Source organism: Manis pentadactyla, assembly GCF_030020395.1.
Source record: "Manis pentadactyla isolate mManPen7 chromosome 15 unlocalized genomic scaffold, mManPen7.hap1 SUPER_15_unloc_1, whole genome shotgun sequence".
Lineage (NCBI taxonomy): Eukaryota > Metazoa > Chordata > Mammalia > Pholidota > Manidae > Manis > Manis pentadactyla.
In genome coordinates, this window is record NW_026644588.1 from 1,643,959 (window position 1) to 1,714,744 (window position 70,786).

The 70,786-nt window shown below is 47.0% G+C and overlaps 3 protein-coding genes across 7 annotated transcripts; all 3 read right to left on the reverse strand.

Annotated features, from left to right (window-relative positions):
* Window positions 1–7,633: 7,633 nt before the first annotated feature.
* On the reverse strand, window positions 7,634–24,100 carry LOC118932709 (zinc finger protein 805-like). Its single transcript, XM_036926413.2, has 4 exons — window positions 23,796–24,100; window positions 22,327–22,453; window positions 18,891–18,986; window positions 7,634–14,040 (listed from the first exon to the last, which is right to left on the reverse strand). Exons 1-4 carry the CDS (start codon window positions 23,823–23,825, stop codon window positions 12,428–12,430), a joined length of 1,866 nt encoding a protein of 621 aa, XP_036782308.2. The 5' UTR covers window positions 23,826–24,100; the 3' UTR covers window positions 7,634–12,427.
* Window positions 24,101–27,008: 2,908 nt separating this feature from the next.
* On the reverse strand, window positions 27,009–30,676 carry AURKC (aurora kinase C). Of its 2 annotated transcripts, XM_036926420.2 has the most exons (6): window positions 29,981–30,676; window positions 29,572–29,763; window positions 29,107–29,245; window positions 28,207–28,355; window positions 27,489–27,663; window positions 27,009–27,306 (listed from the first exon to the last, which is right to left on the reverse strand). In XM_036926420.2, the coding sequence occupies exons 1-6, from the start codon at window positions 30,172–30,174 to the stop codon at window positions 27,136–27,138; spliced, it is 1,020 nt and encodes a 339-aa protein (XP_036782315.1). In that variant the 5' UTR covers window positions 30,175–30,676; the 3' UTR covers window positions 27,009–27,135. The 2 variants fall into 2 exon arrangements, with proteins under 2 accessions (XP_036782315.1, XP_036782316.1); XM_036926421.2 differs by lacking the exon at window positions 29,572–29,763.
* A 9,230-nt stretch (window positions 30,677–39,906) lies between these two features.
* LOC118932684 (zinc finger protein 264-like) lies at window positions 39,907–59,601 on the reverse strand. 4 transcript variants are annotated; one of them, XM_036926348.2, is made up of 5 exons: window positions 58,796–58,880; window positions 58,432–58,694; window positions 57,150–57,276; window positions 50,079–50,174; window positions 39,907–46,126 (listed from the first exon to the last, which is right to left on the reverse strand). In XM_036926348.2, exons 2-5 carry the CDS (start codon window positions 58,606–58,608, stop codon window positions 44,502–44,504), a joined length of 2,025 nt encoding a protein of 674 aa, XP_036782243.2. In that variant the 5' UTR covers window positions 58,609–58,694; window positions 58,796–58,880; the 3' UTR covers window positions 39,907–44,501. The 4 variants fall into 4 exon arrangements, with proteins under 4 accessions (XP_036782243.2, XP_036782244.2, XP_036782245.1 ...); XM_036926349.2 differs by lacking the exon at window positions 58,432–58,694 and having other exon boundaries at window positions 58,796–59,601; XM_036926350.2 differs by lacking the exons at window positions 58,432–58,694; window positions 58,796–58,880 and adding an exon at window positions 53,411–53,482 and having other exon boundaries at window positions 57,150–57,279.
* Between the last annotated feature and the right edge of the window lie 11,185 nt (window positions 59,602–70,786).

Below are 70,786 nucleotides of genomic sequence, written 5' to 3' on the forward strand. Positions count from 1 at the left end.
CTGAATGTTTTCGTTTAGGGTGTAGAGCAACTTGCCCCAGAGCATCGCTGAGAGCAGTATAGTTCCGAGCCCTCTCCTCAAACGCTGCGACTGGTCTCCGTGGTTATCCGTAGGTGGAAAAAGCCACCGGCTCTCAGATTCTCTCTGGCCAGGAAGGTGATAAATGGGTCGTGACCCTGGAATTCTGTGACTTGCTGCTTCCAGTTCGAACCCGGCACCACTTCAGGGGGAGTCACCCTCTCACAGGCGTCTGCTCCCGTGACCTCCTCCTTCCGTTCCTCGTAGGATCTCCCATTCTCGTGGAAGCAACGTATCTTAATCCCAAAGCAAACACGTACCAATTCCAGACCAGGGCTCTCACCTCAGGACTGAAGTTCGCCCTGGAGCCACAGGCTGGTGTCCGGGAGTGGAGAAAGGGGACTGGCAGGTCAGCCACGGCATCTGACCCAACGGCTCTAACAATGGTGCCAAGGGACCAAGGGCAGTGAGTAGCCTCGTGGTAAAATCCACTCAAACCTCTACAAATACTTCCTAAAGTAGGGGGAGAGGAGAGAGATTGAAAGAAAATGCACATGAGCCAGGAAAATTATATTCCAAGTTCCAGAACTGAGGAAAGGGAGTGTATTTCAAGTAGGGAATGACGAACACAATCGAGTTGGGCCAATAGCCCCCCCAACCCCCCCAGACAAAGCCTCCAGGGAGTCAGTACCACCCTGGCCAGAGCTGTGAGGAGGTGGGCGGACTGGGGGAAGGGTGTTCCCGCGGCAGCCTAGAGGTTTGGGGAGAGGTAACGTTCAAGTGGAAACAGTACCAACAGACAAAGGGAGCCCCAAGGGGTCCTCAACGAAAGGGAGAGAGAGGAGAAGACAACGAAGTCAAGGTTTCCCTAGAGACGTGGGATCGCAGTGGTGGCGTCTGTCTCTGAAGCCAAAGTGTGAGGGATCTCAGGGACGGCAAGAGCGAGAAATAAAAACACGCACACGCACAAACGTACGGATGAAAATAAGCCTGTAGGTGGCCGTGACGACCCCCAAGGCAAGTCAGGAAGAGATTCTACTGCGGGGAAGCAGGTGATCACAGGCCGAGGATGGTCCCAGATACCATCAAGATACGATCAGGGGCATGGGGAGGAAGTAGAAGGAGCAAAAACAGCAGAGATAATGAAAGAGGACACAGCTACGAATGCCCAAGAGGTAGGACAAGAGGGTGGTAAAGGTGCCTGTGAAGGGGAGGATAACCAAGAACAAGAAACGGAGCAGGCAGGGCTAGGTGACAGCACCCAGAAAGGCTTTCTTCTTCCAAACCTCAAGAAGTTGAAGAAATGGCACAGGGAGAATATCTGAAGTCTTTGTGTATTTAGGGACCTCAATTAGTTGTGCTCGGTCATTTTCAGAGGCGTGGGGCTAGGAGGATGTCTGGAACATTCTTTCTGAAATACCGACGCCACAGGAGATGACTGGGATCTCGCGGGCACCACCGTCCCCGGAATGCCTGCGCTCCCCTCTCACCTGGGCAGCCCCACCGGCACCGCTCCGTCCCGTCCACGACTCTCGTTCTGGCTTAGATAACATCCGCCTTGGTGCGCTGAAACCTGTTATTTAGAAGTGACCTAGAAATGGCCAATCTGCTCTGCTAACCTCTTTAAATTTACCACCATACTAATGTTCTGAGGTGGATTATTTTAAATTGTAGGTTTTATTATTAGGGAATGGTAATGTCGACAGATCAGATGACTGCCACTGAAGAGACGGTGCGCCGCTCAGAGTTCCCGAGAGAAGGCACGCCGCAGCATGCGGGGCTCCGGGGGGGGCCCCAGGGCCATCCAGGAGGCCGGAGTGAGGGCACAGCATGGGCAAGGGTCCTCACTGTGCTTCTCACTGGAAGGACCAGCAAGGAAGCTAAGCAGGCTGACAGGTTTAGGATCGGACAGCTGGAATCATGTCAGGAGGAACTGCCCTTACTTGCCTGCTTCCTGGACCTGGATTGATCAGAGCAAGGAGACAGCGGCTCCATGACGGGAGGTAGTTGAGGGGTCCGGGCGGTGGATGGCTTGGTTTGCATGCGAAAGGCTTGCTCACAGAGGTGTCCTCTGATACCTCTAGGAATTACTAGCCCTGGGAGGAGCAGTCTGTCTGCATCAGCAAGGTGCCAGATGCCGAAAACATCAGAATGAAAAGACATGCTTAATACACAGATCTCCAAATTAAAGAGAAGCGGAGTATACAGGAATTTCCTTAACGTCATCCGGCAGGTAAGAACAAGGCTGCGAAGTTATAAACACGCAGTCTGACTAGAGGGGCCATGCTCTTAACGTGGTTCCAAGGAAGGCAAAGGTGTCCACTTACAATCTGGCTTAGACCCTTCAATTGTGAGGTGTGAGTAAACAGATCTCAAAACTCAAGGATGACATAGTTGAATATCCCAGAAGTAGCTCAACTTCCCACAAGTGAGGCAGGAAAGGCGGTCTGGAGGCCGGAAGTGGTACCCGAGTACAGAGGGAGCTGCTCCTGCTCCAGGCCAGATGCCCGTAGGTCCCGGCACCGCACCGGCTCTCTCCGGGGAGGGCGCCCTCCGTTGGAGCCAGATGCTCCCACTCCCTCCCAGTGAAACCTACAGACAGGTCCGTGAACTTGACCAAGCCAGGAACAACACACTCTTTAATCTCATTATGTACATTTATTGATGCAGGAATTATTATGACCCCATATTCTTTAATTTTCCTTTTGAAGCCGAAGGCTACACATTTCAACAGGGGAAACTGAGAGTGAATGAGAAATTGCTGACATAAGTGCAGTGGAAATACACAGCACTTACCTGGCCATTACATCTTGTAGAAATAAAGGCAAACAAAGGGAATATTTCCAAGTCAAAGAACCTGAAGACATATCCATGTAGTTATAGATAAGGCAGCAAGATGCTCATCGTTTACTGTACTTTGCCATCACTAAATTAAATCCTGACTAGTCTGCAAAATTTCCAATGTAACTTAACATGGTTTACATGCACATAATCCATCTCACAGCTCTGACTTTCTTGTTGTAGTGAACTATTTGTTCAGTATTCGTTAAAGGTAGTTGAATTCACTCAACGTTTACAGCTTTCAAGTCACTGTGAAGTCAGCATACCAGGTCTAAGACTGCCATTCTTTGAGCTTAAAAGTTTGTCCTTTGTCGGGGTTTGGAGCCTTAGATTTCAGGTTCCCCTCGTTCCCAGTAATGACCAATGGCTTGGTGTGCCTATTGTTTGTATAAATAACGCGGCTTATGCTTGTGACCTGCAACTCTTCTGAAGGTCTAAAATTTTGGTTATATTCTAGAGAAAGAACGCTCAAGAAAAACCTGGGCACTGAGTTTCTTATGAGCTTCCCTAATAGATGCTTCACACATCCTGTCATAACTCATTCATGGAGCTTAAACTGAGCATTCAGAAACCCTGAAGTGTGTGCCGGGTTTCCTCTGGACTGGTCTTTATGCTTTTCCTCTGTAATAAATCATAGCCATTGAGTACGATAACATGCCGAGTCTTCTTAATGAATCATCAAGCCTAGGGTGGTCTTGAGGACCCTCATCAAAGTCATTAAGACTTCTAAATTCCTATAGATTTGGCCAAAAAAGCCCATGTAATTTCTCTTTGATGTCAACATGTTATATAGTATGCCACCTGTATATACAGCTTTGCATAAATACTCTGTGAAGAACCCAACATTATAATAAAAATACACTACTGTGTGTGGACATTCACTAAAACACACATATATTGAGTACCTACTAAGGAAAACAAAATGGTAAAATGAACAGAATGAGACAGTGGCTGGATGCAGGGATGATGGAAGAAAGATGGCTGCAAAGTCCTTGACTTTGACAAGATAAAGGGATTCATCAGGATGTTTTCAGGCACCTCAAACACAATCTCTCTAAAATCGGATGGCCTACCTTAGCCCTTCTCAACCTACCAGCCTATACCCCCAAATTATCAGTATTTTCTATCAAGTTACAACAGATTCTGCAGCCATTAAAAGAAGTGTGGTTTACCTCACTCAACCTGAGGGATGGTCAAAATGTGCTATCAAATAAGAAAAGGCGGTTACAGCTAACTGAGCATTATTTGATCCATTTTAGTAAAAATGAATAGTGACCCAGGAAAACTAAGCCTCATCCCACAAGAATATGGAAAAGTGGTACAGGCATGGATTCTGCAGTCACCTGAACTGCCTCCAACCCCTAATCTCACACTTCCTTATCAAATGTAAACCTTGGGCAAATTCCTTAACCTTTCTGCTCTTCAGTTTTCTAATGTATAAATCGGGGATATCGTTAACTACCAAATAGACCTGTTGGAACATAAAGAGTTGTGTAAAACATTCAAAACAATCGCCCACACACAGTAATCCTATGTTTGCTTGCTTTTATGAGTATGGGTGTATCCTCGCGGCAGTGTGATGGCCCCGTGACACATGCGTAAACTCAAGTGCTTATTAATGCAGAGGGGGTGCGGAAGGGTGGCCAGTGGGTAACAGACATAAACGTTCCGCCTGAAGACAAGGACTTGGAGGAACGCTGTAGCACACCGACAGAACGCCTTGAGAGGGAACTGACTCACGGAACAATCACAAGTCAGGAAGTAATGGGCATGCGCGGATCCTGGGAAATACAATGGTTTAATATATGGAAGACAGGACCTCTGAAGAGGGGCAGAAACTCACAGAAACCAGGAAAAGACCTTCAAATCAGAGAGGTGGCAGCATTAAAATTAAAAATGTCCGGTAACAGAGTGGGGGAAGGGAGAGGGGAGGGGACAAAAGGGAACTTCGTGACACCTGCTCAAGTTAGGTGACAGTGGCGGCCACGCTTTGGTTGGAACATGAAGGGGTGAGGACAGTGGACAGAACAGTGACACGGGATGACCGAGGGAGAAAGGCAGAGCTCCAGGGGCATGTGGGGCGGGAGGTTCCTGGGGTGAGGCTACAGACTTCAACCCATAGACGGTGAGGACAGAAAGGGATTAAGAGGGAGAAGCTAAAAGGCTCTCCAGTGGGGGTACAACAGAGGTTCTAGACAAGCTGAGGGGGGAATGCATTCAGCCCCGAAAAGGAAGCACCATCCTGGGAGGAGTTACCCCTCTCCTTTGAGACCATACAGGTATCCCCTGCTTTTTGAAAGTTTGTATAACACCACTTGACTTCTTTGACTTACATTAGTACCTTGTTTTAAAAAAAAAAACAACCAAAGGTTTTCACTTTCACAGGAAAAAAAAAGGTGAAACGTGAGAATAGCAGTCAGCATTTGTTTTGCATCAGGCCATCCCTCAGAGGCAGCACACATCCCGAGAGCTGAGTGGCACCACCAGGCTCCTCCCCCGGGCACTACAGCCGTTAATTCAGCATCAAGCCACCAGTGGCTTTGAAGAGTGTCTGTGAGTGTCTGTGCTTTAACCTCAATTTATTTTGTGTATCTGTTAGCAAGATGCGTCCTGAGGTTATTAGAAAATTCTAAGAGGTTATTTTTTGGGTCTGGGAATGCTCAAAAAAATTCCCATGTAAATTGATGGTAATTGCTGCTTTGTTTTATTCCGTTTCGGCTTACAAAAGGTTTCACAGGAATGCCCTACTTGCAGAAAGCACGGGAAACTTGTAACAGGGCTTAGAGAGTGAGGAAATTTTACAGAGGAACCTTTCCTAGAGAACACGACTCTGAACAATCTGCAAATCACTGTTATTAATATCTGTTCTTACCTGAAACTAATGTAATGTAATACTGTGTGTCAACTACCCTTCAATAAAAAAAATAATAATTATCTACAAAAAATATATATATATCTGTTCTTAGAAATATTTGTGGATACCTACATAAAAGACTACAGGCCTTCCATTCATTCAGATCATTTAGGATTTCTATTCCAAAATCAAGATGAACCACCAGAGAATCATGACTTGGACTACACAGCTTTGCCTGTTTCTGTCCTTCTTTACCGTAACAAACTACGCCAAGAAAGAGAAGTGGTGTAAGAGAACCAAATGGAAATTAAGCAACTGAAAAATTCAAAAAGCAAAATAACTCACAGGGTGAGATTAATAGATTATAGAGAATCAGTGACCTCTTAGAGAAATCAATTAAAATTAAAATTAATCAATCCTAGCAACAGAAAAAAGTAGACTGGAGACTGAGGGGCCTGTGGGGCAGTAACAGAAGACCTACTATTCATGTTACTGGAATGCTCGAAAGAGATGACGTGTGAGGCTGAAAAAAATATTTGAAGAATTAATAACTAAGAATTTCACAAACTTGGCAAAGGTCATATACCAACAAATTTTAAAAGCTGAGGAAACATCAAACAATTTAATGCCAGGTTGCATCACAATCAAACTCGAACTCTCTATACGAAGAAAAAACACTTTGAAAGCAGCTTGACAGAAAGAATGCATTACAGGTAGGGGGATTATGGGTCAAATGGCATTAGAATTCTCACCTGAAATCAAGGAAAACAGAAGAAAGAACGTTTTTCAAGTACTAAAAGAACACTGCTAATCATGAATCCTACGTCCCACAAAACATCCTTTGGGAATGAAGGCAAGATAGAAAGACATTTTCAGATAAAGGAAAACAAGACATTTGTTACCAGACCTACCCTAGAAGAAATACTACAGACAGTTATGATTTTTTCAACTTTTATGGCTGTGCAAAAGCAATATGCGTTCAGTAGAAACCGTACTTTGAACTGTGGTGTTTTCCCCTGCTAGCAGTATGTGACCTGATGCTCTGATGCTTTGCAGGAGCAGTAAGCTGCAGGCATACCGGGCACACAATCATGAGGGTGACCAACCAATACTCCATGCTGGCCACAGGTTTTTGGATATTGTGTTGTTTTTGCACCCTATCATGTCTACAAAATATCCATGTCTCCTGCTCTTGCTGAAAAGAGGAAGGCAATTACACTTCAGATGAAATGCGACACATTTGTCCAGCATAAAGGCAGCAAGCCCGTAATAGCTATCATTTTTGAGTTAGGACTTTCACAATGATCTCAACCACCTTTAAGGATAAGAAGTGAATCAGTGACGCGGTGAAATTGTCAGTATTAGTTAAAGCCACTTCATCACAGAGAGCTGGGTTGACTGATACACAAGAATTTGTCATGTGATATGTCTTCGCCTACTGATGATCCAGGCTTAAGGCAAGGAGTATTTTCAATATGCTAAAAGAGCATGTCAGTGATCTTACACATATACAAATGTTTGCTGCAAGTCTTGGGTGGGCCTAATACTTCAGAAGGCATCATAATTTCCACGTGTTGGTCAGCTGTAGGGCAGCAAGCGCCAGCACTGAAGGCGCTGGAGCTTTCAAGGGAGGGCTGCATCGGTTACATGTGGATGAGAAATGTTCGCCAGAACAAGTATTTCATGTCAATGAAATCAAATTGTTCTGGAAGCACATGCTAGAGTGTACATTTATTCATTAAGACTTCAAGACAATGCCAGGATTCCAGGCACTCAAAGCCTGTAACTTTCTGAAGGGCTCCAATTCAAGCTTCTTAGCACCAGGGAACTCTATAGAGCATTCAAGAACGTGAACAAGCGTGTGCTCCCCATTTATGACTGCCAGGACAGGCCTGAAGGACATTACCATCATCTGAGGGCTGGTTTTGAACTCTTTTATTCTGTAGGCAAGAGAATACTGTAGGCAAAACAACACCTCATTCAAGATTCTTCTGATCTTAGAGAATGCTCCAGGGCATCCCCAGCACACTGGCGACATGCATCTTGATGTAAAGGTTGTGTATCTGCCACCAACATGACTGTACCCACTCAACCAATGGACCTACGCACAGCAACTACATTCAAAGCATATTATTTACACAAAAGCTCCTGCAGGCAGTTGAAGCACTGAATCTGGCCAAACGATCTGAGAGTTTTGGAAAGGTTGTAAACTCTAAATGCTGCCCGGACCATCAATGAATGATGCATGGGAAGACACACAAAGCATGAATGTCAGCTGGAAGGTTTGAAGACATGTGAACACATTCAAAAGCTTTAACAAAGTCTGCTATTGATGAAATAGTAACAAGATATTAATGCTTGAGAAACAGAAATGGATATTGATGAAGAGGATATTGATAACATTGTTGGCATTGGGGCTGAAGAACTTTCCAACAAGGAGTTAACTGGAGAAACAAAGAATTTGAGGCAAAGGAATAAGATGTTATACCTAAGGAACCAAGAAAGTTCACAGCAAAGAAACTGGCAGAGGCATTTGCAACTATGAGCACTGGTGTACAAATGCTAGAAGAAATAAACATCAATCATGAGAAATTTGCAAGAGCTGATGGGCAGACACAGGATGCTCCTGCTTGTTACAAATATATAAAGAAACAAATTATTCAGCCAAGACTTTATTGTTTTCTTGAAGAACACAAGTTCTGATGCCCCAGTGCCTTCTATCAGTTATTCCTGGGTCATCAATAGGGAAATTGATGACCCCATCACCGTAGCATCCCTATCATCTAGCAATTAATTTTAGTTCAATGCTTCAAACATTCTTCAGGCCCAGTGAGCTATCAACTGTGTATGTTGAGTACCTATACCACCATTCTTTTTCACTTTCGGTACAGCAGTCAATAAATTACACGAGATACTCAACATGTTATTATAAAATAGATGATTTTGCCCAACTTTAGGCTATTGTAAGTGTTTTGAGAACATTTAAGGATGGCAAGACTAAGCTATTATGTTCAGTACGTTAGGTGTATTAAATGCATTTGTGGCTTATTTGATATTTTCAACTTTATATGGGCTTATTGGGATGTAACCCAATCATAAATCAGGAAAAAAAGAAAAAGGAAATGTTAAAAGAAGAAATCTTATAATTTCAAGAAGGAAGAAAGAACAATGGATTAAAATAGAAGTAAACAGACTGTACTTCTCATGAGTTTTGTAAAAATTGCTTGACAGTTGAAGCAAAAAAGACCATCATCCAATATGGTGCTTTGGTGTATGAAAAGGAAATACTTAAGACAATTATAGTAAAGAATGGGGAATGTAAAGGGACTGAATGGAGATAAGGTTTCTACATAACAAAGTGCTAAAATGTTGATACCATAAACTGTGATAACTTATATACATACAATACAATTGGGATATAAAGAATTATACTCAAAAACATCATAAATACATCAAATGGAATCCTAAAAATTAAAGTAGCCACAGGAAGGCAAAAAACAAAAAACAAACAAAAACCCAGATAAAAAGGGAACAAGAAAAAACAAATCATACAGTGGCATATGTAAGCCCTAACATATCAATAATTATTTTAAATTTAAATGGTCTAAATATACCGATTAACAACAGAAATAGTAATGGATAAAAAGAAAGCATGACTGCAGTACATGCTATTCACAGAAACTTACTTCAAATATAACAGTACAGGTAAGGTTGAAAATAAAATTATTGAGAAATATAAGCCATGCAAACACTAACCAAAAAACACAATAGTGACTATATTAATATCAGGTAGAGTATACTTCAAAGAAAATTTACAGGGACAAAAAGGGACATTACATAATGATAAAAGGGTCAATACACCAAGATGACACAGCAGTCCTAACGGGTATGCACCAAACAACAGAGCTTTGAAATACATGAAGTGAAATCTGATACAACTTAAAGGAGAAATAGACAATTCTGGGAATTACATTGAAGTACTTCAACAACCCCTCTCAGCTACTGATAGAAATACTAGACAGAAAATCAGCAAGGATACTAAAAATCTGAATAACATTATCAACCAATAGGATGATGTCGATATTTATACAAACTCCACCCAACAGTAGAATACACATTCTTTTTAAGCAGGGTTACAGAACATTCATCAAGATAGACCTTATCCTGGGTCATAAAACAAACCTAAACAAATTTAAACAGCCAAGTCAAACATAAAACAAATCAATAAGAAAAAGAGAACACAAAATACTCCAGACACTAGGAAATTGAGCAAAATACTTATAAATAACCCTTGGGTTAGAGAGGAAGATTTGAATAAATATTTAGAACTGACTGAAATGTAATTAAAACATTAAAATTTGAGGTAAAGCTAAGACAGTGCTGAGGGAAATGTACAGAATTTAATGCTCACATTAGAATAATAAAAGATCTCAAATCAATAATGTAAGCACCTACCTCCAGAAACTGCAGAGAAAAATACCACTGAAGCAAGTAGGAGAAAGGATATAATAAAGATCAGAACAGAAATCAGTGAATGTAGGAACAAAGAGAGAAAAAACAATGCTATAAAGTGCTGGTTCTTTGAAATGATCAAAAAGATAGATAAATCTCTACAAACACTGGCAAAGATAAAAAGAGAGTTGACACCTTTCCAATATCAGGAATAAAACAGTTAAGTATACATTTGGCTGCCATCAAAAAGATAATAAAAGAATACTTGAAACAAAAAAGAAAATTTAGATGAAATGGATTAATTCCTAGAAAAAGATACATTGAAAATTCATCCAATATGAAATACTCTGAGTAATTCTATACACATTAAATAAAATAAATACATAATTAAAAAGCATCCAAAGAAAACTCTCCAGGCCTAAATGGTTCACTGGAGAATTGCTAACAAATATTAAAATAACAAATAAAACCAATTCTACACACTGTCTTCAAAATAAAGAAGGAACATCTCCCAACCCATGTTGGGAGGTCAGTATCACCTAAACACTAAGTTCAGATACACTACCAAAAAAAAAAAGGAAGCTAGCTACATATCATTATTACTCATGAAGGAAAATCTCTTCAACAAAACACTAGCATATTGAATACTGTAATATATAAAAATAATTATACCCCATGACCAAGTGGGGCTTATTCCAAGGATACAAGGCTGTTTCAATATTCAAAACTCAAATGTAATACATCATTATCAATAGGCTACAGAAGGGTAAAAAATGATTACAACAATTGATATACAGAGAAAGTATTTGACAAAATTCAGTACCCATGCACAGTAACTAAAATACCTCACCAAATTAGAAATAAGGGAAACTTTCTAAAATTGGTAAGAAAACTCTATGAAGAAAACCTTACATCATAATTAATGATGAAAAACTGAATATTTTCCCCTTAATATCAGAAGCCAGGCAATGATATCCTTTTTTACTACAACTATTCAACATATTGGAAACCCTAGCTATTGCAGTAGGGCAAGAAAAGGAAATAGTATTTACACAGGTGGGAAAAAAGAAATAAAATGGTCTCTATTTGCAGGTAATATTTCTATATGGAAAATCCCATTATCAAAAGAAATGGCTACAATTCAGCAAGGTTGAGGATACTAAAATAACATCCAAAATAGTTATATTTCTGTATACTAGCAAAGATTGTGTGGAAACTGGAAGTTGAAAAGCAATACTGTATAATCACTTAAAAAAAAACCATAGATACAAATCTTATAAAAATTGTATAGGACCTATTATTGAAATTTGTAAAACAGTAACAAAACAAATCAAGAAATACTTAAATGTAGAGACATATTACATTCATGATTTGGAAGACTCAACACAGTAAAGATCCTAATTCTTAACCAATTAGACAATTTAACTCAGTTTCTATCAAAATTCAATATATATATATATTTTTTGTAAAATTAGACAAGCTTATCCAAAAGTTTATGTGGAAATTCAAAGTAATAAGGGGTACTTAATAAGTTTTTAAAAAGAATAGAGAGGAATAACTACCCAATTAAAATATTTACATGTAACTATAGCAATCAAGTAAACCGACAGCACAGGACAAGAAAAAGTCTGAGTATTAGTTCTTTAAAACACATGAAGAAAAGGTTAGTTTTTTAAATACCAAAGCCTTAAGTAGTCTTAACTGGTGCAAATAAAATGTGCCCATTCATATGTGCATTCTTATCTCCTCAAAAATAAACGTATTTGATGGCTCAAGCTTTAATGTTTCCAGCAAAAATTAAGTTCCTTAAGAGTAGAGAAAATGTTTTAGAACAAAGCTGTTCAATGAAAGTTTCCAAACCTGCCCTCAACTGTCTAATTCTCCTGACATTGGACAGGAGTGAATGTATATACATGATACATAAAGAATCTAGGTCCTTTGCCTCATAAATAAAACTCTTCTCTTCCAAGTAAACTAAGGAATCCATGACCACAGATGAAGTGCCATAGTCTTGACAAAGAAGTCTGTAATAAACTGTTTGTTGTTCATTTTCTAAGTCTATCCTTTAAAAAAAAGATTTTCCTGAGATAACACTGCAGTGTAAACTAAGGAGAAAGCTGTAGCTCAAGATTTTCCTAAGGGCATAATCACCACTGGTCTCTCTAGTGGATGAATTCTTGGATGTAGAATAAGGCTCTAGCTGGATCAATTTTGAATATGATTCTTTAGATGACAGTTGGTATCCTACAACATAAAGTTTTCTCATAGGGAAGAAAACTGTGGGGTTTCTCTTTGGTATGAATGATCAGATTCTGAGTAAGATGTTTCTTCTGTGGTTACATTCAAAAAGTCTTTCCCCAGTAGAAGCTCTTGGAGGTTGACTGAGGACTGCCCACTTGTGAAAGGTCTCCCCATATCTGTTACACTGACAGGGTTTCTCCCAGTATGAATCCTTTGATGCTGAGTGAGGGATGAGCTGCGACTGAAGGCCTTTCCACACTCACTGCACTCATAGGGCTTCTCTCCAGTGTGTATGATGGAGTGTCGAATGAGATTTGTGCTCCAGCAAAAGGATTTCCCACACTCAAGGCATTCATAGGGCTTCTCTCCACTGTGAATCCGCTGGTGTCTTGTGAGGCCTGACCTACGGTTGAAGGCCTTCCCACATTCCATGCATTCATAGGGCTTCTCTCCAGTGTGGATACTGAAGTGTCGAATGAGGTCTGCCCGGTTACTAAAGGCTTTCCCACATTCTTTGCACTCAAAAGGTTTTTCTCCAGTGTGAGCCCTTTTGTGCAAGATAAAAGTTGAGCAGTGGGTGAAGGCCTTTCCACATTCAGTGCACACATAAGGCTTTTCCCCAGTGTGAATGCGCTGGTGCCTCTTGAGGTATGACCTGTGGTTAAAGGCCTTCCCACACTCGAGGCACTCAAAGGGCTTCTCCCCAGTGTGAATGACATAGTGGTGAATGAGGGCTGCACTCTCACAGAAAGCTTTCCCACACTCACTGCACTCATAGGGCTTCTCCCCAGTGTGACTCTGCTGGTGCCACATGAGGTATGACCTGTGTTTGAAGACCTTGCCACACTCAAAGCATTCATAGGGATTCTCGCCACTGTGGATGATGTAGTGTCGAATGAAACCTGGTCTATCTCGGAAGGCTTTTCCACATTCTTTGCACACAAAGGGTTTTTCTCCAGTGTGGCTCCTATTATGCAAGACAAAAGTGGAGCGGTGGGTGAAGGCCTTTCCACATTCACTGCACTTGTAAGGCTTCTCGCCACTGTGAATCCGTTGGTGTTGTGTAAGGTGTGACTTGCGGTTGAAGGCCTTCCCACACTCCATGCACTTATAGGGCTTCTCCCCTGTGTGGACCATGTGGTGCTGAAGAAGGTAAGTGCTCTTACTAAATGTTTTCCCACACTCTGTGCATTCATAGGGCTTAACTCCAGAGTGAATCCTCTCATGTCGAGCAAGGAGGCGTTTCTTGTTAAAAAATTTCCCACATTCATTGCATTTAAAGGTATTTTCCTCTTCCTGCATCACGGGATCTTTACCTGATCCACATGAGTCATGGTCATCAACAGCATGTCCTGGGGGGACTGGCTCTGGGACAACCACTGAACACACACCATCCGTTGTCCCTAAGCCACCATGTTCAGAGCTCGCCTTCCCAGGGAGCTTCTCCTTCTGGGGGTCTATTTCTGGTTCCAAGTGTCTTTCTTGCATCTCCAATGGCCCATTCTGATCCTCGGTTTGGCCCACCTGGGAGTTCCCTGGAGCTTCTTCTGATAGTTGTTCCTGGCGTGAGGTTCCCTCAGACAGGGCTGGCTTACAAGTGGTAGTTTCTGTAGTCTTAAGTTTTTCTTTGTCACCTGGAAGAAATCCAATACACAAGGGCCTGTTAATAATGCCAACACAGAAGAAAAACCAGTGAAATGCAGTGAAAAAAATGAAAATGTAAATAGTGCCTCTGTGTCTGATGTCTGCTACCTTTGAATCCAAGGATAACAATTTCTTTCCTAGTCCTTGGACTTGAAAGGGAGGCTCAGGGGAGTGGCTGAATTAGAAGACAGAGCTGGAGAGGAGACAGTCAATTCCAGACTGGATATTTATGCAAATAGGTAACTCATTTGGACCTCTAGATAGTTTATGTTGAAGAGATGACTCAGGGCAATGCCTGGCTGCACTAGAAAGATCAACGATGTGATTAGAAAGTTGGGGCTTTGAACCATAACAACTGGGCTTCAGGAAAGAGAAGGAGAGAGGGCAGAAAACTGAGTCATGTAGGCAATGATTCAATGAGGCTCAATAAAACTTTAGACTCTGAAGCCAGCTGACATCCCTACACTGGCAATGCCAGGAGAGTAATGAGTCTCTGAGAAAATGATAGCTCACATTAGATATTTGTCCAAAAACTGTTCCTGAAAGACACCTAATGCAGACTTACTGGACAAAGACTACAAAAACCATCTTAAGCTCAAAGAGCTAAAGGAAGATATACAGGAAGTCATGAAAACATGCATAAACAAAGTGGAAATACCAACAAAGAGCCAAAAAATCTAAAAAGAAGCTGAAAAGAAATTCTGGAGCAGAAAAATGTTCAATAACTGAGGTAAAATATTCCCTAGAGGATTTCAAGGAAAATTTGAGCAGGAAGAAGGATTAGCAAATTTGAATATTAATTAGACAACAGAAATGATTGAGTCTAAGGAACATGAAAAAAAAAAAAAAACCAAATAAAACCAAACAGGGCCTAAGGAACATGTGACACTTCATCAAGCAAGTGAGATTCCCAGAGGGAGACAGAAAGGGTCAGGGAAAATATTTGAAGAAATGAATGAAAACTTCCCAAGTTTAATGAAAAACAGCAATATAAACATCCAAGAGGCTCAATGAACTCTTAAGAAAAATGAACTCAGACTCACACTGAGAAAAAAATAATCACCAAACTTTTCGAAGTAAAAAACTGAGTATCTTAATACCAAGTGTGAAGCAACTTATCACATACAAAAAGTCCTTAATAAAATTAAAATGATTCTTATCAGAAACTTGAAAGGGCAGAAGGCAGTGGGTCAATATATTTAAGTAGAAAAAAAACCCAAAAACCTATCAACTAAGAATCTTATACCTGGCAAAACTGTCCTTCAGGAGTGAGGGAGAAATTAAGACATTCCCATATATAAAAGTTGAGGGAATTTGTTACCACTAGACCTGCTCTTCAAGAAATTCTCAAAGGAGTCCTGTAGGGTGAAATGCAATGACACTTGATAGTTAACTCAAAACCATTTAAATAAATAAAAATTTCAATAAAGGTAAATACATGGGCAATAATAAAAGCTAGTACTGAAACAATGTGTAAGTCCACTTTTGCTTTCTACATTATTTAAGAATTAATTTTTCAAAATTGTCTAAAAGCTAGTATTATAACTTTGGTTGATAACTCCACAGGTAACTTCTTACATAATTTATGAAACTAAAGCATTTGTAAGAGTTATTAATTAAGCTTTAGGGTATATGATATATAAAAATGACCTGAAAAGGGTGAGAACAGAGCTGTAAAGGAATATTTTTTGTCAGTGAAATTAAGCCAGTATAAAATTAAATTAGTATTATGATTTTAAGACATTAAATGTAATCCCCACGAGATGAACAAATTTCTCAAAACACAAAACCTACCAAGACTAAATCACAAAGAAACAGAAAGCCTGAACAGACGCGTAACTAGTAAGGAGCTTTAGTTAGTAATCAAAAATCTCCCAACTAAGAAAAACCTAGACCTGAAGCTTCACTGAGGCTACACTCGTGAACTGTATAAAACATTTTTAAAGAATGAATACCAGTCTTTCTCAAATTCTTCCAAAAAACTAAAGAGGTGGAAATACCTCCACTCATTCTGAGTATTACCCTGTATTACTGTAACACCCAGGACCACCCTGACACCAAAGCCAAAGACAACCACAGACCAACATCCCTATGAACACCACTGCAACAGCCCTCAGCAAGATATTAACAAACCAGTCGGCAGCACTCTAAAAGGATCACACACCATGACCACCTGGGTTTATCCTGTAACACAAGGATGGTTTGACATGAAAAATGATCAGTGTAATACACCAAATTAACAGAAAGGAAAAAGTCATGTTTTTTAAATTTCATTTTCAGATGGTTCATTATCAGTGTCTAAATAAAACTGATTTTGTGTTGACTTTGTATCCTGCTACTTTGCTGAACTCATTTATTAGTTGTAACAATTATTTTGTAGCATCTTTATGGTGTTCTACATATAAGATCACATCATCTGCAAAGGTAATTTTACTTCTTCCTTTTAAATTTAGACACTTCTACTTTTCTTTCTTGCCTAATTGCTCTGTCTAGAACTTCCAGCATTATGTTGAGTAAGTGATGAAAATGTATATCCTTGCCTTGTTTCTGATCTTAGAGGAAAAGCTTTCAGTATTTCCCCATTGAGTAAGAAGTTTTCCGTGGGCTTTTCATACGTGGATTAGAAGAAAACAGGGCAAAACTTGTATGATTTTGGTTTTAATAATAATTTCTTGGGTATGTACCAAAGGCACAGTCAACAAAAGAAAAAAATTAACAAATTAGAGCTCACAAAAATTAAAAATCTTTATGCATCAAGACTGCATCAATAGAGCAAAAAGTTAATCCAAAGAATAGGGGAAAATACTGGCAAATTATCTCTGATATGGGATTAATATACAGAATAGAGGACTAAAACAACAACAAAAAAAGCAAACCAATTAAAAAACAGACAAAGTACGTGAATAGACTTTTCTCCAAGGAAGATAATACAAATGGCTGATAAGCACAAAAAGATGTTCAAAATCATTAATCATTAGGAAAATGCAAATCAAAACTATGAGATACTATATCATACCTATCAGGATGGCTACTATCAAAACTACAAAGTAACAAATATTGGTGAGGATGCGGAGAAATCAGAACTCTTGTGTACTATTGTCAGGAATGTAAAATGGTATAGTATCTGTATAAAACCATATGGCAGTTCCTCAAAAAATTAAAAACGGAATTACTATACATTCCAGCAATGCCATTTCTTGTTATGTATTCACAAGAATTGAAATTAGGGTCTCAAGGATATCTGTACATCCATGTTCACAACAGCATTATTCACAATCACTAAAACAAGGAAGCAACCTAAATATCCGCTGAGGGATGAATGGATAAGCAAAATGTGGCATACACATACACACATATACAAAGGAGTACCACTGAGCTTTAAAAAGGAAGGAAATTTTGACACATGCTATGACATGGACAAACCCCAAGTACACTGTGCTCAGTGAAATAAGCCAATTGCCAATAAAACAACAAAAAGCCCAAGAACTTTGTGATTCACTACATGACATACTTAGAACGCCCACATCACATACAGCCAGTAGAACTGGCTGCCAGGGGGTGGGGCCAAGAGAGGCAGGGAAATGGGGGAATTATGGTATAACGGGCACTGAGTTTCAGGTTTACGTGATGAAGAGTCACAGAGATGGATGTTGGTGATGGTTACAGGACATCATCAATGTATTAATACCACTCAGCTAAACATTGAAAAGTGGGTAAGATGATATTTTATGCTATGCACTTTTACCACACACATGCACAAAAGATAACATGAGGAATGTACAAAGAATTCCTATAAACCAAAAAGAATGGCCGATAAGCACATAATAGGCATTTATCATGAAATGACACTTAAAACACAGATTGGCCCCACATCATAAGGTGCTAAAGCTCCTTAGCAATGAAGGAAAAACAAATCAAGACCATACAAGACAGGATCTCATGTTCCTTTGATCATCAAAAACTGAGGAGCCTTACAGAACAAGCACCGGGCGAGGTGCAGGGAGGAGGCGCCTCCGTTCTCTCCTGGAGGAGGTGTCAATCTGTAGGGCCCCTGTAGGGCCCCTTCAGAGCACAGTGGGAATAGTCCTGTAAGACTTAAAACTTTTCAAAGCCTCTAATTCAACAATTTCACTCCTGAGAAACATCAAAACACGCCCGCAATTACGTGCAAGACGACCAGTATGTAAGGGCTCTTGGCAGCAGTGCTCGTGAGTGTGACAAGATGTGGACAATTAAATGTCGCAGGGAGTGGACGAATACAGCGTGACACAGAGGCGTTTTTTATGGCTCTTCTTCAACTGTAAGGAACGCGAGCCTATTTTTATGTTGAGTAGAGAAACAAGAAGAATGTAAGTGAAGGAAACCTTTCCCTGAGGTGTGACCTAGACTCCGGGTCAGGAACTGGCCAAGGCCAGTGGAAGACCTTTGCCACAAGGGAAAAGGAGCGGCTGCAGACGTGTCTCAGGAGTGCGGACGGGTGGGGAGTGGGCAACGGGCGGGGGGCGGGCTTGCCACCCCCGAGCGGACACATCAGTGGCCATGTGCTGACACCCGGGGCCGGGGAGCTGCTACGTGCCGGGACGGCTGGACGCAGGTGGAGGTGGGAGGGCCCTCTGACGCTGTACCCGGGCTCTGAACTGCCCGGATGGCAGGACGACTGGCTGGAACTCGGGAGGCGGGAAGGGTTCCTTGCCAGGCACTGCTGCCTCTGGGTCAAAGGGCTGTGTGGCTTGAAGCCACCAGAGGCCAGAACAAGCAGCTTCCGAGGGAACCAGGAGCAGCGGTCTCCTCCCGGCCTCAGGCCTGCAGGCCCTCCTCCCGCCCGCCTCTAGGCTCCTACCTGCACAGGCGCTTTGAGGGAGGCCTTTCTTCAGCGGCCACAGCCACTGCCCGTGCTCCAGCTGGTACATCAGCTCAGGTCCGGGGACAGGACAGCCTACTCACGGAGGAAGAAAGAAAGAAGACATAAGGATTTTTGTGAAAAGAAACAAAATCTCTCAATCTATTCTGGGATTGCTGGCTCCCATCCGCACAAAATGGTGACATGCAGACCTAGAGACAGAAGGCATCCCATACCGAGTGGAGGTTCAATTTCTAATATCACGTCAAAAACGAACTATACGGAGTATTATCATATTCAAAGGAGTATATGTACAACTTAAATGCATCATGTTGTTTCAAAATTGAAATAAATTTATGAAGTTAAACAACTGACATATTTAAGATACTGACTCTTTTCATTCAAAACAAAGCTTCATTGAGCTAGGCCCTATTTTTAGATCCTAAGCAAATTTTTACATTGCTCTTCCTACAGACCACAGATAAGATCAGGCTTCCGCCCCAGGATTCCCCACTATGTTCCTGGCACATACTGTGATCAACACCATCTCACAGACGGGGACACGAGGGCCCAGGTAGTGCTGTGACCGGCCGAGCAGCACAGACCCTGGGCTCTAGCCGACTGTGCTCGTGTGCGGTCTTCCTCAGAGCTACACATCGCTGCTCCAGAAGGCACTGCGACCGGGCCTGAGGGTGCGGCGCGCCCAGAGGGGAGACGGTAGCAGGGGTGCGGGGGTTCTCAGCTGCTAAGGCGGGCAGCCCGCGTGCCCGAGGGCTCTCCTGAGCCCACTCCGGGAGCCCCCTCCACCCCTGCCGCAGCCCTGCGGGGTGGACACGGCACTGCCCTGTTGAGCAGCGAGCACGCCGGGACACAGGCAGGTGCAGTGTCTTGCCTGGGGCCAAGCAGTTTTTAAGGGACAGAGTGAGGACTGAACACCAGGGGTCTGGCTTCAGACCCTGGGCTTCCAAACACTATACTATGGAGGACACGGGGAGCACCCTCACGTGAACCAGCAGCCTGAGACCGCGGGGAGGGTGGTGGTGAGGCAGGGTGTGCGCACGGAGATCCATCCTCAGGGCACGGGGGCTGGGAGAGGGGCACACTCGACTCCGGATGTCAGCAGTTCACAAACTACTAGGAAACGATCAAACTGAGAATGCTACACAGTGGGATGGCCACAGACAGACACTGACAGAAACATCAAATGTGGCCTACTGTCATCATTTCACCAAAAGACGTTTTTTTACTACAAAAAATAATACAGAGGAGAGCTTCATCAAATGAACCCAAGTGCTCTACACTGAGTGAAGCTGTGTGAGGGACTCGCTGCACCAGCCGAGTGCTCCTGCCTTCGGGGAGGGCTGCGACGGCACGAGAAGGAAACGGGCGGGGCAGGAGCAGGGCCCGGGGCAGGCTGGACACCTGGCCAGTGCGCGAAGGGCCTAAGTGAGCTGTGACTGCATTAACCACGTTTTTTAAAAGTGACCCACTTTTTAATTTTTCTTAGATTCCTTCAAAAGCTGAATCTTACTGCTTCGGTGAGTGGGGAGCCCACAGTCACTTTTCTTGTGGGCAGGTCAACCTGAAAACGCAGCAGTGAAACCAAAGCACATGTTTTGTCCCAGAGAGCTCACACTGCGCTCCCTCTAGTGAGAAGGGGGAAATTGGCAAGTTGGGGAACGTGGTGTGAAGATGCAGCACTGAGCCTGGGTCGCCCCTCAACAACCATCAGGAGGCAGGAAAGGGAGAGAGGAATGCACGGCCCAGGGTGTCCCCCCGCACCCCTGCCGAAGCGCCCACGCACGCTCTGACTGGGTCACTCAGCTGCTGCGTGACTGGCAAGAACGTCCAGCAAATACTTTGATGGGAGAGGCAGGAAGTGTGTGTGTCTCTGTGTGATAAATGTCTACAGCAACCTCCAGCCCAAGTGTGACAACAAAAAGTGTGTTCAGACACTGCCAAGTGTGCCCTGGGAGGTAACATCATCCTTAAATGACAAACACTGGCTTGAAGGATAAAAATAAGGTGATGGGAGGAAGCGGGTATGATAGGGAGACCTCCCACGGGAGGCGGGCCGAGTCCACGGCGGGCGAGGACGCGGGGACTGTGCGGGAGGGGCGGCCACGGGAGAGGCTGAGTGACCAAGCTCCTGGCCTCACCAGGCGGAGGGCACAGCAGGGGAAAGAGCCCTAGGCCCGGGCTGGCGAGGGAATGGGGAACTGGGGACAGAGGTGACGGTGAGCGCTGAGGGCGGCACGGCCGGACGGCAGCCTTTCAGACAGTTCGTCGTGAAACCCCCGAGTGTACCTGACCTCTCCCAGCTCTGTGCCATCTCCTCTCGTTGCCAGAGAACATGGCTGCAGGTCTCCAGGAACAGGCACGTCTCGCCCTGAGCCCCGGACCCCCAGCCCTGCTCTCCCTCAGGCTCAGTGGTCTGTCGCGACCACGCTTAAGTGGAGAAACGGGGCAGCGGCTGCTTCTCAGCCTTGGCACTCCTGGCATGGTGGGCTGGATGAGTTCTTTGTCGAGGGGCCATCCTGTCCAGGCAGGGTGCTTGGCACCATCTCTGGGCTCTAACCTAGATGCCAGTGCCACCCATGCCCATGTGTGACAACCCGAAGTGGCTACACACACTGCCAAGTGTCTCCTCGGGCACAACTGTGGAGGGATACTACTCTAACTTCCCTCTCCCATCCTGGCAGAGGATCTCGGCCCCGGGAAACAAGGGGCGACCACCAAGGCCCACAGCTGAGATCGTGCAGAACGATCCCTACTGGCAGTGCTGGCAAAGGCCTCCTGGGGACCTGACTCACCCACTTCCTGGACCCCGTCCCCAAGCATGGCCCTGCCACCTGGGCTGTGGGGACACTGAGCCCACAGGCCCGCTCAGTCAGCTCTCTTCCCGGGACACGAGGTGAGAAATTCAGGCAGAGGCCAGTCTGTGCTGGACAGTGGGGTGAGGTCCAGGCAGGTATGGGCCGCGGGGGCCTCAAAAATGCTCCACAGAGCCCAGCAGCAGAGTAAGAAGAACCAAGCGCAGACAAGCAATCTGGGGACACACAGCAAGGACAGGGCGGCCAGTCCCGTCACAAACCTGCCCTTCTGAAGAGTGACACGACCTAGGCCAGCCAGCACGGGACAGAGGCCCACAAGCCAGCGCAGAGTCCTGGTGGGCCCGGGGCCCCTACCAGCTCCTCACAGGGGGACCGGAAATCTGCCCTTGGATTCTGCAGGGCGGCCCGTTTCCTCCCGCCACTTCCCAGGAGCCGAAGGGGGACCATGTGTGTTGCCCAAAAAGACACGGCAGCAGGAGGTGAGTCTGCAGAGTGGCTGACGCTGTGGGCGGGAGGGAGGGAAGGCTGGCGTCGAGGCTCCCTGCGCAGACGGATGGAGCCACAGGTTGCAGGCAAGGAAGCGCTGGGGGGGGAGGCCTTACCCAGGGACACCAGGAGCCCACAGTTTTCCAGCATCACCTCCTGGTAGAGGGTCCTCTGGGCTGGGTCCAGCTGCCCCCACTCCTCCCGGGTAAAGGTCACGGCCACATCATCGAAGGTCACGGACACCTGGAAAGTCAAACAGAGGTAGCAGCGTCGGCCTTGGGGCTGCTGGGTGGGATCAGCACCCGTCTCTGCGTTGCTGGCCAAGGTACAGCGTGATCAAGGGCCGAATCACCAAGCGCCTCCCGGGGCTGAGCTCCGTGCTGGGCTCTCGGGGGAGATGGATGACGCTCTGGGCAGAACGCAAAGGTAGAGAGTCACACACAAGACAGTGGAAATGACGTGTGGACTGTGAGGTGCAGACAGTGAGGGCTCTAGGATGCCCAAGGAATAAGTAAATAATGGTGTGACTGTATCGGTAATGGTAACGACACAGCACCTGAGCCTCATCACTCTGCTAGCCGCCCGCCCCATGCTGAGGGCTTCACATCCTGGTTAAAGCCACTAAAGGCCCCAGCTTAAGTCATCGTTTTCACCATTGTTCTCCTGGCTAAAAAAACTTCATTTGGACTTTGCCTTGCTAATGTTACTCTCACTACTATAGTTTACCTTATCCTCAATAATCAGATCTCCAGCAGATGTAGGACTACATGCCCGTAATGACTGGACCCACTAAACACAAGAAACTCAGCCACCCCACACTCAGAGGAACAGCCCGGTCCTGCAGATCTGTGATTTAAATGCTCCAAGACACTGGCTCACGGGACCTCACCTGCACCTTCACTGCTCACATCTCTGCGCTCTCTGGTTTCGCCTTATCAGTTTTCTTGGGTCAATGTTTCAATTAAACACTTGGCAATTGATTCATAAATAAGAACTCTGTGATATTACTCATTTCTGTTGCTGGATAAACTCACAATACTGGGCACATTTTTGGCAGAGGACAGAAAATTCAACTAGGAGGACCTCAATACTGACTACTAGAGGTCATATATTTAAACAACGAAAACTCTCCGACATGCAATCACATGGCATCCGAAAGGGGCAGTCAGGGGTGCACGTACAGCTTACACTGGTTGGTCTTACGTTAGAGGTAGGAGAAAAATGACGGAAAGAGTCAATGAATTAATTAATCAAGTCTTGGACGTTTACCGCCAACTGTTAGAAAAATATCATTGTTTTGCTTCCTGGGCTGTCACTAGATGGAGTAATCTGGCTTCCGGCAAGCGAGCAGGCCTCCGGGGTTGTTTATGGTGGGTAAGGGGTTAGTCTCCTGCGCAGGCTGTGGGTCAGGGCTCCATCCTCTTATATGGTCTGCCTACACGATAAAGTGCCAAGCCAGCTGCACTTGTCGAAGACAAACACAACTGCAAAGGGCAACCCCGTGCCTTTGCTGGCCTCCAGCACGCCCGGGCGCCCTCTCCCCACCAGCAGCGCAGCAGCAATGCCCGAAACATCGTCCACTCACCTGCGCCGGGTCCATCCACGCCGCCGCCATCACGGGACCCTGCGGGGCGAGCGGCGCGGAGCGAGCGGCCCTGACCTCGGGCAACAGAAGCGGGTCCCCAGGGCTCGTCCGCCCGCCACCCCTTCGCTGTCCTGGGCGGGGTGACCGCGGGTGCCTTTCGACCTCCCCGGTCGCGGGCAGGCTCACGACTCGTTCGAAGGCGCGGAGGTGAGTCCTAGCCCCGCTTCTGCTCGTTTTTCAAGAGCCTCACTGGAAACGGCCACAGCGCACCGATCGGACTCGCACAGCTGGCGTGGACGGAACCGGCGCACATGAGTGACGTGCGCCGCCGGAGCCCGGAAGTCCCGCCCCCACACGCCAGCCGCGGGGAACGCCCCTGTTCTGGACTTTCACTGGGCCAGCGCCCAGGCGCACGGTGCACAGCCTTCTGAGTAATGTAGTTTTCCTTTACAGCCCACCAGCAAGAGCAGCGCATTCCCGAGTCGGTCTAACCGGGTGTAAGAGTTCCAGGCCCTGGTCCCCGCGTCTGGCCCGCTCTTCATAGTGGGCACAACCCGGGGGAACGACGAAGGAGCAAAACCATCACCATCCTTTCTACGCCCGGAAAATTGGGGCGTAGGGGTTGCGGGCATTCCCCCGGCGTCAGGGCAAATGCAGGCCCTCGGCTGGGGTCATGACCTCCCCGTGCGCCTTATCTTCTCTCTGGATCATCTCAGAGGGGATTCGGATAGATGAGCAGTAAAGTAACCACGGAAGGGAGGACTCCGGAAGTCTACCTCCAGCCCGTGCGCACGCTCAGACCGGACTCCCGGGACGCCTTTGGCGCAGCGCCACCTCCACGTAGTGCAACAGCCGTGGAGTGAAGGAGTTGGGCCCCAAGAGTGCGTTTGCGTCTAGGGGGGGATGCAAGTAGGCGTGGCTTGGAGGGAAGCTCAGGACTCCAGTTTTGGCGTCATAGGCTTGAAATATATGTAAGACCCCAAAGAGTATCACATACACTTCTACCTATGTCTGAACAGTGGGAGAGTGGTCATGCCTGGATATATAAATTCGGGAGTTGTGTCTGCTGTTATTTCCAGTCCTGATACTGGGTGAGACCATCAAGACAATGAGTGTAATTGGAGAAAGGAATGGACAGGGGTGAACTCTGAACCATTAGTTGCATACAGGAAACCAACAAACTCGTGCTCAGAATGCTAACATTCCTACTAGAATTGTATTGTGCAGTCTGTTGTGCCCAAAGTCTCGAATCCCAGAAGACCAAGGAGCCAACACCGATGCAAAAGCAAAGAGCCTTTATTCGAGCTAGCTCGAGCTCAATCTCTCATCTACACCAACGCAGTGGCAAGACGCCAGAGAAAGAGAGCGAGTTTCAATATCACAAAGGTTTTATGGGGTTCTAGGGCAGTTGGTGGGGTGATGGTCGTGGCTCTGGCTGATTGGCTGGATCTAGGGGTAGTTGGTGGGGTGATAGGTCGTGGCTCTGGTCAATTGGCAGGGCCTAAGGGTGGTGGGTGAACTCTTTGCTGACTGGAGAGGAGGGAGACCAAGCTCCGATTGGGTGAAATAGGATCCAGGTTCTGATTGGCTGAGGTAGGATCCGGGTCCCAATTGGCTGAAATAGAAGTCACAGTCTTAGAAGTCACCAATAGTGACTTCTTTTCTTTCATGACTGTGAAGGTAAGAGAATAAAACCCAGCTTCTGATGAGCTGAAAACACATAGTTACAAAACTGGAAACACAATGTTCAGAAAATGGCCTCAAACAATTTATCTTTAAAGGTAGAGAAAAGCATAGTGACATGTTAATGGAGTCAAGGATTAAGGTGGAGTTAATTTTCTAGAACATGCTATTTACAAAAGGAGGTTGTGGAGAAATGTGGCTTACTTAGTACACAAGAACAATGTTATCCATCATTGGCAATAAAAATTAGCCCGTATTAAGAGCCACAATTCTCCTTTTCACATGTGATTGACTCTTGATTAAATTAAATGGTTTTGGGTTAAGATGAAACACTAAGTGGTTTGGGGTTAGGTAAAACATAAAGATTTTTATGTTCTGTGTCATGGGAAGCAGAATGTCTGGAATCAGGGCAAGTGGGGAAAGCTACATCGCTACTGGAGAAACTGTGAAGCATGTCAGACTTTTCATTACTTAAATACATATCCTCTGGTTACCAACGTTCAGGCCCTTTTTAGTATCCTTATCTCCCTGCCTAAAATGTGCCATGCTGAGTCTATCCAGCACCATAAATGACATTGTAAGGGTTCACATTGACTTTTCATGTAACTTGATTTATTAAGAATGAAATAATTAACTTCCTAGGAACTTCCAGATGTTTAATTGAACTTTTAAAAAATTAAAAGGATGAAGCTAGAGAGGAGAGATGTAAGCACTGGAGGTGCAGGTGAGGTGCCGTGAGCCAGGGTCTTGGAGCATTTAAATTAGTATCTGCAAACCCGGGCTGTTCGTCTGAGCAGGGTGGCTGAATTTCTTGTTTAATGAGTAGGTCCTTCCAGTCATTACAGGGATGTGGCCCTACATCTGCTGGACATCTGAGGAGAATGCGCAGACTATGGTTGTGGGAGTAACATTAGCAAGGCAAAGTCCAAATGAAGCTTTAGTCAGAAGACATGGTGAAAACGATGCCTGCAATGCACAGAAACTGTTTGAGCGCCTAGCTAAGGAGCCCAGGTGTTCCCTCTAATGCACTCAGCTTCTGGGTGAAGGGAGCAGCTGCCACACAAACCTGCCACAGGATACAGGATAGAAGAGCATGCTCTAAATTGCTGCAGGCAGAGGGTGTTACTTCATAAGAGGCGATGTTCTACTTTTTATTAGGGATGATTTCTTCTGATACAGGCAGAGTATGACACACCATGGAGGTGCTAATGGTTTGAGAACTGGGGGGCACTGATGTGCAGCAAAACCTTTTCTCCCAAAGATGGCAGCATGTTGGATGCTAGTATAAAAGGAGTGGACCTCTGGGTGGATCAGTCCTGTTTTACAAATGGCAGACTCCTGAAAACATGGGGAACAGTAAACTGAGTCTAGGAACCACTGTGATAGGTGGTAGGTTAAGCCCCACTGGTTATCTGTAGAAATTATTTCACTAGTTTCCAAGGAGAGTCACAGGGGCATCATATTGGCTTACATGGGAAAGAGAGGTGTAGAAATTCTATCCACTCACACACCAACTCACTCAACTATGAAGACCTGGTACAAAAAGATTCCACTTTTATTAAATAGCATCTCACATCTAAAAAGAGAAGAACCAAAATACAAGAGAGCACAGTAAAGAGAGGTCCCTGACCAAACACCGAGGAACAGGACGGACAGCTCAGGAGGCCATCTGAGCAGATGGAGGCAGCACCCTCCGAGAGTGGGCCTGGACCCAGGGGTGGTCCAGGATCCGGGCTAACGGCAGCCGCTCGGAAGGCTGGTATCTGAGAAGCCTGGAGATCAAGTCCTGGGCTCCCGAAGGTATTGATGGGGGAAACCTTACGTCTACCTGGTGAGGCCAAAGAATAAAGAGCAGTATGGTTAATTTCTTAGGTCTACGTTCTGTTTCATGAGTCCCTTGAAGACGCTGTTCTGGATCTTGGTAGGCAGACCTCTGTGTGCCTCAGGCTCCACAAGTCCACCAGCCACCACTGACTGACTCCCCAGGAATGCCCAGTGTGGTCAGCCCACCTTGAGGATCCGTCTGTAGGTCTCACTATGGGAGCTGCTCTCAAAGGGTGGATTTCCCACCAGCAGCTCATAGCAGAGCACCCCAATGCACCAGAGATCCACGTTCTCATTGTATGTTCTCCCTTCAATCATTTCTGGGGGCAAGTAGTCCAGAGTCCCACACATTGTCTTTCTCCTGGATGAGGGCAGAGAAGGGGGCACTGTGCAGAGGCCCAGAACAAAGAGCAGAAGTCCTGAGCAGTCCCCTCCCAAGCACAGGAAGTTGGCAACACCAAGTTTTAATGAGGATCATGGTTCAGAGAAGACAAGTACAAGGCCTCATCAACTCTGTATTTTGGAATTATTCATAGTTATTTAGCTCAGGATCCAGGATGTTTTCACAAGAATATTCTAGGCTTCAATAAAGACTTGGAACTGATGATGCAAGAGGGGCCAAGTAAATTCATCATCATTTATTCATATAGTAAAATTCCTACAATTATGGAACAATGGTTCTTTATTTACACAGAAATTTTCTGATAAAGTTGCATGTTAACAGATCAAAAAAATAAAAGATTTGGTGAACCACATTCTTTCAATCTACAAATATGTACTAAATACATGCATTAGAAAAGGCAGTATTCATATAAACCCAGGATTGTATCTGGTCTTACATAGGGAATGAATTAAATTGGATCATTCCTAACTGGTGCCCAGGGCCCACCACCACCTGACCTACCTCAGAGAAGGGGTGTGCACAGACCAGCCAAAGTCTGCAATCTTCACCTCACCCCTGAACCCCAGCAGCAGGTTCTCCGGCTTAATATCCCTGTGAATCACCCTCTTCTTATGGCAGTAGGTCAGAGCATCTGCCAACTCCTCCATTATCTGTGTGAGGGGGAAAAAGAAAAACAACCTGGAAATTAAGCCTTCTGCAATTTCCTTGTTAAGTACAATGCTCATCATGCAGTTTACAATCGGAGTGCAATCCTCTTTTCCCAGTTACCTACCTCCATGACCTCCTAACAGCACCGGTTATTGGTGGGGAAGGATTTCCTCTCCCTGTTTTATGGGTCTTATAGAATGGATGCTAACACGAACAGACCTTTCCTCTTGCCCTAGCATAGCAAGTAGCCAGACACAGGACCTACGCTGAGTTGAGCTAATCAGGTATCTCCCACAGGACTTCAGGCTTGAGGAAATGGTAGAAAACCGAGAAAAATTGGCAGGTGGGTCCTTCAGAGAGCAGACTGGGCCAACCATTGCTGCTGGGCTACCCATCACCCCAGTTCCCCATTCAGGGCCCTCCAAAAACCTCGTTTCCTATTTTTAAGCCAGTTCCACTATTTATTCATTGAATTCCCTCACAGCCTTTCAATGTTTCTTTGCATAAGGTAGTGGGGTTAGATTCTGTTGCTTGCAAAGAATCCAAATGGATCAGTTTATTAATATGCTGGGGCAATTAAGGTATCCAAGTGTGAATCTGTTCGGATGTATGGGTCATTATATAAAATTCAAAGAATTCCAAAATCAGCTGAAGAAAACAATAGGCCGGACACTAATGACGGCCGCAAGCAGGGACCCCCACCAGGCCACAGTGAACTCACGGGCCTCAGTGCCCTCAGGCCTCCCACCTCACCGTGGCTGCTCGCTGTTCATCTAACGTGTGGCTCTTTTGCAGCTCCTTGTAGAGCTCACCCCTTGGAGCATATTCCAGAATGAGGTACACCCGGCGTGCGTCATGGAAGTAGTTGTACAGGCAGAGGATATTGGGGTGCCTGGAGGAGGTAATGGAGGGTCAGACTCCTAAGGCTATTTATTACAAGGGAATGGCCACAGCAGGGGCATATCGTGCTGGGACCAGAATAACGACAGCCCATCCGGAAGTGTGCGAGGGGCGAACAGGCATCGGGATTCAGGGAGGGACGCCAGAAGGGAGCTTTACATATGCAACTGGAGTGGATTGCAGAGAAAATTTAAGGCGGAAGCCAAGGGCCTGTTTGGGACTGGCAGGGGGGAAGGGCTGGGTCCAGAGGTCGGGGATGGAAGAGGGCGCAGGGCAGGAGGGAGGGGCCGGGGCCGGTCTCACGCAGGCGGTCCTTACTGCAGGTGGGACTGGATTTCAATCTCCCTGCGCAGCTGGTGCTCCAGTCCTTCCTTTCCTATCTGGGACTTGAAGAGGACTTTCAGGGCCACAATGAAATGGCTTTCCTTGAGCCGAGCCAGGTACACATTCCCAAACTTCCCCTTGCCCAGAGGGCGCCCGATTTCGAAGTCGTCAATGGTGAGACGCCTCCTGGGAGGGGAGGAAGCGCCCCGTTTTGGGGGGCCGGGTGGAGAGAGAGCCAGGGCCTCGGAATGCTCACCTCCGTCCTTACGGAGCCCCCGCCTTGCCCCTTTCCCTTCCCAACGACCCCGCCACGTGTCGGTCAAGCTCTGGGTCCCGCGAGCCAACGGCCCACAGGCGCAGCCGCTTCGTCCCGTCCCGGTCGGCCGCGAAGCCGAAGACTCACGCGGTTGGAATGCTGGGCTGCGTCTGACCTGCCGCAGCTACTGGAAAAGGGGAGACGGAGGCGAGGGGGGCCAACGCTGCCTTCGCTGCAGCGCCTCCCCCGCCAGCCGGCACCGGTGCGTCCTTCTCAATCCGGCCTCTCTGGGGCTGGTTCTCATCCCCGCCACCTGCCGGCTGAACGGCGCCCGGCTTCATCACAGCCTGTGGGGGCCTCGGGAGCAGAACGGACGGGGGCGAGAACGCTTTCCCGAGCGCTCCTTTGACCGGGCGCCCAGCTCCGGGCGAGCCTGGACAAGGGTGGGAGCAGGGAGCACTCCGGCCTACGTCCTGCCGGCCCCCGCGGCCTCGGGCGGCGATCGGCACCCCAAGGGTCCCTCCACAGAGACACGGTCGGGAAACCCACCGCAGCAGCTGTGGCTCTGGCTGCTGGGGCCAGGCCTTTATACACCGCGCCCTGGCCCCATTGGCTGAGCTGGTAGTTCCCGACCGACTCCTATTGGGTGACACTGCTGGCCGTAGGCAGCGGGCCCAATACAAGAGACAGAAATGGGGGAACCGCCGCCGCTTAGCCAATGAGACGGCAGGGCGCGAGAGGAAGAAGGCGGGATGCTGGGCCTCGATGGACGCGGCCAGTGGGGGCCTGGGAGGAGATCGAAGGGCCCCCGGACGGCTGCAGAGAGTCTGCGCTGTAAAAGGCCATAAAAGGGTGAATAGGTCAACGAGTGAGTGGGTGCATCCTTGAGCAAAGTGACGTGACGCACGTATGAATGAATATAAATCAACCGAAGGGAGCTGCTGGGTTATCCTTTTGAAGTTGGAAAACCCCAAAACCACACGCGCTCCCAGCTGACCCCCTGTGGATAAAGTGAAGGTTCATGTGGCCAGGATTCTCGCCTGGCCCTGCTCGGCTAGCTCACTACACACGTGTGGGCAATGCGTCGTTACTGACTCTATATAAAGAACTGCACCCGGTGCTCTGGGCGATGCGGTGGCATGGCTGCAAGGCTGCAGGAGAGCAGAGGCTGGAGTGGTGGCAGCGCCGAGGACAGAGACTGGGACGGCTGTGGGGCAGTGGGGCCCAGGGACAGAGATCGGCTTGCCGCACGCAGACTCGCTGAGTGGACGGGATTCTAGTGAATGACCTGCCACCGTGGGAATAGTCACCCCAAGAACATGTTACTGTCATTTCTTTGGTTACACTGAATCCCTAGCGAACCTGCCTGGGGCTGAACCCACTGGCAAGACACCCAGCTTGAAGGTTGTCACAATTCAGGCCATTCCCCAGGGTCCTCCGCCATCACACACACATGAGGGTCGCTGCGGGGGAACTTCCTGCAGTGGGTGCTTCTGTCCCCGTGTCCTACTGCTCATGTCCTACCCCAGGCCCCCCGCACACCCCTGGGAGCCTGCCCAGCCCATATGGCCTGGCACAACGCACAGATTCACAGCTTGCTCTGTGTATTATGTTTGTTGGACCTGTTGCCCTTAAAAATAAGGTATTTTACCAGCAAAATGGGTTTATTCAAGTAGAGCAGAGACTTGCAATTTGGAGCACGGAAGACAGAACAAAAAACATAGGCAAGTCCCACAAATGTGAGAAACACACTCACTGGTCCAAATTCAGTAAGTGGACACCAAGACAAAGAGAACAGCAGAGCGAGTCTTTAATGACGGTCTTGCAAGATCGGGTGTCTGGTGGGTAGGCACACCTGGGGAGTTTGGCGCCAGTAATTTACCTCCTAGTGCGCGAGTCCCTCCCCTGGTTCCTCATTGGCTGAGTACTACAGGGTTCACATTCTTCCCCGGCCGTCGCCTAAGCCAGTTATATCTTTCCTTTACATTTGTCTTAATCTTATTGGTAGGTTTAAAAAACTCAAACAGGTATCACCAGGCCCTTATCAGTTCCCCCACCCCCACCCTCAGCCCGAGCAGCTTCCACCGCGTGGCCCTTTGTTAATACCTTACTGTTAAAATGTTTGAACATCCCAGTGGGAATAAAACACGTTTAGGTTTTATACTCTTTCCTAACACAAAGGAGCGAAACTTTGTTCTACGGAAAAGAAGGAGGAAGATGGAAGGGATGGTTCTGAAAAAAGGTCCACTGTAGAAAAAGCAAGAGGACAGAGCGGTGAGGGCCACTCGTTGGCTGGGTTGCAGGGTGGTGGATGTCTTGGACCCGCACTAGGCACCTTCCTGCTTGGGCCTGGGATTGACGACTGTACTCTGTTGAGGATTCTTCTTTCAGGTTGAGTGATTGACAGTTCTTCCCGTGAGAGCTCCACCCTCTCACCGCCCCACCCCATTTTAGCGAGGTTTCCCTTTATTAATTTTCACAGACCCAGTAATCAGTGTGTCGTTTGGGCCTCAAACAGTAAAATCAATGCACGTATATATTTGTTGGGCATATACATAAGTTTAGAAAAATTACTGAGTACTTTTAGACAGGTAACAAGATAAATTGTTTGGGCAAATATAACTTAAAAGGAAAAAAATCTCCCAACCCAGCTAACCTCTTCACAAAGATAGTAGAAAAATAGAAGTTTATTATTGAATAGGCCTTACACCAGAATGTGATGCACTTCACATACAACAGCTAAGAGGCTGCAAGGCGGAAAGAAATCACACCTTTTTCATGTAGCCAATCACATACAGCCCATTACATGTTTTCAAGATAATAATTAACCCATAAGGAAGAAAACATGACAGCACCATTTGTTACACATAACTCATGTTAAATTCCTCTGGTAATTGGGATTACTATCTACTCTCACACTGGGTTTTTAAGAAGGAAAACCAACTTCTCATTTCTTCCTGACATAAGCTACTGTTAACCTTTAAAAAGTTATTTCACTAGCAAAAATGGGTTAATTCAGGAATAGCAGAGAATTGCGATGTGTGACATGCAGGCTATGGCAAAACCATAGGCAAATCCAGCAAAGGACAGGAAACACCTCTTCTGCTGGGGTCTGGAATTGACAATCTGTTCTGTGATTGACATTGCAGGGTACGATGCAAGCTCCTCCTGACGCCCTTTTAAAGGAGGTTTTCCTCTATTAACTTTCACAATACTTTTGCAAGTTGAAGCAAGGGATCCAGGAAGTCAGGCTTATACTCTCCATGGAAACTGGGAGACAGGGATGCTGTCTTCCTTGATGTCCCCATTTCAAAGAGATGGCTCCTAAGTCTTGGAGAAACATTCCTGGGTTGTGAGAATTTGGGGCGTTTGAGGAAAAGCAAGCCTACGGCAGCTGGCGCTGCATCTGTAGGAGTTAGAGTGGCACAAGGTAAGTTAGAGATGAATGGGGATCAGTTGTGTGGTGTAGAACCTTGTTGGCCATTGTAAGGAGGTCATAATGTGTCCCCTGTGCCTTCTACAATATACCTGGGATTTGTGTAATCAGCTGTGGTAAGACATGCAGACCTGGAAGTGACTGTCGCGAAGGAAGGAGTTTGTGCTCACAGATCCCTAACAAACAGGTGTCAGGACATGCCACACAGGGCCACGTGGGGAAGCACCGGGCTGGGTCGGGAAGAGAAGCAGAGAAGGAGGAGGCTCAGCCCAGCACCTGTTGTTGTGTTTTCTGCAGGAAAGGAGAGGCCGGGCAGGCCAGTTTAGGATTGGCTGGTCTGAATAATGTTGTAGGGCTTTGGGGCATAGGAAGTGTCACTGGCCGGCTGGCATCTGGCCCTGGAATTTTAGGACAGAGGTATGCTGTCTCCGGGAGTGTGAAGAGCCAGAGCAGGTGGTTAGTTTACATGTGAAAAGCAGGATTCTGGGCAAGTTGCTTGCAGTCTCTAAGAATTGGCTGGCCCTGGGATGGGTGGTGTGCGGGAGGCCCCAAATGCCAGAGCAAGGATACAGAAGATAAAAAATACATAGTTAGTATACTGTGACATAGGCAGCCATGTGGGGCTTTGAGCTGAATGGTAATGGATCTGATTTGTGTTTTAAGTGGATCAATCTGGATGCTGTGTGGACATTAGGACACAGAAGGGACAGGAGAGGAGGGAGGGATCTGGTTGGCTGCTTTCCAGCGGGGTGGGGGTGACGGCTTAAAGCAATGTACTGACAGGGAAGGTGACTGGTCACAAAGTACAGGTAGCAGCTGACCGAGGGGGACAGCGAGTGATCAAATTCATCCAAAAACACGGATACGAATGTAACAGCTTTACAGGACGGATTGGTGGTTTCTTCGATCTACCCATGCCCCACGCAGCCTCCGCCAAATGTTAGGCATATTCCCGATGGCACTACGGTGCATCTGTTACAGAAATGCTTTCGTTCCTGTAGATGCTCAGGCAAATGTGACTGTTTTGCTGGAACAGAGCCTAGGCCGAGGGCCAGGAGGGTGGGCTGTGCAGGCAAGGGTTAGAGGACCAGGCTTCGGCTGCTCAAATACCGCACACTCCAAAGGAAGGTCTGGCCCCCGCCCACCTCCAGGAGGACCACCTCTGGGTCCTTGGACTGCCTTCCCTTGTGAGGGTGCCTTTCATGCCTGAGGCCTTGGGCCCCACTGTACCAGTCCGACCAGATGATTTATGCTAACAGTGTGACTTCTGGTGAACGGTCATGTGTGTGTGTCGGAGACCCTGGGCCGCACTCTGTCGTATCCAGGGTCAGTCACATAGGTTCTCCGTGACTCAGTAAAAAAAAAAAAAATGTGGACACTGAAGCTTGGGTGAGCTTCCTCGTTGGTCACACATCTGTGCTGAGGTGTGTGACCCCTATGCTGAGTCCCCGCGTGATTGCACTGGGAGGAAACCCCTGGAGACTTGTCTGGCCTCTCCTGGACTTGACCTTACGTGCTTTTCCCTTTGGCGATCTCGGTCTGCATCCTTTTGCTGTAATAAACTGTAGCTGTGGGTATAACAGCTTTTCTAAGCCTCGTGACGCTTTCTAGCAGACCATGGGGCCTCAAGGCGGTTTGCAGAGAGCAGGAATAAATAAATTAATCTATTTGCTTATTAAAAAGAAAGGTTATGATCCAAATGGGTGTTCTGGCCAGGGCCTCCCTGAGGCAATGCTCTCCGAGATGAGATGTGGGGGACAAGCACCCACTAACCGCGCGGAGTGGTGGGGGGGAGCCTTGTCCAGGCGCGGACAGAAAGGGAAACAGGAGGGGAAAGGAGAAGAGAGGTGAGATGTGTGCGGGGAGAGAGGTCGTGAATCAGGCCAGTCCCACACCAGGGGAGGCCCCACGGATGGGCCATGTTAGGGATCCGTCTTTTATCCAAGAGCTAAGGGCCATCATGAAACACCTTGAGGAAGAGGGTGCGCGTTTAGGGGGCGGAGGGAAGCAGGCGCATCATCTCATCTGAGCTGAACCTCTAGCTTCAGTGTGGAAACCGACCGGAGAGGCAAGCACGGGAAAGAGACCAGCCTCCACAGCTTCCCGGTGGGGTAAAGCCCGGAGTGGCCGTTTAGGTGATGGTGTCCACACCTGGGGGGCTGTTCCCCACGGGCGGGAGGGGATGACCGCCCACCGCGGCCCGAGGCTGCAGACCCGGCGCCTGGGAGCCCGGGACCCGCGCCCCTCGCGCTCCCGACCGGGGGCCTCGGGCCGAGCCGCCGCTGCCCTCCAGGCGCCCACCCTGCCCGCTGGCCCGTGGGTCCCCTCCGGGCCCGGGGGAGGGCGTTTCTTCCGCGGCTGCCGGGCGGGGCCCGGCAGGCGCGCGGCCGGTGCACACCTGTCGGAGGACGCGGGTTCATGCCGACGGCGAGGAAGGGGATGGTGAGGACGCCCGTTACGGGGAGGCCAAGGGCGCGATGTGGGCGGGAGGGGGGGGGGCACGGCGAGGGCGCTGCTCCCCTCAGAACGCTGGGGACAGTGTGGGGACCGCGGGGATTGCAGCTCAGGAGCCTGGGGTGTCTAGCTGGGCTCGGTCATGGCCAGAGGCGTGGGGGCACGAGAAGGGCCTCGGAACAATCTGCTTAAAATACCAACCTTGCGGGAGAGAGCTGGAAACTCACTGCCCCCAGCCACCCCGAAGCCTGGTTTCTGCGTGCTCACCCGGACACCCCTCCTCGGCATTGCTCTCCAATCTGTCCGCGGCTCTCCACCTGGTTCCACCCTAAGACGTCCCCACTGGCTTGGTGCCCGACCCCCCATTTTTGGGAAATGACATCAAAGTGGCTGATTTGCTTTGCTACATTCTTCATATTTATCACCCAGTTAATGCTCTCAGCTGTGTTGTTTTAAAACGCACGCTGTTTATTACTCTAGCATGATGAGGCCCGCAGATGGGACGACTGCATTGAAGATGGTCACAGCTCCCGCCCAACAGGGGGCGCGCCGGGCCCCACAGGGCCACAAGGGGGCGCCCCAGGGAAGGCGTGAGCCAGGCCTGTACGGTCACTTGGCCAGAAGGAACGAGCAGGACGAGGTGAGCAGGCTGGGCAAGCTTCCGGTGAGCCGGTGTGGGCGATTTCAGAGGGCTGCGGAGTGCGGGGCCTGCCCCCGGGTGCCTGGCACCTGGTACTGGGCTGGTCGGGGAAGGGTCTGTGTGTGCGTTCAACCCTGGGACAGCTGGTGAGGAGTACGGGCTCCAGCCGGCTTGGCGTGGGTCCCTTGCTGTCTGTCGGAATCGGCTAGCCCGGGAGGGGCAGTCTCTGCAGGATCAAGGTCCCCGCAGTGAAAACTTCAGAATAAAAACACATGCTTAACACAGGGATATAAAAAATACAGGCAGAACAGGAAGGCGTTTTTAAAAAGCCACCCGGCAGGCAAGAGCAGGATCAGGAAGTCCTCCTGCAGGGCCCACTTTACTCCTGACTGTGCTCTGAGGAGGAAAAATCTTCCCATGAACAATTTAGCTTAGCCCATTCAGTTGTGAGCTGTGTTAACACACCTGTGAGCAAACAGATTACACATCTTTAACCCTTGAAATTTAAGGACGACATCATCGAACATTTCAGACCCCACACCTGAGAGGAAAGCTGTCTTTGGGCCGAGCGTGCGTGCAGAGCGGAGCTGCACAGGCCCCGAGAGGCCTGGCTCCCGAAGGAAGGTCTCCAGCATCAGGTCTATGCGAAGGGCTTCCCGGCTGGGGCCACGTGCTTGCACTTCCCAGGGTAACACACACAAATCTGTGACTGTAACTCAGCCCAAACAATGTCTCGATCTTAGGCACGCTGGGTGACACACACTCTTTAGTTCTCTCTGTCAAAGCCGTACATTAAAGAGTATCGACAGACAGGAACAAAGATTAAAAACTGGGGACATATGTGCTACAGAAACACACAGCCTTGATCTGGCCAGTACACGTGTTATAAAGGTAAACAATGGGTAGGTGTATTTGCAAGTCAAACCACTTGAAGCCATATAGCTCATATATATACGTGTACATGTATATTCATAAATGGTAAATGTATACATACACTTTTATATACACATATATGGGCCCTAAGTGGTGTATACCGTCAGCACAACAGAGGCACAGTCCTTCACGACTCCTCTGCACCTTGTCATCAAGTCAGGTTAGCTTGTAAATTCTACCTGATGTTGTGATTTTTCTGGGGTTACAATGGTTACACTTATATAAGCCTTCACCTCAAAGTTCTAACTTGTTCTTTGTTATAGAAGTTTGAATTAATCAGCATTTTAGTACCATTTAAGTCCCTCTGAAAAAATAACACAGCAAGCCTGAGACTGCTATACCTTTGAGTTTGCAAGCTTTGCCCCTGGCCAGGGTTGGGACCTTAGGTATTTGGCAGGTTTCCCTCCATTCCCAGAAATGTGTGGCTAGTGTGACCAAGTCTTCTGTGCAAATATGGCTTATGCTGCACACCTGCTGTCCTTCTGAAGCCTTGAATTTGCTATGTGCTAGCAAGAGAGCACCCCCGACTCAAGACCCTCAGCACTGAATCTCTGGGAGACTTCCTTGAGCGACTTCTCAACTGTGGTGACCCCACGGAGCTTAAACTAAGTGTGTCCTTGGCGACCTCCCTGAGGCAGGGCTCTGGAAGCCCAGCCCTGGTTTCCTCTGGACTTGTTTTTGTGCCCCGTTCGCTTTGTATCCTTCAGCTGTAACAACTCCTAGCCATTGGGCAGGACAAAAGGCTGAGTCCCAGGACTCCCAGAGAAGGTAACTGAAACGGGCAGACTTGATGATGCCTGACATAAACATTCCCTACGGCTTCTAACATCTTACTGGTCTGGCCACAGAAGCCGGTAGGTTCCCGTTAAGGTCAACATATGCTATATAATGTGCTCACAATCTACACAGCTTTGTGGAAACACTTTCAAGGGACCTAAGCATTATAATAAATACATCCTGCTGTGTGTGGCCATTCACCAGAACACACATTATGTATGAAATAGGACAGTGGCTGGATGTAGGGAAGATAATGGCTGCAAGTTGTGTGACCTGAACAAGGCAGAAGACAGTGGGATTCACTGGGATTTCAGGCACTTCAAACGGTACCCTGACAGCCAAACGCATGCCTGCACCCTGACCGACCTCCCTGCCACCTCAAGCCATCGTCTGTTTTCTAGTCACAACAGATTACACAGCCATTTAAAAAATTAGCTTTTTACCTCACCCAACCTAAAGGGGTGGTCAAGATGTATCATCAAATAAGGAAATTTATAAACCACCATGGTTTGGTTTATTTTGAAGCAGTGCACGGAAAGCCACAGAGAGGCAACATAGGAAAGTGGTCAGGAAAATGGAGCCATTCCACCTGACTTCCAATTTCCAAACTCCCACTTCCTCATCAATTGGAAAATCGTGGACAAATTCCTTAAACTTTCTGTGCCTTAGTTTTCTGATCTATAAAACAGGGATAACATTACCTACCGCAGACTTACTGCAAAGATTAAGAGGTATGTTAAACGTTTAAACAAGAGCTGAGAATAGTTTTGATGATTGCGGTTCCTCTCCATGGCCACAGCCCCGTGACACACGTGTATAGGCCCGGTGTGTATGATCCAGACGTGTGGGTGACCAGTGGTAACGTGCAGCCTGCAGACATGGACTTGGAATGATGTGCCTGACCTCAAAGTGCCTCAAGGGGGAACTCCCTCACTCATGGAACACATCACAAGTAGCAATGGCCATGGATGGACCCTGGGAAGCACAAGTTTGTAGATGGATGAAAGGAAACACAGATCTTTTGGAGAAAGGGCAGAACTCACAGGAACCGGGCAAGGCCAAGCCGGAGGGGCGGCAGCAAAAAGGAGGCCCAGGAACAGATGAGGGATGGGGGGGACCAGAAGGGAATTTGACAGACCGACTAAGTGTCCCTTGACAATGGCATAGGCTGTCCGCTGGTTGTCAGTGCCCTGAAAGGGACGTGAAGGGGTGGGGACGGTGGACAGGACAGTATATAGTGTGACTCAGAGAAGGGAAAAGGGCAGAGGCTCAAGGGGCATGTGAGGCATCAAGTGCCAGGGGGTGAGGCTAAAGACTTGAACACAGGCATCGAGTATGATAGGAGGGGATCAAGAGGGAGAAGTTAAAGACCAAGCAGTGAAAGAAAAAAGCTGGGAGCCCTGGACAAGTTGGGGAGGGGTAATGTGTCCAACCACAAAGAGGAAGACTGTTCCTCCAAGAGGTGTGCCCCCTACGACGGTGTCTTCCTGCACACACACACACACACCGCAGTAATAGTAGTGTGACTCTGTTCAGGTTCCTGGACTCGATTCCGATGTGGGAGGTGGGGGGCGGGTCTTCTCACCTGATGCAACACCAGGCAACTCTCCAACACCAGCACGGGGTCTGGGAACTCAACCCAATTCTGATGCCATCTGCCCGGAGACAGCACCAGATTCGACGGCGGGCTCCGTCCTACAGTACAGGCCCAACACCCCCAACTCCAGACGCTGGTCACAGGCCCCAGGCAGTTAACCTGTGCTTTTGACAGACTGGAGGTTCCGACAACCTCCCCCTTAGGTTAGATTAATTTGCTGGAGTGGCTCACAGAACTCAGGAAAACACATTTACCAGTTTAATGAAGGATACAAGTTAACAGCCAGCTGAACAGATGGAATAGGCCAAGGTCCCAAATTAAGAGAGTTTCTATCCTGGTGGAGCTTGGGGCCTGGCTTGGTGGCACCTGGACGTGTTCTGGCTCCCCAAGCAGAGAACCAGGTTTCTCATGGTCACGAGACCCTTAGTAGGTGTCAAAATTCCCTTTTGGTAAGCTCTTCTCAAGGGGTTTTCTGAGGTCTTCACTGCATAGTCACGATTGACTAAATCACTGGCCACTGGCTGATCCAGCCTCCAGCCCTGCCCCTGGGTGGGGGTCCAAGAGTTTTTCATTAACTTGACAAGACGCCCATTTCACCTCTAAGTCCCTGCGGTGTTTTCAAGAGCTGTGCATGAAGACCAGACATACCTGGGAAATATATAGTTGGTCGTCTGAAAATAATGCTTTGGTCCTCCAAATATGTATTTCTTATGACTCACTACATCACACTCCGTCCCCGCTGGGACTTGTAACAAAGCTTAAAGAACAGGAAATTTACACACCAATCTTCCCAAGAGAACACAACTCTGAACAATCTGCAGATCACCCTCAGCTGTAAGAGCTGTTCTTAGAAATATGTGTGGATAACGGGCCTTCCATTCCTCCATGTAATTCAGATTTCCATTCCAACATCAGGCTAAACCACCAGAGAACCATGAATCTGGACTGCAGTTTTGCCTGTTTCCTCAGAGTCCCTTCTTTGGCATCACAAACTAGGCAAGGAAGCAGAAGATGTGAAAAAGTAACATGTACATTAAATAACCAAAAAAATAACAAAAATCAAAATGAAAACTCACTGGACAAGCTCAACAGCATATTAGATACGGGAGACAAAAGAATCTGTGAGCTCAGAGAAAGATCAGTGGAAATCAATCTGAGCAACGGCGAAAACAGACTGGGAAAAAGAAGAGAGCAGGAAGGAGCCGCACCCAGAACGACACGCTCAAGTCCCCGAAGGAAAGGAAAGAGGGCTGAAAAGCTATTTGGAGACAGACTTATGGAAAACTCGCCAAATTTGGCAAAGGCCATACACTTACAGATACAAAAAGCTGGACAAATATCAAACAGTATAAACCCCCAAAATCCCATGCCATAACATCATTATCAAACCTCTGAATACTCTAGACAAAGAAAAAAACTTTGAAAGCCCTTGACAGAAAGGATGCACTACAGAGAGAGAAACAATGGGCTGAATGGCACCAGGTTTCCCGTCTGAAACCACTCAAGACAGGAGGTAACGGGTTTTGTTGTACTGAAAGAACTGTGGATCCCCAATCTTACATCCCATACAAATACCTTTGGGAAGAGAAGGGGACATTTTTAGATGAAGGAAACAAAAATATGTCAACAGAAGACCTATCTTAGAAGAAAGGCTACATGTAATCTGCCAAACAGAAGGGAAAGGTTACTAGGAGAAACTACAATGGAATGGGAAAAAGTAGAGGCAAACAGACTTATGCTTTTTATGAATTTTGTAAAAAAATGGTTGACAGCTGAGGCAAAAATTACAACCACATCCAATATAGTGCTCAGTGTATGAAGAGAAAATACTTGGAACAACTACATTAAGATTGGGGAATATAAAGAAGAATGCAAGTAAGGTTTATATACATCAAAGTGCTAAAATGCTGATAATGTTAGACTGTGTTACGTATACGCAATACCTTGGTAAAAAAAATTAAGACATACTTAACAAAGGTATCAAATGGAACTCTAATAAAAAACGCCGAAGTAACCCAAGACAGACCCCTCCCTGGAAAGCCCCCACCAAAACAACAAAACAACCAGAAAACAAGAGGAACTATATAAAGAGAACACAAACAAAAAAACAAATCACAAAGTGGTATGCTTAAGGCTCTAACACATCTATTATTTTATATTTAAATGACCTAAATAAATCTACCAATTTTAAAAAGTGGCAGAATGGAGGAGAGAGTATAAGCCAACTAACTATAGGTTGTTACAAGAAACTTCAAATGTAATATTACAGATAAGGTTGAAAATAAAGTTATTTATGGAAAAATTAAATATATAAACAAAATGCAGTAGTGACTACATTAATATCAAAGTATGCTTTAAAGGTAACAAGAGGAAGTGATAAAAAGACATGTAACTATCAAAGAAAGGGTCAATACACCAAGATGATGTAGTACTACTAAATGTATATGCCCCAAACAGGTTTGAAATCCTTGAAGCAGAAACTGACAGAACTTAGAGGGACGGACAATTCCACAGTTACACTCCAGGACTTCAGCACCCCTCTCCGTAACTGACAAAAATACTAGACAGGTCAGCAAGGATACAGAAGATCTGAATAACACCAATACTTAGGAAACTCAACAATGTACTTCTAAATAATCCATGGGTTACAGAGGAAGTCTCTAAAGGAATGAAGAAATACTTAGAACTCAGTGAATTAAAACTTGTAATTAAAACTTGCAAAATGAAGCTAGAACAATGAGGCGAGGGAACTTTGTAGTACTTTAGTGTTTACATTAGAAAAGAAAAAAAATTCAACAATCACCTCGAAAAACTGAAGAAAAATACAACCAAAGTAGAAGACATAACAAAGATCCTAAGACAAAACCAGTGAAATTAAGAACACAAATAGAAATCAATGAAATAAAGTGCCGATTCTTCAAATTGATCAATGAAACTAATGAATGCCTAAAAACACTGACAAAGATAAAAATAGTTGACCTACTTCCAAAACCAGGAATAAAATGGGATGTAAGTACAGATCCTGCTGAAATTAAAAACAGCAGAATACTTCAAACAAGTCTACAAGTTAGAAAATTTAGATGAAATGGAACAATTCCTTGAGATACTATCCAATTTGTCCAATATGAAACAGATACCCTGAATAGCTCCATACTTACACCAAGTGATTTAAAAGAATCCAAAAGAAAAGTCTCAAGGTCCAATTGGTAATGGAGAATGCTATCAAACATGGAAATAACAAAAACAATTACAGACTTCCTAAAAAACAGGGAACAATACCTCCCAACTCAACTTGGGAGGCCACTATTACCTTGACACCAAAGCCAGACAATGACAGTAGTTAAAAAGAAACAAAAAAAAGTGAGAACTACACACCAACCAAGAAATTAGAGGAAAAATTCAAGGAAATACAACGAAATGGAATGATTTAATATTTGATATATGAAACAACTGACACTCCACAGCCAAGTAGGTTTATTCCAAAGATGCAAAGCTGGTTCAATATTCAAAACTGAATCAATACAATACATCATATAAACAGGCTTTAGAAGAAAAAGCAAATGATCACATTAGCTGATGGAGGGTATTTGACAAAAGCCAACATTCATTCCTAACAAAAAAATCACAGCCAATTAAGAACAGAAACTTTCTAAACTTGTTAATGAACTTTGGGAAAAACTTAACAACATTGTACTTGACAAAAACTGAACATTTCCCCCATAATACAAGGAATCAGCCAAGGATATCCTTCATTACTATTGGAAGCCCTAGATAGTGCAGTAAGAAAGGAAGTAACAGATCCAGAGAAGGGAAGAAAGAAATAAAACTATTTGCAGCTGACATATCTATGAACAAAATCCCAAGGGCTCTTTCCAAAGAAATGGCTGGAAATAAGTGGGTTCAGCAAGATTGCAGTATACCAAAATACCATCCAAAAACCAATTATCTTTCTGTATACTACTAAAGATCACGTGGAAAATTAAAGTTTGGAAGTCAACGTCATGTATGATGACTAAAAAAAAAAAAAAAACCCACCCAACCTAGATAAAATCTTTAAAAATGTTACCAAAACTGTACGCTGAGTTATGAAATGGTAATAAAATTATCAAGAATTACTTAAAGCACACCATGTACTGTGTTCACGATGCTAACTCAACTGATCTACAAATGTAAATCAATTTTTATAAAAATGTGAGCAAGATCCGTTGCATCCTAAGACTTATATGGAAAAACAAAAGGAACTAGTAAAGCAAAACAATATAAATAATAGAGGAATCACTTTATCCAATTTTAAGATTTACTGTATAGCTACTGAAGTAAACAACAGATTAGATCAAGAGTGTCTGAGTGATGCTTAAAACCATGAAAGAACAGTTGTTTTTTTGAGAGCCTTAAGCAGTTTTAACTGGTGCAGTAACATGTGCCCATTCATATGGGTATCTAATCTCCTTAAAATACCTGCCCTAAGTCTCCTGACACGGCAAAGCAATGAATGTATACACAAGACATATAAAGGGTCAGGCCCCTGGCCTCTGAGACATTATCTGCCAGTCTCAAGTAAACCAAGGAGTCCACGACAAAGTGCAATAAACTAGACAGAGAAGTCTCAAAGAAACTGTTTTGTTTGTTTTCTAAGTTTCCACCTCTTTTTAAAAAAATTCCTGAGATAACACTGCTGTGTAAACTAAGGAGAAAAATGCAGCTAAAGGTTTCACTTAGTGCACAATAAACAGTGGTCTCTCCCTCCTGGATGAATTCCCAGATGTAGAATAAGGCTCTAGGTTGAGACAATCTCTACGATGTGACTACTGATAATCTGTGATAGGTTTTCTCAGTGTGAAGATACCCGTGGAGTTTCTCTTTGGTATGTACGATCAGATGCTGTGGCTGATGTTTTCTCCGGCAAAAGCTTTCCCTCAGTGTTTACACTCAAAAAGTCTTTCCCCAAAAGGAGTTCTCGGAGGGTGACTGAGGACTGCCCGCTTGTGAAGGGTCTTCCCACATCTGTTACACTGACAGGGTTTCTCCCAGTATGAACCCTTTGATGCTGCGTGAGGGATGAGGTGCGACTGAAGGCCTTTCCACACTCATTACACTTAAAGGGCTTCTCTCCAGTGTGGATAATGGCATGGCGAATGAGGTTTGTGCTCCAGCAGAAGGATTTCCCACACTCCATGCATTCATAGGGCTTCTCTCCACTGTGAGTCCGCTGGTGCCTCGTGAGGCCTGACCTGCGGTTGAAGGCTTTCCCACACTCCCTGCACTCAAAGGGCTTCTCCCCAGTGTGGATACTGAAGTGTCGAATGAGGTCTTTCCTAGTGCTAAAGGCTTTCCCACATTCTTTGCACTCAAAAGGTCTTTCTCCAGTGTGGGTCCTTTTGTGCAAGATAAAAGTAGAGCAGTGGGTGAAGGCCCTGCCACATTCATTGCACACAAAAGGCTTCTCCCCAGTGTGAATGCGCTGGTGCCTCTTGAGGTATGACCGCTGGTTGAAGGCCTTCCCACACTCGAGGCACTCAAAGGGCTTCTCCCCAGTGTGAATGACATAGTGGTGAATGAGGGCTGCACTCTCACAGAAAGCTTTCCCACACTCACTGCACTCATAGGGCTTCTTCACAGTGTGACTCTGCTGGTGCCACATGAGGTATGACCTGTGTTTGAAGACCTTGCCACACTCAAAGCATTCATAGGGATTCTCACCACTGTGGATGATGTGGTGTCGAAGAAATCCAGGCCTATGGCGAAAGACCTGCCCACATTCTTTGCAGACAAAGGATTTTTCTCCAGTGTGTCTCCTTTTATGTAAGACAAAATTGGAGCGGTGGGTGAAGGCCTTTCCACATTCACTGCACTTGTAAGGCTTCTCGCCACTGTGAATCCGCTGGTGTTGTGTAAGGTATGACTTGCGGTTGAAGGCCTTCCCACACTCCATGCACTCATAGGGCCTCTCCCCTGTGTGGATCATGTGGTGCTGGAGGAGGTGTGTGCTCTTAATAAATGTTTTCCCACACTCTCTGCATTCGTAGGGCTTCACTCCAGAGTGAATCTTTTCATGTCCAGCAAGAAGGTGTTTCTTGTTAAAAACTTTCCCACACTCATTGCATTTAAAGGTATTTTCCTCTTCCTGCATCACGGGATCTTTACCCGATCCACAGGAGTCACTGTCATGGACAGCATGTCCTCGGGGCACTGGCTCTGGGACATTCCCTGAACACACACCATCTGCTGCCCCTGAGCCGCCATGTTTGGGGCTTGTTCTCTGAGGGAGCCTCTCCCTTTGGGGCTCTGACCTTGATCTCAAGTGTCCTTCTTGCATTCCCAGTGGCCCAGCCTGATCCCTGGTCTGCCTCAGCCAGGAGTCCCCGGGGGCTTCTTGTGTTAGCTGGAGTGAGGCTCCTTCAGACAGGGCTGGCTCACAAGTGGTAGATTCTGTGGTCTTGGATTTTCCTTTGTCACCTGGATGAAATCCAACACACAAGGCCCATTAGTAATGCCAGCATGGAAGAAACAAAATCAGCATTCCTGTGGGGAAAAAAAAATGAAGATGAAAATAATGTTTCTGAATCTGCTATGTTTTGCTACTTCTGAATCCCAAGGTTACAGTAGCTTTCTTTTCATGGGCCTTGGCCGTCTGATACCTGGAGAGGGAGACCCTGAGGACAACCCTGGTGAGGGGACAGAGGGGACAGAGTACAGACATCACCACAAGGCCACACTGGCTGTGGCTGGACAGGGTAATGATGATGCTGTGTTTTCAGTTTCCTGGAAGGACGTCCATGTTGCTACAATAACACTAGTAAAGGTGCCCAGCGCGACCCTGACGGAAGACAGGACGTGAGTGACGCAGAACCAACTTTCTCCAAAGAGAAGTCTGGGTAACCTCCAAGCCCTGGGTATTTCCAGAGTGACAGGCATGTCTTAATTACCCGGGGTGGGCGAGCCCCAAGGAACATACCTGACAGTTTACGACAACAGTAACTCATCAGGGGCTCCTAGATAGTTTATGTTAAAGAGATGACTCAGGGTAAGGTCTGGCCACATCAGAAAGACCATCCTTACAAAGTTGGAGCTTTGAGTCATGAGCTAACCAGGTGGACCTCTGGAAAGTGAAGGAGAATGTGCCCTAAGAAAGGCCCAATAAAACTCTAGATGCCAGGGCTCTGGTGTGATCGCACCGTGCACACACTGCCACACGCTGACACTGGGAGGTGACAAGTCACTAACGACACAGAGGCTTCGTGTTTGCACACCTCCATCCCCTCTTCTAATTTGTATCCTTTGTTAACAAACATGACTGTGAGTATAGTGAGTTTTAGGGAGTTTGTTGAGTCTTTCCAGCAAATCACTGAACCTGACGCTAGTTTTGGGAAATCCCTCAACTTGTAGTTGGTGTCAAATAACCTGGACACTCCTGGCTATTGTGGAGTTCTGCCCTGCTGACCTGGAATTTGACTAACTGTGTGCAGGAAGAGATCCCAGGAGTCTTCCAGGAGGAGGTGCCCCGTGATGTGTGCCTTTCGGCGCCCAAAGAGTTGCCACAAAGAGAAAGTGTGAAGGGCACGAGCTTCAGGAGACAGAACGTACAAAGGCACTGTGGAGTGTGAGAGCAGAGTGCTGATGAGAATCCAGAGCAGGTGGAGAAAGAAGACGAGCAGGTTTCCAAGGTTCTGATTGGGGGACAGGAAGAAACCCCAGAACCAGGCTCACAACGCAAGCGGTGAGAAGGACTGAACACACTGAATCAGATATGCCGAAGCGACAGCTTTGTGAAAAGACTAGCAAAACATACATTATTTAGATGGAGAAATTGGTACTTCACTTGAAGACATTTAGAAAAGAGCTACATCCAAGAGGAATTTGAAGTGGGGGACAGGGAGTTGGTAGTCGGAAGGTACAAACCTCCAGGTATAAGGTGAGTACGCGAGGGGTGTGATGTGGGACAGGAGGCCTGTGGCTAACACTGCTGGCTGGGGTACAGGAAAGCTGGGAGAGCAAGTGCGAAAAGTTCTCACCACAAAGAACGTTTTCCCCCTTTTTCCTTACTCTTTATTATCTGTGTGAGAAGATGGATGCTAGCCGAGCCCACCTGGCGATCATTCCACAGCACACGGAAAGGAAACGTGCTGTGCGCCTTAACCTCATACAGGCTTTCGTCACTTCTCTGAAGTTCCTGCTACACCGTTCACTTTTATGAAACACCTGCTTTAGTACCTGGTTTCCTAACTGAAAGCAATTCAGAGAGGATTTTCGCTTACATGAAAAAAGGTGAAACAAGTGGAAATACTGTCCCGCATTTGTTTTGCAGCAGGTGCCCCGGTAGTGAGGCTGCCTCACCCACCTCCCTTCCTGGGGACCACACTTGGCACCTCGGCATCAGGCCACCGTTGCCTTGAGCTGTGTCTTTGAGTGTCTGTGCTGTGTAGCAATTTAGTCTGTGAACTAGTCAGAGAGAAGTGTCCCAAGGTAACAGAAAAGCCTATAGGAGGTTAGTTTTGGGGTCTGGAAATGCTCAACATTTTCCCATATAAATTAATGATAACTACTTCTTCGCCTTACACCATTCTGGCTTACGGGAAGTTTCCACAGGAATGCTCCGCTATCAGGTAGCAGGGGAAACCTGTAGTGGTGTGTGTCAATTATTCCTCAATAAAACTGGAAAAAAGGATAATCTGCTAACATAAAACTGACAGTTCTACCCAAGTAAGTAGATGAATTCAATACAATGCCCTATGAAGTGCCCACTGGGTCATCATGGAACTCAGTGGTCTAATTGTGGGTTCGTATGACAGAACAAGCAACGAGAGTAAGGACAGTGGGAAGAGTGAAGGCCACCTCACCACGTAACAGATGATGGAATGACAGACTTTCCTGCACTGTGGCCCTGACAGAGAACAGACGGGCAGTGAAAAAGAACCGAGTTTGGGAAATACGCTAACATCTGTGTGGAGCCTTGGCGGAAGGCAGAGGAGGCAGAGCGACTCAGTGGGGAAAGGAGAAAACACAGTAAACAAGGAAACCAGAAAAACTGGTCAATGCCAGGAGTGAAAAAACTATCCCTCCCCCACACTATATACTCAAACTCTACTTCAAACTGAAAACAGTGAAGGTCAAATGCCAAGTTAAGAAAATTTTAGAATAAATAGTACCTTTTTGATATTGGGGGTAAAGCAAGAAGACTTTTACATAATATACAAAATCAGTAATTATGTAAGAAATGTTGCAAACTAGATCACACTAAGAACATCTATTAACAAAAGATACTTTTAAGAGTGGACAAATTAAAAAGCAGAAAATTATATTTTCAACATCTGTAACTGATAAAACATGAATGATGTACAGAGTCCCTACAAATCAAAAGGCGAGCAGGTTAACAGAAAACAGACATTTATCATGAAAGGACACTTAAAAGAAGAAAATACAGATTGGCCCCACATCATAAGGTGCTAAAGCTCCTTAGCAATGAAGGAAAAACAAATCAAGACCATACAAGACAGGATCTCATGTTCCTTTGATCATCAAAAACTGAGGAGCCTTACAGAACAAGCACCGGGCGAGGTGCAGGGAGGAGGCGCCTCCGTTCTCTCCTGGAGGAGGTGTCAATCTGTAGGGCCCCTGTAGGGCCCCTTCAGAGCACAGTGGGAATAGTCCTGTAAGACTTAAAACTTTTCAAAGCCTCTAATTCAACAATTTCACTCCTGAGAAACATCAAAACACGCCCACAATTACGTGCAAGACGACTAGTATGTAAGGGCTCTTGGCAGCAGTGCTCGTGAGTGTGACAAGATGTGGACAATTAAATGTCGCAGGGAGTGGACGAATACAGCGTGACACAGAGGCGTTTTTTATGGCTCTTCTTCAACTGTAAGGAACGCGAGCCTATTTTTATGTTGAGTAGAGAAACAAGAAGAATGTAAGTGAAGGAAACCTTTCCCTGAGGTGTGACCTAGACTCCGGGTCAGGAACTGGCCAAGGCCAGTGGAAGACCTTTGCCACAAGGGAAAAGGAGCGGCTGCAGACGTGTCTCAGGAGTGCGGATGGGTGGGGAGTGGGGAGTGGGCAACGGGCGGGGGGCGGGCTTGCCACCCCCGAGCGGACACATCAGTGGCCATGTGCTGACACCCGGGGCCGGGGAGCTGCTACGTGCCGGGATGGCTGGACGCAGGTGGAGGTGGGAGGGCCCTCTGACGCTGTACCCGGGCTCTGAACTGCCCGGATGGCAGGACGACTGGCTGGAACTCGGGAGGCGGGAAGGGTTCCTTGCCAGGCACTGCTGCCTCTGGGTCAAAGGGCTGTGTGGCTTGAAGCCACCAGAGGCCAGAACAAGCAGCTTCCGAGGGAACCAGGAGCAGCGGTCTCCTCCCGGCCTCAGGCCTGCAGGCCCTCCTCCCGCCCGCCTCTAGGCTCCTACCTGCACAGGCGCTTTGAGGGAGGCCTTTCTTCAGCGGCCACAGCCGCTGCCCGTGCTCCAGCTGGTACATCAGCTCAGGTCCGGGAACAGGACAGCCTACTCACGGAGGAAGAATGATTTTTGTGAAAAGAAAATCTAGTCTGGGACTTGAGGGGGTGGACAAGAACTTGGAATGACATGGCTCCTGCCCACCCACACAGAACGCTGACCTGTGACCTGGAAGCCAAGGGTATAAGCACCAAAGACTTTAGTGCAGTGCTTGTTGGGCAGACAGCACCTGCTCCCTCTGACCTCCATGCCCCGAGCCCCAACTCTGTTCAGCTGCAGCCATGAGACTCAGGGAATACGACCCTCTTCTTCCAGAAGGTGTTTCCTAATTACTAGTTCTAGACTATTTACTGATTAAAAAACAAGCCCCCAGATACACAGGGAGAATAAAAGGTATCTAAATAATACGCAATATATAACTGAGTTATAAAATACTGCCTATCAATGACCCAACTGTACATCCAAAATTTGTATACTGAAAACTTACATCATTTACATTAAAAAATTATATACAATAGTTACATATAGCAAAACAGAATGTATATATTTAGAAGTTACATTACCAAATTAGGGCCCTGGTTGGCTTTTTTGACTACAACATAGTTTCTAAATTAACCTTAAAATTTACTAAAATGCACCAACTTACAAAACTTCATAAACTTATTAATACTGGGGCTCAAACCATAGCTCTATGTGGGGGAATCTCACTAAATTCAAATTTTTTACCCTCCAATTATAAAAAGTAACTAAATATAAAATAGAGGAAAAATAGGTATACTTCCCTTAGGCTGTAACCTTGCCTAAATTTCCCAGTTCCTAAAATATCCTGTATTGAGCACAGATGCTATGACATGACACAGTTAAAACTGTTGGCACTTAGTAACCATATTGTTTTTTCATGTGAAACCTTCTTAAGAGTGTCTATCAACCATACCTTAATCAAAAACAAAACAAAAAAACTGTTGACATTTACAAATTGGCTTGATAAAATGGGACCCCACAGACTCCAGTTAAAACAGCCCACTGTAAGTGGAAAAGGAGCCTTGGGGGAAGTAAATGTATCACATAAAACCCAAATAATAAAGGAAGTAAATGTATCACATAAAACCCAAATAATAAATAATAAAGCAAGAAGGTAGCCAGGAAGACACCTGTCAGAAACTGCTGGTACCCGCACCTGGGACCTCCGGCCTCCGGGCATGCGGGCTAAACCTGCTGATGAAGCCCTGCAGCAGCCTGAGCTGACGGACACGACCTAGGATTCCTAACATCATATCCAGCCGACAACCCAGTAACTGTTTAGTGCACGTAGATTAGGCTAACGTGTTCTGCTCACGCCTATTTCAACCACCTTGCAGCCAGGCTGTCCTCCCGCTGAAGGGAGGCGGTGCTGCTCCCAGGCTCCCTGGGGTAGGTGTCAGCTCTGCCATCGAACAGTCTGCAGACCGGACCTCACCGCACCCGCCTTTCTTTAGGAAGCACAGGTACAACATTACCCTGACGACAACCTTGTCCAAGGAGACTCACTTGACACGCTTACGGATATGTACAGCCATCATCCTGTAGTCCTTCTGGGAACAGTTTTGGATAATATTGTTTAGTATTATTTTGGGTCTGGAGGCAAGATACCACTCATTAATAAACTATTTTATTTCACTGATGCTGAAGCTCACCACTCAGCTCACCTTAAGTGGGACTCCCTCCAACAAGGGCTCTAAAATATGGGCAAATACTGTTCACAGTCACTCCCTTGGTGCCCTCAGAGACACCTTCACCACAGCGGCTTCAAGAACCTCTTCTTGCGCCTCCCAGCATCTCTGAACCATCTATGAGGGCTGTAAGGTGCCCAGTGGCTTCTGATTGGAACAAGTGTTCCCCCGCCCAGCCGCTGGCTATACACTATTAGAATAACGACTAAACTATATATTGGGTTCTCCTGGAAAGAGTCTCCCGAGCCCTGAGCCTGTGACCTCCCACACCCAGCGGCTCAATGATGCTTTGGGTCTGAGCTCAGCAGAGCCATGGAGGCCTCAAGACAGGATGAAACCCACCCTGTGCCTTCTGGCATATTCCACTTGTAGGTGGTGGTGGCCTCTCCTGTCCTTGGCCCTTGCCAGATGCCCTGGAGCTGGAGGGGGTCACCCTCCCCAGGCCCCTGGGCTTCCTGGGGAGCCCGTGGGATTAACTGAGTGGGCAGCTGTGGGACCTCCACGGACCCTAAGACACACACTGCTGTGCACCGTACGGGAAGGGGCTCAGCCGGACACTCCTTCCACCCCTTTGCCAGAACGTCCTAAATACAAATGGACCAGGAGACGATACTCGGCCAGACTTCAGGGGGTCTCAGTACCACCAAATGCCCTACATAACGAACGGCCCCATCTTCATTCATTATAAAGTGCTGGGCTGTTGCCTAAAAACCGTCTCCTTCAGGGTAAGGAACGGAGGCTCTCGCCCCCCAGATACGCCAACATCACAGACGTCTACACACACGAAGGCCACACACAGGCCTCGCCAGGCCACTCCTCACTCAGTCCCTTTGGAGGCACAGACAATACTGATTATAACCTAGACACAAATTCTGCTTTTCCAGTTACCCAATGCTGGGCTCTGGAAGCAGACATTCAAAATACCATTTACCATTAAGGCCTGAATGGGCCCCAAAGAGCTGATTTAACTAAAAGACATAATGGTCTCTTCAAACAAGGCTCTCCTCAAACATTTTCAAATTCCAGTCTGACAGACAAACTCTTGGCGAGTCTCTGTCCTGCCTCCCTGCCCCCCCACCCTGATTCAGGGCCCCCTGGAACTACTTAGATCTCATGCCAACTTTATAAACAGGTCCCACTGCCCTTTCCTATACTTAAAGGAAATGTGCCTCACCTCCAAGTATACGAAGGTCTATTCTACACGAGGCCACTTAAAATGTCATGCCAACTCCAGTGGGTACCCACATGCAAAGGATACCCCAGTCCCACATTCCAGACCAAGACCTCCACTATGACGACCTGGTCTGGGAAGCCGAGACCTTCACCCCATCAGATGCCGGGAGACGGCCTCTCCTCAGACAGAAACCAGCTATGGGACCTCTTCGCTTTCTCCTATCAGGAATCCTACTTTGCCCCCCCAGCTTGCTGCCCACGCAGCCCATGATCCTGGAATATCCCTTCCTCTCTGCCTGGGAAATCTGGTAGGAGCTGCCTCTTCATCTCTTACATTAAATTAAATCTCTAGTCAATCTCTTGAATCTCGAGGGGCACCCATTCCCCAAAGCCTTCTCCTACCTCATGCCCCGGCTCTCCATGACCTCCTGTCCGGCTTCTCAGACAGTGACTGCTCATTCTCTTGATGACACGCTGTGGTACACAGTAAGAAATATGTATCTGGTCTTTGTCCCCATTCCTGGCACAGAGCCCTAAAATCCTTGTCAATTCCTAAGCAATAAAAACATCCTTTGTTATAATACTTGGTTTTTGTCCCCAATTCCTGAAATAACTCATAGCAGATAAAGGTGAAAGGAGCATCTTTCATTATTTATAAAAAGCCTCTTTCTACCATACCTGTGTTTACGTCAGTAAGGTGACTTCTGGACTGATCCTGAGGAGAAAGGGCTGGTTGCCGGGAGGACCAGCCACCTGATCAGAGATTGGGAACTTCAGCCCCATCCATGACCCGTGGAGGGGAGGGGCTGGAGACAGTTCAATCACCAATGGCCAATCATTTCAACAATCACTTCTGTAAAAAACATTAACTAGAGTGGCTGGGCATTTCCAGGCTAGTGACCACCCTGAGGTGCTGGGAGGGCGGCAGCCTGCAGAGGGAGCGGCCGCCCCGCATCCCGTCCTGCGTGCCTTGCCCTCTGCATTTCCCATCTGGCGGTTCCTGAGCTTCACCTTTATAAGGAGTATGTAATGGTTAGTGAGGTGCTTCCCTGAGTTCTGTGAGCCATCCTAGCAAGTGTTATACCCAAGGAAGGGATTGGGGGAACCCGATTTTCAGCTGGTTGGTCAGGACAGGTGACGACCTGGACTCCTGACTGCATCTGAAGTGGGTAGGCGGGAGGGGCGGTCTTGAGGGACCCAGCCCTTGACCTGGGGGGTCTGCACTAACTCCAGGTGGTCACTGTCAGAACTGCTTGGTGTGGAAAACCCACACATTTGAAAACAGAAGTGTTCACTGGAGAAAAGAAGTTTTCAACTCCACTAAAATATTGTTAGATTCCCCCCTCAACTTCAGAGGCTCCTCCTGGCTAAGGCTGGATAAACGGGCAACTTCCATCAGGGGCCGCCTGCAAGGGCTGCTTTTATCTCCACTTGGGTCCCTTGCTCTTGTAACAAAATGCTTTTCCATACTCTTTAGGGCAACTTGTGCCATCTTTCTAAAAATCTCCACGGGCATTACCCCAAAGTTGCCTTAACATGATATCAAAACATCAGAGGACCCACTACTGAATCATTAAAGAACCTTGCTTTTTTTTTTTTTTTTTTTACAACCTGACACCTTCAGGGCCTTAGAGCTAGCTAGTCCCAGACAACCTGCCCCCAAAACCTTTCACATGCGGACTCAACAAACAGCCCCAGCCACACCCACCTCACTTCACTCCGCCCACCGGCATTCCCTGCCCCACATTGGATCCAGGTTCCAAAGCACTGCGGGACCGTCAGTAGCGCCCCAAAGTCCGCTGAAACACTCCAGCCAGCCCAGCCTGAACGCCGACCCTGCGCCCTGCCTTCCTGCAGAGGCACAGCAAAGACTCTGCACCCCCCTCCCGACCGAGCTGCTGCCTCCCCTCGGGGCCCTGGGAGGCATGACTGTCCCCTTCTGAGATCTGTAACATATTCTTTTTTCAATGGCATTAGCCTCTCTGTGCCATCCCTCAGAAGTCACCCCTACAAACTGGAATCCCACAGGTACAGATCAGTGGGCTGGGGGTGCCACCTGGGCATGAACAGTGCCCAACGGTCCCAAACAGCACAGTGCTCAGCGCAACCATGCTGCAGTGGCTGACTGCCACTTAAAAGGGATTAATCTTGGTTTTCTGCAAAATGGGAGTCATGCATCATCACTCTGGTAAGTGGGAAACCCAGTCACTTCCCTTATCGGCAGGTCGCCACGCAATGAAATCAAAACACTGTTCAAAGTCCCAAAGAGCTCATGCTGCCCTCTCAGGCCCTGAGCACAGGCTCCTCCTTCTGCTGAACGGGGGAAAGTAGCAACAGTTGAGGGGAGCGGAGGAAAGAAGGGGTGTTAAAGAGTCAGCATTAAATCCGGCCTTCCCAACAGAAACAATAAGGATGCAGGAAAAGAAAATACTGGAATGGGCATGTCTGGCTGTCTCCCGGTGCAGCTGCTGACGTCTCCTGGTGCACTCTGCAACACGATTTCTCAACCTGGCATGACTATGTAGGTCAAGGCAGGTCTCTACTGGAGGGTGGGGAGGATCTGCCTGTGTCCATTAGGATGTGCGGTGGCCTTCCAGGTCCCTAACCCCCAGGTGACAACAGCACCCACACCCCAGTTTAACAACAAAGGCCTCCTGAGGTCACTGAGTTTCTCCCATGGAGCAGGATCATCCCTGGTGGAGAACGACTGGTTTAGAAGGTTACAAATAGGGAAAGAGGAAGAGGGGGATTGGGGAGACCTCCCACGGGAGGTGGGCCGAGTCAACAGGGGGCGAGGACACGGGGACTGTGCGGGAGGGGCGGCTGCGGGAGAGGCTGAGTGACCAAGCTCCTGGCCTCACCAGGGGGAAGGCACAGCAGGGGAAAGAGCCAGAGGCCCAGGCCGGCAAGGGAACGGGGAGCTGGGGACAGAGGTGACGGTGAGCACTGAGGGCGGCACGGCCGGACGGCAGCCCTTCAGACAGTTCGTCGTGAAACCCCCGAGTGTACCTGACCTCTCCCAGCTCTGTGCCATCTCCTCTCGTTGCCAGAGAACATGGCTGCAGGTCTCCAGGGACAGGCACGTCTCGCCCTGAGCCCCGGACCCCCAGCCCTGCTCTCCCTCAGGCTCAGTGGTCTGTCGCGACCACGCTCAAGTGGAGAAACGGGGCAGCGGCTGCTTCTCAGCCTTGGCACTCCTGGCACGGTGGGCTGGATGAGTTCTTTGTCGAGGGGCCATCCTGTCCAGGCAGGGTGCTTGGCACCATCTCTGGGCTCTAACCCAGATGCCAGTGCCACCCACACCCACATGCGACAACCCGAAGTGGCTACACACACTGCCAAGTGTCTCCTCGGGCACAACTGTGGAGGGATACTACTCTAACTTCCCTCTCCCATCCTGGCAGAGGATCTCAGCCCCGGGAAACAAGGGGCGACCACCAAGGCCCACAGCTGAGATCGTGCAGAACGATCCCTACTGGCAGTGCGGGCAAAGGCCTCCCGGGGACCTGACTCACCCCCTTCCTGGACCCCGTCCCCAAGTGCGGCCCTGCCACCTGAGCTATGGGGACACTGAGCCCACAGGCCCACTCAGTCAGCTCTCTTCCTGGGACACGAGGTGAGAACCTCAGGCAGAGGCCAGTCTGTGCTGGACACTGGGGTGAGGTCCAGGCAGGTATGGGCCGCGGGGGCCTCAAAAATGCCCCACAGAGCCCAGCAGCAGAGTAAGAAGAACTAAGCGCAGACAAGCAATCTGGGAACACACGCAGCAAGGACCGGGCGGCCAGTCCGTCACAAACTTGCCCTTCTGAAGAGTGACACGACCTAAGCCAGCCAGCACGGGACAGAGGCCCACAAGCCAGCGCAGAGTCCTGGTGGGCCCGGGGCCCCTACCAGCTCCTCACAGGGGGGACCGGAAATCTGCCCTTGGATTCTGCAGGGCGGCCCCGTTTCCTCCTGCCACTTCCCAGGAGCCGAAGGGGGACCATGTGTGTTGCCCAAAAAGACACGGCAGCAGGAGGTGAGTCTGCAGAGTGGCTGACGCTGTGGGCGGGAGGGAGGGAGGGCTGGCGCCGAGGCTCCCTGCGCAGACGGATGGAGCCACAGGTTGCAGGCAAGGAAGCGCTGGGCGGGGAGGCCTTACCCAGGGACACCAGGAGCCCACAGTTTTCCAGCATCACCTCCTGGTAGAGGGTCCTCTGGGCTGGGTCCAGCTGCCCCCACTCCTCCCGGGTAAAGGTCACGGCCACATCATCGAAGGTCACGGACACCTGAAAAGTCAAACAGAGGTAGCAGCGTCGGCCTTGGGGCTGCTGGGTGGGATCAGCACCCGTCTCTGCGTTGCTGGCCAAGGTACAGCGTGATCAAGGGCCGAATCACCAAGCGCCTCCCGGGGCTGAGCTCCGTGCTGGGCTCTCGGGGGAGATGGATGACGCTCTGGGCAGAACGCAAAGGTAGAGAGTCACACACAAGACAGTGGAAATGACGTGTGGACTGTGAGGTGCAGACAGTGAGGGCTCTAGGATGCCCAAGGAATAAGTAAATAATGGTGTGACTGTATCAGGAATGGTAACAACGGCAGCACCTGAACCTCAACGGTCCTGCTAGCTGCCTGCCCCACGCTGAGGGCCTCACATCCTGACTAAAGGCCCCAGCTTAAGTCAGTCTCTTGTGGTTTGCATCCAAACGCTTGTAACCCGACACTTGGGAGCTGTGTTACCTTGGAGACAGCACTTGTTTCTCTGAGACCCAGTTTCTGGATCAATAATAGTTTCCACTTCACCAGTAACAGTTGCAAGATTTAGACAAATCATTCAATGCTCAGCATGCTTTGGGATTTTCATTAGGAGGCATGATTTTAGCGCAGGCTGCTCTAGCACAGGGTCTAAGGAGTAATCGGGCATGCCTCCACTGTCACAGTGAATACACAGTACACGGTTGTGAACCACTTACACCAATTTCGGCTGTTAAATCCACTTTGGAAAATATTTCTATGAACAGAGACAGAGTATCCGAGCCCTCATCACTGACCTCTCGGGAGAGGCCCCTGAAGGGCTGGCACATACTTGGGTAACAGTGGGCCGGGACCAGCTCCCTACGTGCCGCTGGGATCCCCTGGGTCTCCCAGACTCCCAAGGAGACTCCACGACGAGCCGTTGGTCTCGTTTTCCTTCCTGAGTCCTGACAGCACTTATCCGTGAAGCCAGGTTTCTTCAGATTAGGGAACGCAAATGGCCAAGGAAGACACGGGCTTCGGCCATGAGAGCACGAGCCTTTGGCCACGGCCGCCGTCCTGACCGAGGGCGGCTGAAATATCCCTACAAGAGACCGCAGGGCCTGGTCTCCCCAGACACCCTTCTCGGCGGCTGGGAGGCGCTGGGACCACCCCACCCGCCCACCCGGGCCTCTTTCAACGACCAGCACACCTTGCCTCTGTCCGCGCACTTCTCGCCCGGAAGCCCTGTCCCCCGCCAAGCGCCCAAGATCGCGTGTTGGAAGACGACGGAGGTGGGCTGAGGACCCTTGCAGAACACGATGGGCTGGGGAGTTACTCTAGGTATGACGGCAGCCCCCGGGGGAGGCATCACCCACTCTTTCAACATCTTATCCGGCAAGTCAGAAACCACACGCCTTTTGGAAATGCGGATGATTTAGGAGGCAAACCAGCGCCACATGCCCAAAAGCACACCTGCGGAGATGAACGCGGTTGTTGTCTGGGCTCCCCGACCCTTCGGGAACCGTCTCCGCCCTTGCAGGGCAGCAGCAGCTCCTGAATCCCCGTCCACTCACCTCCGTCCGCCGCGCCGGCGACGCCGCCATCACAGGACCCTGAGGGCCGAGCGAGCTGGGACAGGCGAGTACCGGGCGGCCTGCCGACCTCCCTCCGCCCTGCCCTGGCCAGGCGGCCTCGGCGGACCGCCGCACTCCGAGCCGCAGCGGAAGGCGCACGGGACCCAGGGCGCCGCCCTTGGCAGCGGCGGGGACGCAGGGCGGGCGCGGAGGCCCCGCAGAGGCCGCGCGGCGCGACGGGCGAACAGGGGACGCGCCCGGTACAGAGAGTCCCGGGCCGTGTGACGCACGAAGGTGATTCTTATTCCCCTTCTCGGCTCTGCGCCGACGAAAGGCCAGAGAAGCGGCGCGGGCCCAGCACCCGGCGACTGCAGGCCGCCGAGACCGGGCCGGAGAGGCAAATGGCGTCCGCGGAGAGCAACTCGGAAGTCCCGCCCCCGTGGGAAGCCTCCGGAAACGCCCCCTCCGCGGGCCGTCCGACACGCGGCGCACGGCTTTCTGGGTAACGTAGTTTCTCCTTTCTTCCCAAAGACGCGAAGAACCCCTGAACCGGGAAGTCTTCCTCCGATTTAAGGTGCCCATCCCGGGCCCAGACCTGATTTTTTACAGTGAATCGACTTCAGGGGAGCCAAGGGGAAGACGTGGGAGCGTCCATCCTATGCCGGAGGGAAACTGAGGCTCGGGAGGCAGGGCCATCAGCCCTGGATGGGGCAAAGTGCAGGTTCGCGGAACCAGATCCTCGGCTTCCTGGGTGGCTTTCCCCTTCCAGGATGATCTGTGAGAGCAAACAGGAGTGGCTGAAAGTCTTCCCCAGGAGGACGCCTTAAGTCCCACCTCAACTCCTTGCGCACTAACCAACCGCACTGTACTGGGCCTTCTGTGACCTTGAACCCCTTCCGCGAGGTGGGAACCTCTTGAGGCACGTGGTTGGCCGGCTGATCACCGGAGGAAAGGATTTGCGGTCCCCTGCTCCGGGGAGGCCGCTGGCGGAGGAGGCTTGGAGGGAAACCCAGGACTCTAGGTTCAAGTGTAGATTGGTCTGCGAGACCACGAAGGGCGTGTCATGTACACCCTATGACCAAGCATTGGGAGAGGGTTCAGTGTCCGGTTATATAAATTTGGGAGTTGTTAGCTTACATTTACTGCAAACCCTGATGCTAGGTGAGCGCTTCAAGAGAATGAGTGTAGATTGGAAGAGAATGGACGGAGCATGAACCGTGGGACAACCTGATTTCATTTGGTGGATGATGACAAAAAAACAACAAACTCTCTTTAGGGATTCTAATGTTCACCCAGAGGTATATTAAGCAATCTTAGAAATCACCATAGACGGTATTTTTTTTTTCCCCTCTAACTGTGGAGCTGAGAGAATACAAGGCATCTTTCATGATTTAAGGATGCATACAGACTTGAGAAATGGAATCAGAAGTACAGAAATGTCTTTAAGAGATTTAATTTTTTTAAGATGAGAGAGAAGCATAGTGACAGGATGTTAATTAGGTCAAGGAATGAAGAGTTCTTAAGTTCTGCAGAGAAATAGTAGGATATACATATTTTATAAGTATGTATATACACCTTCGGTAACTATATGTGTATTGTGTATATATGTATAGGTAATATATGAGGTTTTATTTCAAGGAATTAGTTTATGCTAATGAGGGGCCAGACAAATCCTAAATCCATAGGGTAGAGGGCAGACTAGCCGACGAAACTACAACCAGAGCTAATACTGCAGTCTTGAAGCCAAATTTCTTCCTCAGGGAACCCTTACTTTTCCTCTTAAAGCTTTCAACTGATTGGATAAGGCCCACCCATATTACCAAAATAAAATACTTTGCTTAAAGTCAACTGATTATAGGTGTTATGCAAATCTATAAAATACCTTCACAGCAACACCCAGGTTAATGTTTGAACCAATAAATGGGTAATATAGCCTACCCACTGTTTACACATAAAACTAGCCATTATATCCTATTCTCTTGTCAATCATCTCTTTAAACCATACTTAATCTCCAGATAGTAAAAAAGACATACTTCTTAACCAGATCATATCTGGTATTGATCCATTGTTATGAACAACTGACATATGATCTATATGTAAGATGGATTACATATGAATGTAATAGGATACATATGGATTTATTAAATTCTCTGTGACTGGAAATTGTCCTCTGTGTAAGATACTGTCTTTGTCCTCAGAAAAATACAAATATTTAGGATATGTATATATCACTGATTAACTTCTGGTATATACTTTACCTGTTTATTAAAACTATTATTTATTTTTTGTCTTCCCCTCCAGATGTTTCGTGAGGGCAAAGGCCTTTGCTATGCTACTGCTGTATCCCAAAATTTCAAAAAATTGTCCAGCACAAAGCAGACACACTATAAAGATTACAGTAATATATAATGGAGTCCTGGCTCACAATCTTGATAAATTGTTTTTTTTTAAGCAATACAATAGATTTAAATAAAAACATGTTTTGAATAGAGAACAAATGGTACAAAACCAAAATAATGTGACAAGATAAGCATTGGGAAGCTTTATTCCTACTGCCTTACAAGTAAGCAACCGAGTGGCTTTTCTTTAAACAAAGACAAATGTACACTAGAATTTTCCTGTTTTATTACCCAGTAGGTAGCATAACATGTTCACAGTCTTGGACTTAAGGTGTTTCACATAATACCATATCCCAGAGATAATTCCATACCAGTACCTGGTGTCCACATTTTCTTAAAAGCTCTTTCAGGCCCTTTAAACTCTGAAAAACGAGTCTGTAAGATAAATAGAAATAGTCTGTGTCCTTGCAACTACAAGGAAAGCAGGTGTGGTTAGTTATCAAACTCTGAAGAAGCAAATGCTTATAAAGGAGTTATATACACTATGAACTGGAAAAATAACCCCTAACCTCTGAAAGGTCTATTGTTCTTACTGATTTTTTTTTACTTAGCATGCATGGTTATTGTTTTTCTTTTCTTAGTGGTATAAAGCCCTAATAAATGCCTTTGTTAGGGACATAGTGGATCTCTGGCAACTTGCTGCACGGGTGGACAGTGACTGCAATGGGGTGTGGGTGGGGACTTGATAATATAGGTAAATGTAGTAACCACATTGTTTTTTCATGTGAAACCTTCATAAGAGTGTACAATCATACCTTAATAAAAAAATAAGCAAATAAATAAATAAATGCCTTTGTTAGCCAGAAGTGCATCCATGGTGTTCCACCTAGTACACAGGCAATACAAAAAAAATCACTCTGCAGATTGCTTAGGTAAATAAATAGCTTGACGATTATTGTTCATTGAAGTGAAGAGCAAACATCTTTCGGGTTCTACAATTTGCCATGTTCTTTCTTTGGGATTTCAATTCCTTTCTTTTTTCTTCTAATTTAATTGACCGGGTTTATTTTTATAGAGCAATTTTAGGTTAACAGCAAGAATGGAAAGTACAGAGTGTTCCCACCTCCCCCATGTTCCCACACACGCACGACCTCCCCCCCCATTATACCTCACATCCCAGTGCTGTGTTGTTGCTGATGAACCTACCGTCACATCACCATCACTCAAAGTCCATAGTTTACATTAAGGTTCACTCTTGGTGTTGCGCAATCTATTGGTTTAATAAATGTTTAATGACATGCATCTACCATTAAAATAGCATACAGAATGGTCTCCCGGCCCTGTAAGTCCTCTGTGTCCTACCTGTTCACGCCTTCCTCCCCCAGTGGTTGCACCGGTCTTTTTACTGTTGCCAAAGCCAAAGCCGCCTCACTGCGGAGAGGCCAGCTGCACAGCTGGGCACCGCCAAGGAAAGAAAGGAGTGGATTAGAACACGTTCGATAATACAAGGAGGGCATATGCCATATAAAACAAGAATCCGTAGTCCACATAGCTTCTAAAATGACGAGTCTGACAAGGGCAGGGTGGGCTAAGTTCTGTACGGAAGAGCGCCAACCTAGAAATGCGCAGTGTGAAGGAGTGACGGGTGCCACGCGAACGGTCGTGGCCGTGGGAGGGCGGTCCGCGAAGCCTGCGGCCCGGAGCCCGGGCACCCGGCCGGCCCGCGGCGTCTCCCCGCCGTCCGCTCCCGCCCTCCACCCGCCTGGAGGGCAAAGCCTCCGCCCCCCCCCGGGTCCTCCCAGTCCGGGGCGGCAGCTTCCCGGGTGGTGGATCCGGGGCACGGGAGGTGCGAGCCGAGCGGCCTGCGGGGCTGCTTCCCCCCGCGGAGCCCGCAGGGCCGCTGCCGGCGCTCCCCGGAGCAGAGGCGAGGAAGACGGCCAAGGTCGCGGCGATGACCTCGGTCCTAATATTACTGCAAAATGGAAAGCTGGAAAACCGGAATCCTGCTGTTCATTAAAATGACACCTAAAAAAATAAATACATGTTAAAAACCCAGCAGGATTTCCCTTTATCGTTGATCTGTGTAGCACTGGCGTTATTCTTTAACTGTAGACAGGTCAACGATGTATAAGCAAGAATTAAAAAATGAATTACTTCTGACTGCTGCCTCAGGGGGTGACCACTTGTAAAAAAAACTGAGGTACGTATAATAAAATGCGCAAATGTAATGTACAGTGTAGTGGGCTTTGACAGGCGTGCACTCATGTAACCATCACCCAGATCGAGATAGCAAACATTCTCGCTAATTTTTCACCCTCACCTATTACCTTTCGTTTACGTCCTTCCTCACGACGTAATCTCCTTTTTTATGTACAAATAGATAGGATTTTCGATACGGAGTCGGAAATGGGATCATAATTGTGTTGTTTGCTAAACATTTATTAAAACTCATTGCATCTTGTTCTCCACTTTCAAAAAATATACTTCCTCCTTGTCAGTACCTTAACCAGCATCAACACCTTAACCCGGTAGTCATAACCAGTACCTTAACCAGTTAACCTGATCAGTTAGAAAGTAAATTAAAAATAGAACAATTCAGAACACTATAAATACATAAAATACATAGAAACGAAAAGATCAGTTTAAAATAATGAATTAGTAAAATGTACTTGCAGGACATAGGACAATGTAGCAACAGACAAGTCACAAAAAATATTTTAACTAAGAAGTAAGTGAAAGGGTTTAGAATATGTTACCCAAAAATAAGGATTATGGGCTAAAGATACTTAGAAAAGAGCAGGTGCAAGAAGGGCGTGCTGATGCGCACTTTTTCTCCCTGAAAGTAGAAGACACTCATAGGAAGGACCCTCTCTGGACTACGAGGAAAGAAACCTTCCTATCACCAGAGATGCAGAGACAAAGCTGAGAAAACCCAGCACAAACAGACATTGTTAGAATAACTTACATCCTCCTTTCGTCTCCCTGTATATTTTAGTTTCTTGTCTCTGTTCAAGCTAAAACATGAGCACTTAGTTTCTACTGCTTTTTGGGGTCTTCATTTCCTTACCAAGTCTCATGTTAGATAGAACATATTAAATAAATGTATAGCCTTGTCTCCTGTTAATTTGTCCATGTCCATTCAATTCTCAGGCCCAGCTTGGGCCCCTAAGGGGACAAGATTTTTGCCTTTTCTATGTAAGACAAGAATCTGAAAAGGTCATCAAGAAAGAAAATGTAAAATATGACCAATAAATGTAGTTAAAGGAGTTCAAACACACTAGTACTCAAAGAAATTAAAGCAGTAAGATACTATAGTTTACAGCTGTAAGATTTACAATGATTAGAAGATTGATAATATTCCGTGTGAGCAGGTATGAGAAAAAGAGAGAAAATATGAATAACATGGAGGATGTATATGACATTTTTCCTGAATTACATGTAGAAAATTTCAAGTAGAAGCCAAAACACTGAATCTGACAATAGGTTGAAATAAAAATATACTACTTTTATATATAAAAATATGGGACCTGGTGTTAGGGGAATCTCAGTTTGTGAAAATTCATCAAGCTCTATACATTTTCCAACATTTATATTATAGCTCATAAGAAAGTTAAAACATTGGTGAGAGGGAGGCTTTCTAGGAAAGATGCAAGAAATAATCTTTGCTATAAGTTGTAACAACAGTAACTTATCCTTTTAATACAGCCTCAGGGACATACAATTCAATTAATCATGATCATTGATTCATGACATATTTTCATCATTGTTTCTTATTTTATGACTCATTTCATTTTAAAAAACTTAATACATGTGTAATGATCACCAGAATTTACCACTCAACTCACAAACTAGAACATTACTAATGAATTATATCAAATATACCTCAGAGATAACCACTATCATGAATTCATTTCAAAAATGAATTTTGTGCATATTACTTAGGTTTATAAAATTACATATGTGTGTATGCCTAGACAAGAGTATTTCACTTGACTCTGAGCAATAAAAGTGGGGTAGCTTGTGACATATCATTGTCTGGACCTTGCTTTTTGACTAACATTATGTTACACTGATTCATTTATTTGTTTTCAAAGCTGTGTAGTTTTCTGTCATATGGCTGTATCTTCGGGTATTGTGACCTGTCCACTCTCAATGGGTACTTGAATCATTTGCAGGGTTTTTTTGCTCAGAACAGTGTGGCAGTGAACATATGAAAAATTTCCCTTTGGTCTCCAATCACGATGAGAATTGTTGCATCGTGGCAAAGTATGCAAATTTTCAGAATTTAAAGATAATACAGTGTTTTCCAAAATGTTTGGAAGTGACAAGAAATTTCATTAATTTATATCTTCTCCAATACTTGGAATTGTCAAACTTCTCCTATTTGCCAATGAAATCAGTGTAAATGGAATTGCACTGTGGTCTTGATCTCATTTCCCAGATATCGTTGAGGTTGAGAATCTCTCCATCTTTTCGAATTATGTTTTCTCTCTTCTGAAATGTAATATAATCTCCACAAGCTCGGAGATTTTCACTGATCAAAATTTTAGGGAATCTTTTTCATGATGATCAATGATTTTCAAAAGAATGTTTAAAAAAAAATGTTCTGATGACAAGTTGATTGGTCATGACTGGTTCATTTACTCCAGAAAATAGTTCTCTTTTTTCCTCCATGTATACTTTTTAGCAATAATACAAGAGAATCAAACATATGCAGGTCAAATAAAGGTTTAAAAAAATTGGAAGAATTTAGATTTTGTGATGGTGAGAAGTCCATACTTCCTGGTGATGCTTTTCTAAAATTAAAGGTTAAAAACTACATTCAAATTGACCATTTCATCAGTGATGCTTTTCAGAAGACTATCAGAAGGATTAAGTAATCTTTACAAAGTCCCACAGAACTTAAACAGGAAAGCTGGTATTCTCAGAGCCATGTGTCTTGCTCCAAGGTCTATATTCATAACTACTCTACTATATTGCCTACCCAGTGTTGCAAATATTTTTCCATATTTTTTAAGTATTTTATTTTTATCTTTAAATTCCAAGGATTTAAATTTTTTTATTGCTCATGTACCTGGGATCTATTTTCATGTGACACATTGTGAGCTATTGCTATTTGTAAGAAAACTATCAATATTGTAGAAATTTTTATTTATTGATAAGGGTGTTCAGTATATTGGTATATGAAAAATAGCCTAGCAAACTATATATACATACCTGCAGAGAACTGCAGGACTGTCAGCATCTAAGGACTCCATCCAAACCTCTATACTAAGAGACTTAAGCAAGTATTAACATGGCTTCTAGCAGCTTAGGGCTGTGCCCTTAGCGTGATGCCAGGCCCTCTCAAAATGCCTGCCTGACAAAGCTCAACACTGCCAGAATTTACTAGGCGGTATCTGAGACGGCCCCTCACCTCCCTCTCTTGAAACATTCTTACCAAAGAGGGCTTGAATCTGTGAATCCCTCCTCTGCCCCTTTGAGATGTCTGTGTCCTACAGTTCAGAAGTATCTTTCTCATTCCTTTGAAATGTCATCTTCAGGAAGGAGAGGGCTGCTGGCTCCCAGTGTCTGTGGGGGGACAGAAACCTCACTTTGATAGCTGCTGTCAGACCCAGCAGGCCTGGTCACATTTTACACTGTCCAACCTTTGTGATTTCTCACCTCCCTGCAACCCCCTGGCCCTGCCCCCCAGGCTCCAATTACTCCCATTATGATTAGGTTTTCCAGTTGAGGGACCGCCATTTCTGCTGCAAAGTCTGGCCTACACACAAGACTGATTACGGAGCTCTTCAAGGACGTAGGGGCTTCCCTCACAAAGTCACTTCTCAGAACACGGGTGAAAGCTGTCTTCTGGGCTCTCCTAGTGCAGGAGACTAGGTCTTCAATGATTCGTCCGTTCTAACAGCCCAATCTCCCTAAGCCTTTGACTCCCTTTCTCTACATTAAATTCTGGAAGAAGGGGCGTTTCCAGGTCTCTCAGGGTGGGCCCGCGTTTGCTCCACAGCTCAGCCAACCAGCCAACCCCGCTGTGAGCAAGACTTAACTCCCGGAACCGCAGCAATAGGTGCAGAGCCTCTGCTTTGTGAGCCCCTATCAATAAATGTCCCTGATGCAGATCTGTGCTCTTTCCTCCATTACCCCACACCCTTACTCTCCACTCCCACAAATTAGAGAATCCAAGTAGTTTTTTGGGTGTGCAGAGTACCTTCTCAAGGGTCACACTGGGCACCTGTTAGCTGCGATTTGAGTCTATTTATAAATCCCAAAGCAACGGAGGTAGTTGGGTGGGTCCCGAGGAGATTCCCCTTATCTTGCACGGTGACTGCCTCAGGGAAGGCCATTACTGCTTCCTGGAGCAAGGCGGGTTAAGGCAGGAAGGGCGCTACCCCTGGGCGTGGGGAGGCCATTGCGGCCGCAGGCTGGAAGGACCTCTGCCCCTCGCAAAGAAGACTCATCAGAATTCAGAGCCCCAGGGTCCGCATTCCTATCAGGGTCTCCCCACATGCCCCCAGGACCCTGTGCCTCCCCACAAACACCCTCCCTTTAGGAGGAGACACCCTGCGAAGCTGGAAGTTCAACTTCTCCTGTAATTCAGCCAATCACAAGATGAGAGGTTTTGTATCTGCTTTTCAGCCCCGTGTCTATGGGAGACAAGGGTCCTCTTCAGGATGGGAGCTCTGAGGTCGGTCCCGTGGTACGTGAGTTGGGGATTAAAATCCCCGAGCTTGTCCTTTCCCTTGACCGCTTTGTCCACCAACAATAGGAGCCGTGACCGACGTCAGCATGTTCCTTAGTTTTCCAGAAATGCTGGTGAGTACAACGTCCAGAGCCGCTTAGCACCTTGCTTCTCGACCAGATGCTTCCCGCAGCTCCACACAAGCTCCTGCCACAGATGGTCGGTGTGCCCTCCTTTCTCCCGGAAACGTAATCCAGATTTCAAATCCAGTCAGAGGGCCAATTTCAGAAACCCCAGAAACAATCCAGAAAACTCATCCTTAAAATTCTTTTCCTCTAGAACCACTCTCGGTATTCAAATCTTAATTAACCAGGGTTCTCTGGGGAAACAGAACCAAAGAGGTATGTGCAGAGACTCAGAAAGAGCTTTGTCATGAGATTGCTTGTGTCATTATCCGAGTCCCAGAGGCAGAAGCAACAGCCGGCCCTTTCCGGAGGACCTTGGCGTGGCACGTGGCACCTGCTTTAGGAGAGAGATCTGCACTGCCCCTGGAACGAGGTAAGGCCCCGGATCGGACATCTGCAAGCTGAGGCACAGGAAGTCGGTGGTGCAGGTCCAGTCCAAACCTGAGGGCCTGAGAACCAGGCCAGCCAATGGTGTAAGTCTTTTGAGTTTGAGTCTCAAGGCCCAGGAACCAGGGGCACCGATGTTGACGAGCAAGAGGAGGTGGTGTTGCCGGCTGCTCACCGGTATCCTCAGGAGGCACCGCACACCCTCAGTGCTGCATGACTGTGATTGGCAGGCGAAAGGAAATTCGTCAGAAAACACTGATAGCAGAGGCTCATGCCAAGAAGCAGCTATTACGCCCCTCATTAAAAAAATCAGTTTGACTCTCTTTTTAAGTGGTTTTCCTCCAGTTACCAGATGGCTTGGGGGCTCCATCAGGGCCTCGGCTTCCTCGTCAGTCTGGACGGTCACGTTTGTCTCTGAGGTGCAGCACTGCCCCTGTGGGACCGTCGCGCTGCTGCCACAGACAGTCCTGGGCCTCCGTGGTCAGCTCGCTGCCGCTGTGGATCCTCCCGGATCACAGAGGTGGAAGCCACAAGCCGGCCCTTTCTCGGGGGGCCTTGGCGTGGCACGTGCCCCCTGCTTTAGGAGAGAGATCTGCTCTGCCCCTTGAACAAGGCAAGGTGATGAGACTGGCCGAACTCTCAGCAGACTTTCTGCCCACCACCCTTCAGGGACATCCAAACATGCCTGGGCACGGCTGCCAGTAGTGTAAGGCCGTGTGGCCTGCATGACTCCAGGCTTGCCCGGCAAAGCCCAACACTGCCAGGAGCATTTACTAGCCCGACCCTGAGCCAGCCCCCCACCTCCCTCTGGAAGCGTTCACACGAAAAGGGCTTGCATCTGTGAATCCCCCCCTGTCCCTTTGGGAGGCATGTGGATCTCCTACAACTCAGGAGTGTCCTTCCCAAGGACCGGAAAGCCATTCCTTTGAAACGTCATCTTCCGGAAGGAGAGGGCCCCTGTCCCCCCCACCCCATCTCTGCGGGAGGACAGAATCCTCACTCTGATACCCAGCTGGCCCGATCACATCTGCACTCTCCGATGTTTGTAATTTCTCTCTTCCCTGCTCTCTGGAGCCCTGCTGTCTGCCCCCACCCTGCGTCACTTTCCCCTTAAAATTCTCTCATTTCTGTGCGAATCCGAAGGAGCTCCTCTCTTTCTCCTAGTGTGCGTAGTTAGTGAACAAAATCTGTTTTCACTGCTTTAACTAACACCTGGCTTTCTTCATCTCTGACAACGGGTAGCCACATGTACAGTTTTATCAGATGAAGACTCTATTCAATTTTGCATATCTTCTTTAATTTTTATTCTGAATACGTATATGTTTTACTCTGAAATCTGATTTCATCTCATCATCGGGTGAAACTCAATAAATCAATGCAAAATGCACGAATGAATGTCTGTTCATATACTTTGCTGATTTTTCTATTTGGTTGTGTGTTTTATGTTTAAGGATTTGTAGATTTTATGTGTCCCCAGTACTGTTAACTTTTGCACAGGTGATATGTGAGATATGATACTGTAGAAAAATCAGAAAAGTAACCCTGAGTTAAAAATAAAGTAACATGGGGAAGTACTTTCAGACTGACTCTGTAGAAAAGGTGAATTTGAGTTGTAAATGGAAAACAAAATAAAGACAAAGATTCTCCGGGGTAAACAGCCAGTCGTGATGAAGCAGCTTGTCTTTAGAACACTTTTAAAACACCAGCGTTTTGAAAATCGTTGCCTATCCTGTAGAGTAGATTTTCTAAAATCTGCATCTTGTCCTGGTTCACATCCATTTCTAGTAAAATCACTTATATTTTATGGGAAATTGGAAGCTCTAGTGGTGTATTGCTCAAACTCATTTCTAACAGTATCTTCTTGGTTTCTTACTCATAGTCATGTTTACCAGGGTCTGAAAATCTAGCCGTTTCATCTCTCCATTATTTTCTGCATATGAGAAAAAGAATCTTTAACTCTGAATTTGATTATTCTGCTTTCATAGCATCAGTGTTGGATATTTGATCATTTTCAGTATCTAGAATACCTACCGTTTTTCTAGTCGACCTTGTAACTGCTCATCAGAGCTCTGGATCCATTTCTTCACTCGTTTTTCTTCTTTTCTTGAACATTGAACTAGTTGGCTTTTTGGATGCCATATATATACTTCTAAATGTTTCATATAGATTTAAAACATGTATCTTAAGATAAATATAATATTTAATTGGAGTAAATGTGATATACATATTTAATATAGATCCATTCACCTAAGTCATAAACTTATGATATTTAACACCCAAACAGGTAAATAGAAACATCTGTATCAAAGAGAGAAAGAAATGTTAATAAATACAAATAGCAGAAAGTTATGCTCTAGGTTTCCAGACTAATTTGGTGGAAAAAAATGGTGAGAAAGACCT

What these genes read in the sequence shown, in the direction of transcription:
- LOC118932709 (XM_036926413.2), bottom strand. Translation starts at nt 23,825, where the DNA reads ATGGCGGCGGCGTGGATGGACCCGGCGCAG. An exon ending in CGTGGATGGACCCGGCGCAG is followed by an intron (nt 22,454 to 23,795) that starts GTGAGTGGACGA and finishes TTGACTTTCCAG; the next exon opens with GTGTCCGTGACCTTCGATGA. An exon ending in CCCTCAAAGCGCCTGTGCAG is followed by an intron (nt 14,041 to 18,890) that starts GTAGGAGCCTAG and finishes GATTTCTTCCAG; the next exon opens with GTGACAAAGAAAAACTTAAG.
- AURKC (XM_036926420.2), bottom strand. Translation starts at nt 30,174, where the DNA reads ATGAAGCCGGGCGCCGTTCAGCCGGCAGGTGGCGGGGATGAGAACCAG. An exon ending in ATGAACAGCGAGCAGCCACG is followed by an intron (nt 28,356 to 29,106) that starts GTGAGGTGGGAG and finishes CCCCTCACACAG; the next exon opens with ATAATGGAGGAGTTGGCAGA. An exon ending in GTGCACACCCCTTCTCTGAG is followed by an intron (nt 27,664 to 28,206) that starts GTAGGTCAGGTG and finishes GCCCTCATCCAG; the next exon opens with GAGAAAGACAATGTGTGGGA.
- LOC118932684 (XM_036926349.2), bottom strand. Translation starts at nt 59,377, where the DNA reads ATGGGCACCTTAAATCGGAGGAAGACTTCCCGGTTCAGGGGTTCTTCG. An exon ending in CGCCGGCGCGGCGGACGGAG is followed by an intron (nt 57,277 to 58,795) that starts GTGAGTGGACGG and finishes TTGACTTTTCAG; the next exon opens with GTGTCCGTGACCTTCGATGA. An exon ending in TGGGCTCCTGGTGTCCCTGG is followed by an intron (nt 50,175 to 57,149) that starts GTAAGGCCTCCC and finishes CTCCGTGAGTAG; the next exon opens with GCTGTCCTGTTCCCGGACCT.